At 45.4% G+C, this 72089-nt stretch overlaps 2 protein-coding genes across 2 annotated transcripts; both read right to left on the bottom strand.

The window, feature by feature from the left end:
• Nucleotides 1-602: 602 nt before the first annotated feature.
• Nucleotides 603-2654, bottom strand: cd40lg (CD40 ligand). Its single transcript, XM_056294078.1, has 4 exons — nucleotides 2364-2654; nucleotides 1583-1610; nucleotides 1362-1451; nucleotides 603-1210 (listed from the first exon to the last, which is right to left on the bottom strand). The coding sequence occupies exons 1-4, from the start codon at nucleotides 2559-2561 to the stop codon at nucleotides 849-851; spliced, it is 678 nt and encodes a 225-aa protein (XP_056150053.1). The 5' UTR covers nucleotides 2562-2654; the 3' UTR covers nucleotides 603-848.
• A 24036-nt stretch (nucleotides 2655-26690) lies between these two features.
• Nucleotides 26691-57734, bottom strand: tmtops3a (teleost multiple tissue opsin 3a). The gene is made up of 4 exons (XM_056277335.1): nucleotides 57356-57734; nucleotides 43947-44275; nucleotides 28543-28776; nucleotides 26691-26924 (listed from the first exon to the last, which is right to left on the bottom strand). The coding sequence occupies exons 1-4, from the start codon at nucleotides 57732-57734 to the stop codon at nucleotides 26691-26693; spliced, it is 1176 nt and encodes a 391-aa protein (XP_056133310.1).
• Nucleotides 57735-72089: the final 14355 nt, after the last annotated feature.

Genomic DNA, 72089 nt, shown 5'->3' on the forward strand with positions numbered 1-72089 from the left:
AACTATGAGATATATATATATATATATATATATATTTAAAAAAAACAACATGATGGCACCAAATCCTATCTCAAAATATTAAAAGTGGATGCACAATTCAAAATGAGTTAACGAATTGTATCGCATACACGCAAAGTAGCCCTCTAGTTACTGAAACGTAATGTCGAAATAGGAGAAATACTATTTGACCACTCCCAGGCTCTGTATATTTTTATAGCACAATTCATCTGAAAGGCTGTAGGACACAGCAGTATTAACTAAAGGAGTTGTTGTTGCTGCAATTTCAGAGAGAAGTCTCACAACCATTTGCCTGGGAAGTCATTCGGCTTGCAAAAAGCAGTTTCATAATTTAGCTTTCACAGGAATAAAACGTGACTCCCACCTTCACAGTTAGCACAGTACTGACTTGTGTACCTGAAGCTTATAAAAGCTTCATGATATGCCTAGTGCTTTTATCTGGCTGATGCGGTGTGATTGTTGTCTATATTTAAGTCTAACCTCAAGTATGGACCAGTGACAAAACAAAGGAGAAGGAAAGAGACAAGTTTTTGGATTAAACAGGCCTAAAAGGTCCTTTTTTTAACTTCTCATAGAACCCATTTTATATGTCAATAAATACAATCCATCAAAGTCCAGAGAGATGACAGCAGAGAGAAATTATGCTTAAGAAATAAATTACTGTTCAACAATGCAGTCTTCTCTCTGAGAGATCCAAAACCATTCAACCGATAATTTGACCCGATTCCATTTCACCCACGTCCTTTGTCCCTTCATCAAAATTTCCTCCGTGGCGTCAAGTCCCATCATGTAGAGTTATGTCCATCCATGAGATATCTTTAAAATTGTCCCTACAGCTTGTACATTCCGAAAGTCGTGGCCCCTTCCTCATAGTCCACCAATGACAGGTCTTGTACCCAGACGCTGAGCTGGTTTCCTGCCTTGAGCGTCATCACCTCTCCCTGGGTGGCTGTGCACAGGCCGATGCTGTGGCTGCCCAGGTCACAGTAAGCCTTCATCACATTCTTCTCCTCCCCTGTCTCACTTTGCCTCAACTTGACCCAGCTGGCCAGTGGCCCCTTGTTTTGTTTGGAGAAGGTGACCCTTGCGTAGACATAGTAGTTGCCTGGCTCTAGCACCGTCAACCAGCTGCCACGGTAGTAGTTGATGTTGCTTCTAACGGAGTGGTCAATGTTCCATTGCAGATAGCCCACTGAAAATGAGAGGGAAGGATAATTTTAATTAAAAAAAAACAAACAAAAAAAAACAACAACTTTTACCCAGGTCAACTATTGCACCCAGATATAGAATTTTGGCAAGTTAATTGGGATGTCTCATGCTGAATTTGGTTCTTGGCTTCTTACATGCTAGCTTTTCTGAGGTGTGTGACAACGGCTTGACTACCATGCGTGCCATGGCGATGTGCGAAGTTTCTTTTGATAAGAGAAGTTCAGCTGAAGGAGAGAATACAGTTTAAGTAGGGGACATTTTTGATGTTGACTTAGTTTGGAGAAAAGAGGTATGCAACATAAACAGAAAAATACTGTCAGAGAACTAAGCAGATCAATCAATGTATTATATATACCTTGTGCTTCAGCTGGGGCAATTTTGCCCTGGAAAGAGACACAGACAGGACAGCAACGGTTAGCACAACAGAATTCATGCTACAAAATTAAATTTAACGTGTCTGTGCAGAGCAAAATATGTCTGGGTATAGTTAACCTTCAATAAACAGGAAAAAAAAGTTTGCTATCTAATTAAGGCCCCTTTTTGCTAACCTTATACTGTGTATAAGTGTACTGTGTTTAACTTATTTTTGGCTTTTGGTCTTCATGTGTGTATATCTTATATTGTGTTTGCTGTGTTTGTCTGTGTCTGTCTTGCACTGTTTGGTGAAGCCACAGCCCTCATTTCATTTTTAACATGTGCCTGCACATTGTTTTTAATGACAATAAATTGAATTGTATGTCAGTTATTTGCAGACAATTGATATATTATATTTGAATCAGGTAGAATTTGGAAACCACAACAAAATGTGAGGATACTGCACTAATGATATCAGTTTCATATATAATAGACATTATATGACCCCTGGGAAACAGGGAACAAGCCGAAAGAACAAGAAGAAGATGACAATGACCAGACTTAGATTCAGAGATAGGTTTTGAAATAAAAATATCTTCAGATTAACCGTCTCTAAAAAAAAAATTTCTAGCTTGTGAGTTTTTACAATCTCACATTAAAATGCATGAAATTGTACCAACTGCTGCAATGTTATTTGTACTTGGATGTAAAATAAATTGTTCTCACGTCATTGCCAGATTCCGTTCACAAAATGTTAACCAGTGAAATTGATTATTAATTACCCTTTTGTCACTGTGGTACAGATAGACGAATCCTCCGAGTGACAGCAGCATATGGACTGTCACAACCACTACCAGAAACCTGAGGAGAGGCATGCCGTTGCCATTTGAAGGGCCCGGAGCAGGTAGGAGCACTGGGTCTGACCTATGGCGCGGAGGGACCGGTGGTGGAGGCAGGCTGGTCTGGTATGTGTTGATCATGGTGGCGAGAAATGGTGATACCCAGAGAGGCTTGACAGCCGTAACATCCCATGCACTTTTGAACAACTGTTCTCCACCTGCAAGAGGCTTGTTCTCTTGCTACTTCCTGAATGTTGTTATATACTACTTCGGTGAGAGACGTGTGGCTACTTTTGTTTCTGTGTGTGTGTGTGTGTGTGTGTGTGTGTGTGTGTGTGTGTGCGTGCGTGCGTGCGTGCGTGCGTGCGTGCGTGCGTGTGTGTGTGTGTGTGTGTGTAATACACTTTTCAGTACTTCTTCCTTCTTCCCCCGCAGACCCCAGATAAAGAGCATCACTTTGTCCACTTGTCATTTGCAAAGTTTAGCCCTTTGATGAATGAAAGACTGCTGAATAATTTAGGCTGCAAAGAGCTGATTTTTACATTGTTTTTCAATAGGCACGGCAATCTCGAGTTTGTTTAATTTAGAAGCATTTTAAAATGAACATAACCAAGAGAAACCGTATTTGTGGAAATTTCACAACATTCCCTTTAAAGTCATATGAGTGATGTTGACTAAGATGTGTGACTAATTTTTTTTTTTGTACATGATGATGCTGATCGTGTGTCTTTAATTTGTAATATTTGGCTATAAAAATAAAACTGACTTGACTGTTTTGTGGACAAAGGTTACCAATGACAACAGAAAATAAATGTGAACCAACTGTTGCCATATAAACTGTGTCTACTTTAGAACACAACAAGACTTACTGATTTAAATAACTTGAATTAGGTGTATTAATCTAGAGAAGGCACAAATGAAATGACCATGGTCAAAATAAATGCTGCTAAAATAATAAGCTAGTACAGCATAGAATAAGGGCTTATACTCCTGCATGACTACAATATAAGTGCAAAAACATTTTATTGTACAGAGGCATATGTCAAACTTGTCGGGTCAGTGGCAGCTACAGACAGGTGGCAAATTAAAGGAAAAGCCAACATAAAGTGTCTTAGTAAGGTGTTGGTCCACCGTCAGGAGCCTCCAAAACAGCTTCAGTGCTCCTTGTCATAGATCCCCCCCACTTTTTCTCCCCAATTGTACTTGGACAATTACCCCACTCTTCTGAGCCGTCTCGGTCGCTGCTCCACCCCCTCTGCTGATCCGGGGAGGGCTGCAGACTACCACATGCCTCCTCTGATACATGTGGAGTCGCCAGCTGCTTCTTTTCACCTGACAGTGAGGAGTTTCGCCAGGGGGACGTAGCACGTGGGCGGATCACGCTATTCCCCCCAGTTCTCCCTCCCCCCTGAACAGGCGCTCTGACCGACCAGAGGAGGCACTAGTGCAGCGACCAGGACACATACCCACATCCGGCTTCCCACCCAGAGACAGGGTTAATTGTCTTTGTAGGAACGCCTGACCAAGCCGGTGGTAACACGGGGATTCGAACCACTTTCCCCGTGTTGGTAGGCAACGGAATAGACCATTACACTACCCGGACGCCCCTCATCATAGATTCTACAAGTCTCTGAACCCTACTGGAGGGATGAACACCATTCTTCCAAAAAATATTCCCTCATTTCGTGTTTTGATGATGGTGGCGGAGAGCACTGTCTAACACGTTGGTCCAAAATCTCCCATAGGTGTTCAAATGGGTTGAGATCTGGTGGCAGTGAAGGCCGTAGCATATGATTTACATCATTTTCATCCTCATCAAACCATTCAGTGACCCATGTCCTATGGATGAGGGCATTGTTATCCTGCAAGAGACCACTCCCATCAGGATAGAAATGTTCTCATTTCTCTCATGACCATGACACCCATGGTGGATACTGTTATTGTTTTTTGGAAATCATCGTTTGGTTTTGTTTTTAATTGCTTTTGTTTTTTATTGAGTCATTCTGAAATATATATTGAGAATGTCACTCTGATGTGTTAAAAACTAAGTTTATTATTTAGGTTTATTAATTAAGCATTAGAGAGGGGGCAGGAAATTAGAAGTAGTAACCCCCCCCGCCCCTTTTCGAACATATATTTGATGGATTCTCTATTGAGAATTCTTTTGTTGAGTTCTTCTGGTTTTATTTTTATCATTTGTTTTCTTTTTTGTTTTATTTATGCTTGGCCATTTTTTCTTTTATTTTTGCATGTTCAAAATAAAGAAATTTGATTTGAATATTTTATCATAGGATAAAGGTGATCACTCAGAATAGCTTTGTATTAACCATGCTAGGAAAATGCTCCCCACAGCATAAAAGAGCCCCCGGACCCCCTAACTCTAGGGGTCAATTATTCGGGTTTTCCCTTTCATTTGTAGCCTGTATTTCAGTTCAACGTAGCAAAGATCAACTCAACTTTTAACTTAAAACTTTTTTCTTTTTTTGCTTTGTCTTATGCATTTGTGTATTCCATACGTGCTTGCTGGTTTTAAACCAGAATTTACTGGTAATTACTCATAAACAAGGTAAAACAAGGCCATTAGTGGCATCAAACTTACACCAAACTTCTGGTTGGTTGTGGTCTGAAATTCTTTAGAATTAGACCCTTTGAAAATTAGTCATATGGCCTGTCTACATATTGACCACAACAGTTTATGTGAACACATTTGTCACGTTCACCAGACAGTTGTGTTTTGTCATGGCAGTAATAATGACACCGCTATTGGATGAATCACTGTTATTGAATAAGACTCCAACTGGCTGACAAAGAACAGGATAAGGAAGGTTTCACTAAAAGGTGTTACACATTTTTCTGTCAATGTTGTCAGCTCTCTCTCTCTCTCATTAATTCGAGGTTTTCTGTGAAACCATGTCGAGGGTATGACAGTACACTCACTGGCATTTCCTTCTTAATGAATAATCATCTCAGATTTTTTGTTTTTGTCACTAAAGTAATTTAGTCATGATGGAGTGTGTGTGTGTGTGTGTGTGTGTGTGTGTGTGTGTGTGTGTGTGTGTGTATATATATATATATATATATATATCAATACAGATGCAGGGAAAGAAGTTTTAATACATACAAGCCTGTTTCATGCCTCGCGCACTCATCCGCTGCTAATGAGTGCGCGACGCATGAAACAGGCTTGTACTGCATTAAAACTGTTTTCCCCTGCATCTGTATTGATATTCCGCTCCTCATTAATTGAGCACTTCTATCAACACCATTGACGGTTTCGGGGGGTGGGGGCGCTATATATTATATACATATATATATATATAGCTTTTTTTTTCTTTACTGAAAAAAAACAAAACTTAATTCTCTGTTTGCCTTTGAATGGGAAAAAAGTCAGGCATATTTTCAGCAAAAAGGTTTAATGGACAATTTAAAATTCAAAAACGAATCCCAAAAGAATGGCTGTGGAGCTAATTATTGTTTTAGGTTATTGCGTGCAATATTTTCAGTGCTTACAAAACAGCAACTACTAACATTGAGATAAAAAAAAAATCATAGAAAAAACTGAATTTCAATACAACATCTCAACAGCGGTACTACTTGAAATACTATGAATAAATTGTAACTCATACACATACACATAACCATGCATGCAGGCTGTCGAATAGCCAAAGACAAACAGATAAACATCTAAACAGCGGTTAAAAGCAACGTCTACTGGCAGCATGTGGATGTCGTCATGTTTTCATCCGGACATCATTATATAACGGATCATATATCGCCCCCTAGTGGCTCAAACGCGGTAAAAACACTGACCCAACTAGACCCCGTTCAGGGCAGCCGACCTTACTAGCTCAATGCAAAATTCACTATAATGGAAAAACGTATTGGGACACACCTCTTCATCATTGAATTCAGGTGTTTCATTCAGACCCGTTGCCACAGGTGTATGAAATCAAGCAGCTAGCCATGCAGTCTGCATTTACACACATTTGTGAAAGAATGGGTCGTTCTGAAGAGCTCAGTGAATTCAAGCGTGGGACTGTCGTAGAACGCCACCTTTGCAATAAGTCAAGTCAACAATATAACAAATTACAAATTTACATCAGTAGGCTTAGCAGCAACACAACATCCTGTCCTTAGACCCTCTCATCGGATAAGGAACACCTCCCTAAAAAAAAAAAAACCTATAACAGGGAGGAAAAAATAGGAAGAAACCTCAGGGAGAGCAACAGAGGAGGGATCTCTCTCCCAAGACGGACAACGTGCTATGGATGTTGTGTGTACACAATTTACACAAAACAACATTGAAAGAGGATACACAGAATTATAATGGACTTATAAAATCTATGAAGAATATGATGCGCAGGATGCCAAGCAGTGTCCAGACGCCATCGGAACAGTCCAGGACCCGAGCCACGCGACCAGCATCATCATGTTTAAAAAAGAAAAGAAAAGTGGATTTATAAAAAGAACATGTGATGAGGGGTATGGCGGGCAGCGTCCAAGTGGCGACCACCATCACCACGGTGACTTGGGAGGAGAACCGATAAGTTCGTGAAATTTCTTCCCTGCTAGATATTTCACGGTCAACTGTATGTCGTATTGTAGCAAATTCGGGGGGCAACCACAGGAGACCTCGCTGACTGCTCGACTAAAGGGTCAGACCCGTCAGCCAGCGGCCAACGTGTCTACTTATCCATGCACGTTACACTACCCCCCTCCTTCGGGAAGCGCGTCCCGGGGCTTGAGCATATCAGCTCCTCCACGCCTCTGGGCGCATACGCTTCTGATGGCCTTACGGTCTCACCATCCCACTTCTGACACCAATGTAGCGAATTCGGGGGGCAACCGCAGGAACTGCTGCAGCCGGGACGCGAACCCATATCGCCTGCACCGCGGGAGACTTCGACGTCGCTCGACTAAAGGGTTATTGAAAAGTGGAAGAGTTTAGGAACAACAGCAACTCAGCCACGAAGTGGCAGACCACGTAAAGTCGCACAGCGGGGTCAACGAGTGCTGAGGCGCATAGTGCGTAAAAGTCGCCAACGCTCTGTTAACTCAATAACTGCAGAGTTCCAAACTTCCTCTGGCATTAACATCAGCACAAAAACTGTGCGCCGGGAGCTTCATAGAATAAGTTTCCATGGCCGAGCAGTCAGTCAGTCAGTCAAGTTGCATTAGCAGCTGCATGCAAGCTTTACATCACCAAGCACAAGGCCAAGCGTTGGATGGAGTGGTGAAAAGCACGCTGCCACTGGACTCTGCAGTGGAAATGTTCTGTGGAGTGACGAATCACGCTTCTCTGTCTGGAAGTCTGATTGACGTTTGGCGGATGCCAGGAGAACGTTACTTGCCTGACTGCATTGTGTCAACTGTAAAGTTTGTTGGAGGAGGGATAATGGTATGGGGTTGTTTTTCAGGGGTTGGGCTAGGCACCTTAGTTCCAGTGAGGGAAAATCTTAATGCTTGAGCATACCAAGACATTTTGGACAATTCTATGCTTCCAACTTTGTGGGAACAGTTTGGGGAGGGCCCTTTTCTGTACCAGCGTGACTGTGCCCCACTGCACAAAGCAAGGTCTGTTAAGACATGGTTGGGTGAGTTTGGTGTGGAGGAACTTGACTGGCCCGCACAGAGCCCTGACCTCAACCCCATTGAACACCTTTGGGATGAACTAGAACGGATATTGCGAGCCAGGTCTTCTTGTCCAACATCAGTGCCTGACCTCACAAATGCTCTTTGGGTGAATGGGCAAAAATTCCCACAGACACACTCCAAAATCTAGTGGAAAGCCTTCCCAGAAGAGTGGAAGCTGTTATAGCTGTAAAGGGGGGGGGGGACTCCATATTAATGCCTATGGATTTAAAATGGGATGCCATAAAAGCTCATGTAGGTGTAATGACCAGTTGTCCCAATACTTGTGTCCTTAAAGTGTAGTTATCGTAGGTGTTGAAAAAGATAGAGATTTACACTGGAAAATAAACAAGGATCTGAGCCGGAAGAACGTTAATTTACCACACCCCAGGTTAAGTGTGTTACAAAAATAAATGTATGACTAATTCGACCATTTGCAACAGGGATTAAAAAGACCAAGGCTGTCATTGTTGACCGTTTTGGATTGTCAAAGTTTAATAACTGTGGGGGAAAAAAGGGGGTACAGACCTGCCGCTCCATGAGTTCTCCTAGAGTTGTATATATTTGCATTAAAATGAGTTTTAGATCAATTGCACAAAAAGTCATAAGATATACCTAAAACGACCATGAGCGGTCAAAATGACTGTGCGTAATTTACATACGTCGTGTTCGGTTGGCCACTATTTATGACGTAATGTGGTCGCGTCATTTCCTTCGCGACTTTAATTGCTCTGTCGTAGAAACACACTAGCGTTCTCCAGTGCACAATAACACCTGAAAAAGTATTTTTTTTCCAATTATTTCCTACATGTCTGGGTACAGCCGCCGTTTTAGACGCACCATGACTGCCGCCGAGGCGTTGCAGTATCTACAGTCAATAAACAGCGGCGATTCCCAATGCAGGCGAGCTGTGGAGGTTGAGAGTGACAGCGACCATTCCTGGGTGGATGAAAACAGGTCGTCCTCATCCTCATCCGAGGGCGAGTGTGAGTCTCCACCGAGTTAAAGGAGGTCTGTGCTTCCACTGGAGACTATGGACACAGATGTATTGCCCACGGCTGACGGAGCTGGTCTTCCCGATCTGGGTGTGGAAAAGGGGAAAGACGGGACGGTGTGGAAGGTCTTCTTGCCAACTGATCATCATGGGAAAATGAAGATCCACAATGTGTTCACCGAAGTTGCTGGTACCAGGGCACATGCTAGGCGCAACGTTGATGGTGCGCTTGCGCCCTTCGTGTGTCTAGTTAGCAGTGACATGCTGGCTCACATCGTGGCATGCACTGTAGCTGAGGCACGTCGGCAGCTTGGTGATGGCTCATGGGACCTGACAGTGGCTGAACTAAACGCTTTTCTGGCCATGCTATTTATCCGGGGCGCACTGTCAAAAGGCGTGGAATTGGCCAACCTGTAGTCTGAAAAATGGGGCGAACTGTTTTTCAGAGCAACCATGTCCAGGAACCGCTTCAAGGAGATCGTGCGGTTCTTGCGATCTGACAAAAAGACCTGGCGTGTACGTCTGCAGGACAACAAGTTTGCCCTGATGTCGGCCACCTGGAAAAGTTTGTAGAGAACTGCATAGCCTGCTACAAGCCTGGTGCCGAAATCACAGTAGATGAGCAGCTGTTGTCCACCAAGGCCCGGTGTAAATTCCAGCAGTACATGGGCAATAAGCCAGACAAATTTGGCATCAAATTCTGGCCAGCTGCACATGTACACACCAAGTACATGCTAAATGGGGCTCCTTATCTGGGTAGAGCTGAGACACGGAGAACAGGTCTGCTCTTAAGAGAGAATGTGGTGATGTCTCTGGCTGCTCCATACCTGGAGAAGGGGGGAAACATCACACCTGACAATTTTTTCCACGTCTCTGAGGCTGGCAAACATGTTACGAAAAAGAAGAATAGCCTCGTAGGCACCCTGGGGAAAAGGAAGCGTGAGATGCCCCCCTCCGCAAAAGAGAAGGCAGAGCCGTTCAGCACCAAGGTGCTGAAATGTGGCGACGTCACGCTCACCATCTACCAGGGGAGGCCAAAAAAGGAATGTGTACATCAATGAGCTCCGTGCACACAACCGTGGGCATCATGGATGGGCCGAAGTCAACGCCGTAGTCTGTCACGTACTATAATTACACCAAGTACGGCGTAGACATCTTGGATGGTACGCGCAGATGGCCGGTAGCGGTTACAACATTTTGGACCTGGCTGGGATCAAAGCCCACATCCTCTACAATGAGTGCATCGATGCCAACATAACCTGGAGGAACTTTCTCCTTCTACTGGCGGAGCAATTGAGAGCAGAGTTAATGAAGGGGAAGTTGGCACAAGGTCCCAGTCAGCAGCTGATGATCACAACACCACAGCGGACACCGAGGCAGTGCCAGGTTCGGGGAGGCTGCAAACAGAACAAAACTTGAAATCTGTTCCAAATGCCACAAACTCGAGTGTGGCAAATGTGAGCACAAGAGGCGTGGTTTGCATTGACTGTTACTCTTAGTTGTGGTCGTAGTAGTGGAGCTTTCCCAATTCGTGTTGGAGTGCATGCATGTGCTGGGATTGGCATTGTTTGGGACCGTTTCAAGCCCCCCCCCCAGTTCTTTTTATCTCCATTTAACTTTTTATAGGCCTTGTCATTTTTCGTAGATTAGCAATATGGGTTTTCCGTTTTGTTTTTCCGGGTTTTTTCTCCAGGTTTTATTGTTACTTTTTCACTTTAAATATTCATGTTCAAATACCATTTGTGTTTTAAATTGCTTGGAATTTACTATTAAAGTTAAAATGTTAATTTTGGTGTCAGTCATTTCTTAACAGACATACTAACATATGCAATGCATTAATATATCAACTGGGTATTTATCTTGACAGAATATAGAGTTTAAAAACAGGCAGTCATTTTGACCGCCCATGGTCGTTTTACGTAAGAGTGAAATCCCGGTCGTTCTAGTCTAGCCTCTCCTTCTAGAGCAGGGGTGGGTAATCTTATCCAGAAAGGGCCGGTGTGGGTGCAGATCTTTGTTCCAACCAAGTAGCTATATACCTGCGTCTCCTAATCAAGTTCCTCAGCAAAGACTACTGGTTGATTACTGGGATCAGGTGTGTAACTGCTTGGTTGGAACAAAACCTGCACCCACAGCGGCCCTTTCTGGGTAAGATTTCCCACCTGTTCTAGAGAGACATGGGTTTTCTATAGGTCACACATCACATCTTTTGTCCCTCACTAAATTAACCCTGTGGTCTCGCCATGTGGTGTAAAAGGCCAAATTGGTACAGGAACATATTTGATCCATTCATGCCCTATTCTACAAGGAACTACAGACAGAGACAGGACTGTTCCTGTTAACTATAGCTTGCCCACGGTCGCTTTATCTTTGACCACAGGTCAACACTGGGTACCTTTATTGCCACGTTAAAGTGCAGGTGAGCTTCATCTCAGTGGATCAAGGACTTCACTCCCTAGTTATGCATTGCTACAGAAAACATTTAAGGTGTCGTAAAGGGAAATTACCTTTTCGGTAAGGCTGTCCCTTCCTTAACCAACTTGCTGCTTAAACAGGCCGTCCCTTTCCTCATATCAAAAGTCTAGTATCACCTGTTGAAAATGCACTTAAATTCAAAATGTTTTTTTTAACAATCTTAAATTCTGGATGTTTTGGTGATTAACAATTTGCACAAAAAGCGTATTCCAGGAAGATTGCTCCGTTTACAGTGTAGCTACCCCCCCCCATCTTTTCCAGCATCATTGCGGAACACATACATCAGTATTATCTCAAGTTTTAGGGGCCGTTTATTCTCTCTGAAGATTCTCCTCCAATCTGTGGGAGACGCTACGGTTTGTTGACTAAAATTGAATTGTCCAGACGTTGACAAAGCGGTGGAAATCAGTGAAAGGCTCCTCCAGTTCAGAGATCAACCGAGTGTGTTACGGGTTGTGCAGGAGGACCCACACGACCACTCCGAAGGCGGATGACTCTTAGTAACGTTTAATGAAAAGTAACAAAGGGGAAAAAATAATAAGGGAGAGAGAAATGCGGGATGTGTATGGTGCTCAGGTAGTTTTGTTAGTGGGGTGTGTGAATATGCTGTGTAGTGACAGGCGGCAATGTGTCAAGCTATGTGTTAGTGTAAATTATCATAAGTGTGTGTAATATGTGAATGGGGCGTTGGGTGTCGTGAAAGTGTGCGTGTACCAGCAAAAATACCAGTCCGAAGGCAAAGGGGAATCGAGTAGTCCGAGTTCAAAGCCAGAATAGTAGTCCGAGTTCAAAGCCTAAGTGGCGGTCCGAGGAGGCTGGTTGATATGTGAGCCGGCTCTGTGCAACAGGTCAGAAGTATGCTATGAGAAGATCTGGCAATGAGTAGAGAGAAGACCTGGTTCTTGTAGGGGTTGAAGGGATTGCAGATGGGGAAGAGCTGAGATGATTGTAGCTGGGGTACAACTGAGGGAATGAGTGACCAGGGAAGTGCAGAGCCGTGCTGCCGGTAGATGACATCAGAGGCGCCGTAGGGCGCACTGTGCCCGTTGGGAGGTGCTGGGGACCTCAGGGTCTGAGTGCGGTGAAGGCGAACGTGAACGCGCCCCAGCTCTGGTGGTCCGGAGTGGATACTAAGGCAAAGCCGAGCGCCGTGGAGGCCCAGAGGGAACGGAAGAGGTAGGTAGCGGGGGTTGTGAAGGTGAAACCGTAACAGAGTGCTCTGGGAAAAAAAACAAAAAAACTCTGCAGTGGGTTTGGAGACATTTGTCATGGTGGCTGTGATGTTTTGTGCTTCTCATAACATCAGTAAATGGACAGACAGCGACTGGAGTGAACGATGATTTTCGTGAAGTCTCAGAGGATATATTTACACGTGGCAGCTGACTTCCTGACTGAATATAAGTGCCTGACTACCTAGCTGGCTACCATACCCTCCTATCAGCAGGGGGCATACTTAGACTAGAGCCCAGTCAGCTTGTGGACATTACATCATTCCTTTCTTTTCTTTTTTTCCTTTTTTTCCCTTTTTTTGTGAACAATAACTCCGTTTCAATTCCCGAAGTGCTACTGAAACACTTTCCTTGTAAGCATTCTCAAATATCCATAATAAAAAATAAAAACCCACAATGGTCTTGACTTTGACTGTTATTCCTTACTTGCAATAAATGCATTTGCTGTAGCTGTCCCTGAAACAACTGAAGTCAATTTCTATAATGCAACCAAAACAGTCCTTTACTTTGTGCTTTAAGCTTGCTCATATAGAAGAGTCCATGGAACAATACTCTGTTTGTAAACAGTCTCAATAACAACAACATTGTCAATCCATGAGATAGAGTAATTTCTCAGCCCATAACAGTCCATATTGGTTCGTGAGACTACTCATACTCACGGAGATAGGGAGGAGGAGGTCTGTTGCGCCGTACAGGATATCTTGGCGGTGGTGTGTTGACAACAGTCTCGTCGCTATCGTCATCTGGCTCTGGTGGAATGCTCTGGAGCTCAGTAGGGATTTTCTTGAAAAAGGAGTTCCTCGTGATGGAGTGTCCATCCTTTGGTGCTGTGACCATGGAGCCTTTGATCTTTGACACAATGTATGGTTCACTGTTGTAGGGTGTGGTGAGCTTGTTATGCTTAGGCTGGCGGTGGAGCACGCTGTCTCCCGGGGTTAGAGTACTTGGTGTTGTGTGACGACGTGTGTCGGCATAAGCTTTCATCTTTAGCTTCTCGATCTTTTGCTCGGATTCCATGATCTGAGCTGTTGGAAGTGGCATGGTTGACTGTGGGAATCTTTGTGTAGATCTTCCATCGATCATCCCATAAAACAACCCAGGTGGCAGAGAGCGCGGCTACAGTTGGGGGTGAAAGCCTAGTCAAGGAAGGTGTGCATCCTGAGGTACAGCGTGTTCACTAGGGGGCAGCAAAGTCCACGGTGACAGGCAAAACATACTCCCACACAGGTTGTCACTCACCTGCCAAGATGGATTCAGAGGTGGAGGATTTGCAGTTTGAGATTAAAGCAGCTCTTTTTCAATTTACTATAGACCAGTTAATGCAAATATGTGAGTTTCTTGACATCTCAGGAACAAACCAAAAAAACATTGTTAGCAAAATTTGTAAGGCGCTTGTTTTGTATATCATCCAACATGTTGAATGTGATGAACTAACTGAGCTTGAAGATTGCGGTCTGTCCGAACTGTTAAGCCTAATGGACATGATACAGACCCTTCAGAAGGCTAGCAAAAATAAAACGCTCGAAGATGAAAATGAGGAACAGGATAAATTAAAGAGAGAATTAGAACAGCTAAAACTAATGGTGCAACAGAAGGAAACTGAAATGCAGGAACGAGCCAACAGAGACACAAAGAGTATATACGTAGTGACCAATAAAACTCTACCAGTTCACACAGCCCCTGCCCATGTAAATAGCCCGCCATGGCGTAAAGGCTATAAAATTGCAGGTCAGATTGGCGAACCTGGACAAAGAGACCGACTTACCTTCTCCAGCTTGGCCCGCTAAATAGAGAATGGTCTCAGCAAAGGCTACCCTGAGTCTGAAATTGTGGATGCTGTTATTAGAGCCATTGTACCCGGCCTACAGCTGCGGAGTTATCTTGAGGGTAAAAGCGATCTGTCTCTGCCGATTTTAGGGAGGGTCCTCCGCGCACATTACCAAGAGAGAGTGCAACTGAGATACAAACAGCTTACCACAGAGGTTCAGAGCAGTAAAGAGGCTCCGCAGAACTTTTTAATTAAAGCAATGGATTTAAGACAGAAAATATTGTTTGCATCACAGGAAGCTGAGTCTAGTCTCAAGTATGACCCCGCACTAGTGCAGAGCATGTTCATGCATATAGTACTCACAGGCTTACAGAATGACAGCATAAAACCGATCTCCAACCTTACCTGCTACAACCAACTACTTCAGATGAGTTGCTCTTGGAAAGGCTCAATATGGCATGTGCTAATGAGAAAGAGAGACAAGATAAAAAGATGCAGATCACACCACAGCGACACACCAGTGCATAACAACAGCGACACACCAAGCATAACAAGCTCACCAGTCCACGGTGAGCTTGTTATGCTTAAACTGGCGGTGGAGCACGGTGTCTCCTGGGGTTAGAGTACTTGGTGTTGTGTGACGACGTGTGTCGGCATAAACTTTCATCTTAACTTTAGCTTCTCGATCTTTTGCTCGGATTCCATGATCTGAGCTGTTGGAAGTGGCATGGTTGACTGTGGGAATCTTTGTGTAGATCTTCCATTGGAACAAAAGCTCCGCCGGTGAAGCATCTGTGGTGCTGTGTGGTGTGGAACGATACTCTCGAAGGATGTTGAGATGCTGCTTCCATGGTATGCCTTGTGTTCCTGCAACACGGATGGTCTTGCTTAGTGTGCGCATAAAACGTTCTGCAGTGGCGTTAGCCTGGGGCCACTTGGGTGTGATTTTGTGGTGGTGAAACCCAAGGTAGGTTGCGAACTAGGCAAACTGGTCACCGTTAAACGGAGAGCCATTATCTGTTTTGAGCACTCTGGCGATTCCAAACATGGATAATACTTTGTCTATAACTGGAATGACTGTTAGCTGAAGCTGACTTAACAGCCTCAACTACTGGGTACCGTGTGTATTCATCCACAATGACAAGTAGATACTCTCCAGTGGGGTGAGGTCCATAGAAGCCTGCACCTGTGCTATGCCAGGGGGCTTCGGGTAACTCAGACATCTGCAGTGGCTCTGAGTATGTGACTGGTGTGTTCGCCTGGCATGCTATACAGTTTTTGACTGTAGCTTCTGCTTGCTGGTCCATGTTAGGAAACCAAGCTTTTGTCCTGAGTAGTGTTTTTGTCTGAACAATGCCGTGGTGTCCCTTGTGATCGAGCTGTAGGACTCTGTTCTGTAGGGCTGTGGGTATGACGATTCTCGTGTTTCTTAATATGATATCGTCAGTGGGTGACACTGTTAGTTCACTGCTAATTTGTTTGAACTGCTTCAGAATGGCAGTGTGTTGTGTGTTATGTGTGACCTTGTACCACGTATTGTTTTTGATATGTGCACTGACCTTTTGTTGGATCGGGTCTTTCAGACACTCCTCTTTAATCTCTGTGAGAGTCATTGCTTTGGGTGTAGTGTGATGTGTCATGAAGACATATTCCTCTGCTACTTTTGCTGCCCGTGTGGTGTCACCTGTCAGTGTGAGTATGAGATGACGGGACATGCAGTCGGCTGGGGTTGTCAGCTCCTTTTCTATACTCCTCTTTGTAGTTGTGTGGCTGAAGCCTCAGTCCCCATCTCTCGATTCTAGCAGGTGGTTTTTATCTGGGATTGTTCCAGATAATCTCAAGGGCCTTGTGACCAGTCACTAGTGTGAATGGATGTCCATAGCTGTATAAGTGGAAGTGCTCACAGCTTCCAGACAACAGCCAGTGCTTCTCGCTCTGTCTATGAGTAGCGTTTTTCCACATCACTGAGAGCCCGGCTTGCATATGCTATGGTGCGTCTTTCACCTTTCTCCTTTTGATAAAGGATGGTGCCGAGCCCTACAGGGCTGGTGTTGATGATCAGCTCCGTTTCTTTATTTGGATCAAAGTATGACATGGTGGTATCACTGGTCAGAATCAGAATCAGAATACTTTATTTATCCCCGAGGGGAAATTGAGTTCTATTACAGACAGTCACACTCTAATTACTAAAAACTAACAAGATACAGGATAAGAAAATAGAAACAGAAACAAATAGAAATAAATGATAAATAAGACACAGAAAGTGAAATAGAAACTAAAGACTGAAAATAAGAAATAGAAACTTAATGCCATTAAAGACGGTGAGACTGTCTTTGATGGCATTTGGTGCTACTTCTTGTTCTGGACCCCACTCCCATGGCGAATCTTTCCTTGTGAGCAGTGGGGCAGAGGGGGGAATAGGGTGATCCTTCCACGCGTTACGCCCCCTGGTGAAACTCCTCACTGTCAGGTGAAAAGAAGTGGCTGGCGACTCCACATGTGTTGGAGGAGGCATGTGGTAGTCTGCAGCCCTCCCTGGATCGGCAGAGAGGGTGCAGCAGCGACCGGGACGTCTCGGAAGAGTGGGGCAATTGGCCGGATACAACTGAGTAGAAAAACGGGAAAAAGTAAAAAATAAACAAGGTTGTTTATTGTCGCTCGTGTGGCATCATTATTACAACTCCGCCATTGTAAGAATGGCGTCCTCGAACCAACGCTAACATTGGAAAGCGAATACATAAGAAACGACATCAAACTATATGGGAACACTGTTGTACTGTGAAATTGATTGTGGAATTGGTAGATTAGCTGTTCAATAGAAGCATCCTCACATCATCATGTTTCAATCCTTTTTCCAGCTTGAGTACAAACGGTGTTTCCCTCTGAACCAGTGTTCGTCCTACCCAGTCAAACATTGTGTCCGGGATGCCAATGCGTCCGGGTGACGTCATCGCAATGCAATTGCGACAGCTCGCATTCCTGACATTCCTCTCGCTGTAGTTCATAGAGTCGTATTATTGCAGGCAAAAGCAGGTTTAATAGTGTATTCTTTTTAGCTGCATCGTATAATATATGCGCAGGGCCACCTTTTATATTCGACTTGCAGTTGTTTATATCAGGATATGTCTTTCGAAAAGCACAAAAAAGCATACTTTTAGGCGAAAGTTCATCCACCGGTCGATCACGTTATGTAGCGTGGACGAGATTTTCAATAAAGATGTTCTATAAACATATTTTCCATTAAAATGAACCGTCCAATATTTGCTATTATATGTTTTTTGACATCAATGACAAGTTAGCTAGGTAGCGAGCAACCCAAAAAAAGGGTCACGAAATATTATTTCAAACAACTGGACTTTGCGATGACGTCACCCGGACACATTTTGGCAGCCCGGACACAATTTGGATGGTGTAAATTCAATTAGCCAGGAGGATACCTTAATTTGTGATTCTCCAATTACTACTGAAGAAGTTATAGATGCCATAAATCATCTAAAAACTAATAAGGCACCAGGGAATGATGGAATCAGTTTTGAATTTTACAAGCTTTTTTTCTGAGTTGCTAGCACCATTCCTTTTGAATGTGTTTTTAGAGCGCATTGCAAAATCTACACTTCCTACCAGCACGACACAGGGTGTAATTCGTCTAATACCTAAAATAAATAAATAAATAAAAATTGACAACTGAAGGCCCATTAGTTTACTCAATAATGATTATAAACTGTTTGCTATTGTGTTTGCCACGAGATTTAAAAGTGTTCTGGGCTCAATTATAGATGAAAATCAATCTGGATTTATGAGTAACAGACATATTTCCAATAAGATAAGACTGGTTTTTGATCTTATTGATTATTCTGAACTGATTACTGATGACAGTTTTTTACTTTTTCTTGACTTTTACAAAGTCTTTGACACAATTGAGCACCCCTTCATTTTTTATTGTCTTGAAACATTTGGATTTGGAACATACTTTTGCAATGCAATGAAAACCCTCTATGCAAATTGCAACAGCTCTGTGAAATTCAGTGATGGTACTGCTCAAAGATTCTGTCTAGAAAGAGGCATACGCCAAGGCTGTCCGGTCTCTGTTTACCTCTTCTTTATTGTTGCGCATGCCTTTTGTCACTATATAAAATCAAGTAACTTAGAAGGTGTCTCTATTGCCGGTAGAAATATTTTATTAAGCCAACTGGCAGATGATACGGCTTTGTTCTTGAAACAATGCTCTGCAGGTAAAGCCTGCAATTAAAATTATTGATGTATTTTCAAAAGCTTCAGGTCTCTGTCTGAATTTAAACAAATGTGAGTTATTTGCTTTAAAAAGCTGTGACGTAACCTCTATTGATGATTTACCTGTCAAGGAAAGGGTTAATCATTTAGGCATTCTTGTAACCAAGGATCAACAAGACAGATGCACTCTTAATTTTAGTCCAATCATTAAAAAAGCGGAAAATAAATTTAATTGCTGTTTACAAAGGGATCTGTCCTTGAAGGGACATGTCCTCCTATCAAAAGCTGAAGGTTTGTTTAGGCTTGTTTATGTTGCATCCTCTTTTTCTTGCTAACAAAACTGCCAAAAAAATGAACCAGTTGTTATTTAATTTTTTTGTGGAAAAAATCTTATACATTACATCAGAAAATCTGTAGGTATCAATTCTTGCAAAAAATGGTGGTCATAACTTTTTGGACTTCTCTACCTTGAACAACGACTTTAAAATTAACTGGTTAAAGTTTTTTTTTTGAAAAAGTACTCCTCCATGTGGAACTTCATTCCTAAATTTGTTTTTAACCAAATTGGAGGGCTCCCCTTCCTATTGGTATGCAATTATAAAAATACCAGTTAAACTGTCAAATTTTCACAAACAGGCTTTATTGGCATGGAAATGAATTTACAAGCACAATTTCTCACCACAACATTATTATATCTGGAATAACGAGGATATCTTATATAAAGATAGGAGTATATTTTTGAAGAATTGGTTTGACAGAAACGTCTTTTGGTGAGTCAACTGATTACCCCGGAAGGCCATCTTCTGAACTACAATGAATTCTTCTCTCATTTCAATTATCTTGTCACAATTAAGGAATTTGCTCCGATAATGGGGGCTATTCCTAATGGTTCTGTAATTTTGTGCAAGGGTTTAGATCAAGAAGATGTTTCTTTGGTTAATCCAGCTGATTCTCCTTGTGGGAAAATATGTTTCTCACCATCCTGCAAGAATCAATCAATCAATCAATCAATCAAGTTGCATTTTATATAGTGCTTTTCTAGCTGCAACAGCCCCTCAAAGTGCTTTACATTTCTGGTCAAATCTGAATTTCAGACATCTGTTACAATAGAACACAAGCCGTTTTCTGTACAAAGAATAATAACAAAGCTATTCGCTCTTTGTTTCAGAATGAGGTCGTCACGAAGCCTTATGTCGTGTATGAAACACTAATATTGTTCTAAACTGTTTAAGTAGATAACTGGAAAGTGCACACGGCAGACTTATGACAGTAACGTAGTATATTTATTATTACGCTGTAACAACCTAGCTATCCCGAGTAGAGCGGAGTACCAAGCGAACACCCTGGTGGCGATTCTGCCTTATGTACTCTTCAGGAACAACCAATAGCTGACCTCCACCTCATTCAGCACCAATCACATTTGAATGTGCACATTCAAAACCAACCAACCCACACTGGTTAATATTCTGTGTTGGGAACACCACGGCTCCTCCCCTGTAAATTCAAACTTCTTTTTTTTCTAGGATTCTAACATATCCTTTTTGCTCTTAAGCTCATAACCATGTACAGTATTTCTTCAACAGTAACCATACATTACAGATTTCTTTTCTTTTTTTCAATAACCAATCTGTATGTCAGTCACAAGTTCAGTCTATCAGGAGGATGTCTGTCTCTCACAGGACGAGTGTTCCTTTCCACAACTGGCAGTGGTGGTTCTACAGGTCGTTCTTCCACAACCTGTGGTTCAGGATGTTCTGACACATCAGTGTCTGCATTGAAATCATCAATCTCCCAAGAAGCTCTATCACAAGAGTCCATTTGAGTCTGATTTGGATTTCCCTTGACACCCAACATCTAGTTCACATGTCTTTTCACACAATTTCCATGTACTTCAACACTGTATGTTACAGGACCCAACACTTCGCTTATAACTCCATTCAACCATTTCTCCCCTCCCCTGTAATTTTTTACCAATACGTGTTGACCAACCTTAAAAGACCTAACACGGGGAAGATTTGGTTCAGACTCGGTCTGCATTCTCTGAGAGAACGTTGGTTTGATAAGACACAACCTGGTTCACACCTGTCTTCTCAGAAATAGCTCAGCTGGGGTCTTTCCTGTCTTAGTATGGGGTGTGTTTCTGTACCCAATCAGAAAATTTGCTACGCAGTGCTCAAGCGTCATACCACCAATGGCTCTATTCTTTGCAAGGGATTTCTTAAGATTTTGGACCAATCTTTCAGCTAAACCATTACTTGCAGGATGGTATGCAGGTGACTTGATGTGTTTCACTCCATTTTTAGTCAAAAATGACTCAAACTCTTGCGCTACGAACTGAGGTCCGTTATCAGTTACAACCTCTTTAGGCAACCCATAAGCTGCAAATAAATTTCTCATTGCTTCAATTGTCTTAGATGAAGTAGTAGTGGTCATGGGAACTATCTCTGGCCATCTAGCATAGGCATCCATCACTACTAAAAACATCTGCTTGTGGTCCTCAGCAAAATCAAGATGTACTCTTTCCCATGGACTCGAAGACCATTTCCATGTATGTATCGGTGCGGTAGCAGGCATACTACGCTGCTGCTTACAAATAGTACACTGATTCACTTCACGTTCAATACTGTCATCTAATGTAGGCCACCAGAATAAACTTCTGGCGAGGGACTTCATTTTAACTATTCCCCAGTGGTGCTCATGTAATTCCGACAATAGCCTGTCTCTTTGTTTATCAGGCACTACCACACGGTAACCCCATAATAAAAAATCATCCTCAATGCTAAGCTCTAATTTTCTCTGAAAATAAGGCTTCGGTGACTCATCCTGTACATGTTTAGGCCATCCACTTAACACCAACTGTTTAACCACTCTTAACACAGGATCTCTGTCTGTTTCTTCGGCTATTTCTCTAGCAGTAAGAGGTACTAAGTCTTCCAGGTAAGACACTCTGTAAATTGGGTTTGACACCACATCTACATCAGGCTTCACAGGTAATCTTGACAAAGCATCAGCATTGCTATGCTGCTCTGACTTCTTGTACTGGATTTCGTATGTATACGCTGCCAAAATTAGAGCCCACCTTTGTAATCTAGCGGCGGCCAGTGTTGGCACACCTGTTTTAGGCCCCAGAATTTTCAACAGTGGCTTGTGGTCTGTCAATAACAAGAATTTCCTTCCATAAAGATACTCATGGAATTTCATAACCCCAAAAAACAAGACCCAGTGCCTCTTTTTCCAGTTGAGAGTAATTCTGTTCTGTTTTAGTTAACATTCTGGATGCAAATGCAATAGGTCTCTCACTTCCATCTTTCATTTTGTGGCTGATTACAGCACCAACTCCATAAGGAGAAGCATCACATGCTAGTATATGTAACTCTGCATCAAAATGTACTAACAATTTATCTGACTGAAGAGACTTCTTTGCACTATCAAATGCACTTTGACATTTCTCTGACCATTCCCAGGTTGCATCTTTATGCAGCAATGCTGTCATTGGATGAATCAGAGTAGATAGATTAGGGACAAACTTCCCATAGTAGTTTAATAGAGCTAAGAATGACCTGAGTTCAGTTACATTTTTCGGAACTGGAGCCCTCTGAATAGCATCTGTCTTTTCATTCATTGGATGTATGCCCCTGGCATCAATGACATGCACTAAGTATGAAACGCTGTTCTGCATGAATGCACACTTCTCTCTTTTAACCCTGAGATTATAAGTTTCAAGTCTACTAAGCACCTCTTCCAAGTTAGTCAGGTGCCTTTCTGTATCTTTTCCAGTAATTAAGATGTCATCTAAATAACAGATGACCCCTTCCATGCCCTGAAGAACCTGATCCATAATCTTTTGAAAAATAGCAGGGGCGCTAGCAACACCGTAGGGTAACCTATTGTAGTGATACAGCCCTCTGTGTGTGTTGATAGTTAGGTAATGTCTTGAATTGTCCTCTAACAGAACTTGCTGATAAGCCTGCGACAAGTCTAATTCGGTAAACTGCTGACCTCCTGGTAGTTTAGCAAATAAATCTTGGGTTTTGGGTAGTGGATACTGTTCCACATTCAACTATGGATTGATGGTGACCTTGTAGTCTCCACATATTCTCACACTATCATCCTTTTTAGGCACACAAACTATTGGAGCTGCCCACTCACTGTAATTAACGGGTGAGATGACACCTTCAGCTTCCAATTTGCCAGTTCTCTCTCTACGGCTTCATTTAATGCATAAGGCACGTTTCTAGGCTTACAGAACTTGGGCACTGCATCTGGAACTACATGTAGTCTGGCTTCAATACCTTTTAACTTGCCTAGCTCAGGTTTGAACACTGATGCATGTCTGGCACACACATCATCCACGGTATCAGGAGCCACTCTGTTGGCTCTTGACCAGTCTAGCTTTAATTGACTCATCCAGTCTCTGCCCATTGATGCAGGACCTCTTCCTTTCACGACTAGTAGTTCTAGCTTTTCTGAGCGTTCCTTGCATTTCACCTTTGCTGTGAATTTTCCTATCAACGGCAATGATTCCTCACTGTAGGTTTTCAGCACACAATTTTCAGGACTAAGTTTCACATCTTTAAACCTGCGTTTAAGTAGAGTTTCAGATATCACTGACACGGCTGCGCCAGTGTCTACCTCCATTTTCCCCCTTGTACCATTTACACTGACATACACATAATAGGGTTTCACAATGTCACCTTTACCCGTGTCCATTGCAAAAAGTTCGGCCCCTCCACTGTCCAATGTCTGACCAGTGTCAATGTTCTGTACAGCATCCACCATGCACCTTGTCGGCACACAGCAGTCGTCTCTGGCACTGCAGAGCTGAGGCTGGATAGGATCTCCATCTGCCCGAAGACTGTGAGCGTTGCTCTGATCCACGTGCTGGGGAGCGTTGCAACCAAGTCTTCCCTGCTGCTTGATAGCGCTGGAATTTGTACATGTCCCGTGCTTGAGAGCGTGGCAAAATTCCAAATGCCTAGTTCCTTTCGAAGCCTTGCCATAGCTTCCTTCTTTAGGTGAACGGCATGCTTTTGCGATGTGTCCCTTTTTCTTGCACTGGTGACACTCTGCGTCCTTGAACATGCATTCATCCGGTCTGTGGCCTTTTCCATTGCAGCGATAGCAGGGCTTTCCATTAGCTGTAGACTTTACCGTAGCCTCTCTATGCTTTAGGTTAGCCTTCTTTTCTACCACATTAGCTTTATAGCCTTTCTGTGCAAACTGTTGCGCACTGTTGCCTTTTGTTACCTCAAAAGAAAACGCCATTTCAACTGCGAGCTGTAATGTTAAGTCTTTTGTGTGAGCCGCACTGAGTAACCAATCTCTTAGCTCACTGCTCTTAACTCCACAGACAAACCTATCACGCAGTGCTTCATCTAAAAATGTTCCAAATTTGCATGTGGCTGCTAACTTTCTCAAACTTGCAATGTACTCACTTATTGTTTCGTTTTCCTTTTGGTTTCTTCCGTGAAACTTGTATCTCTCGGCAATAAAGTTGGTTTTCGGGATGTAGTGCTTTTCTAGCATTCCCACCAGTACTTCATATGTTTTACCCGATGGCTTATCTGGTGCACACAAATTCATCAGCAAGCTATGTGCCCTTTTTCCTACTACCGTAAGAAATACGCGCTTTGGTTTTCTCATCTCGAGTGTCCAATCCATTTGCTGCGAAGTACTGCTCTAACCGCTGGCGATAACTATCAAAACTTTCCTCACTTTCCTCGAAGTGGAAATCTTCTGGCTTACCGAATGCCATTTTCTGTTCGATGGTCCTTTCACTCACCCAACGTCTCCCTGGTTGTTCATCGTTTACTTCTGCCTCGCTGGAGCTGCTTGACATGCTAACTCTGCGACTTCCAACTTAAACATCCCATCCTCGTCGCCAAACTGTCGTGTATGAAACACTAATATTGTTCTAAACTGTTTAAGTAGATAACTGGAAAGTGCACACGGCAGACTTATGACAGTAACGTAGTATATTTATTATTACGCTGTAACAACCTAGCTATACCGAGTAGAGCGGAGTACCAAGAGAACGCCCTGGTGGCGATTCTGCCTTATATACTCTTCAGGAACAACCAATAGCTGACCTCCACCTCATTCAGCACCAATCACATTTGAATGTGCACATTCAAAACCAACCAACCCACACTGGTTAATATTCTGCGTTGGGAACGCCACACCTTATGTCACTACTTATTGGAGCAACTTTGCTAAGAATATTCCTTGGTCAAAAGTATGTACATTGACTCACAAATGCTGTATTGCTAATAAGATAAGAGAGGTTTCCTTTAAAACTTTACATAAATTTTACCCTGCAAAGCATTTACGCATGAAATTTAAGGCCGATATAAATATAAATTGTTTTTTTTTTGCTCAGCTCATCCAGAAACTGTGCCCCATCTTTTTTTGGCATTGGCAATATTCTAGGACTCTGGAAAGATGTTTAAAAATCTATTAGTGACTCCTTATACATGGATTTCGCATTGTTTTATGAGTATATGATTTTCGGATTCTTTGCCTATGACAATAAATTTGAGGAAAGAACATATATCATAAATCTATTGATTATGCTTGCTAAATTCTATATACATAAGTCCAACTTTACAAACCAAAGACCGCTTTTTATTGATGAGAAAAAGAGAACAAATCTCTCTGACCAAGGCACTCTGTGTAATTAAAATGTCTTTATTGGAACTTGGACATATCCAAAACATTTTAATTACACGGAGTGCCTTGGTCAGAGAAATTTGTTCTCTTTTTCTCATCTGAAACTACTAACCTTGGACCAAAGAGCACCCAACAAAAAAAAAATTACTCAACTACAGAGAGGACTGAGCACGCCACTGACTCCAAACACCACTTTTTATTGTTTTTTATAAAGGTTTCGAACAGTACTTAAAAAGTATTACTTCTAGTGCCAATAAAAAGGCCCAAAAAAACTGCAATGGCATGTGTTCGCTGTAAAATATGTATGTAAATGAATTGTGATCTTAGCTGTTGTGTCTTAAATGTTTTTCTTTTCTTTTCCTCTTTACTATTTTTATTTTCTTATATGGCCTACCCCCCTAGCATGTTTGTTTGTACTGTAGTCATTCATGTTATAAAAATGTGACATGTATACACTTGTTGTTAAAGTCAATAAAGGGAAGAAAAAAAAATCTCCAACCACGGCAAAGGTGCCAGGTAGTATCACATAAAACCCTTCTCCATGGTGAAACTAACTCCTGTTTAATCAGATAAATGAGAACTATGGGATCCCTTTTCCCCTGAAGTCTGGTATTATGGAAGTTTTTGATAATCTAAATGACTACAATTATTGGGTCTGATTTATTAAGCAGGTTTTTCACTCCCCATTCGCACTGAAGTTTACACAAGTTTGGTGTTTTTGAAAAGTCAGATTAGTTCAGGAAAACGTTTGTATTTTATAAAAGTTTATGAGCACATGTAAAGAATATATCTGGAAGGATCTGTTTTGTGTTACCTGGCTGCTCTTTTGGGCATAAACATTTGATCAATGGCTGCTCATCAGTCAGGCTAATTTAGGCCTACAGGTGAAGTGAAATATTTAGGCAAGTTGCGGTGGGTTGCTTTAAAAAGTGTCAGTGAATAATTTAGTAGTGTACGTGAATTAGTAAAAGAGATATGCACAGCCCAGTAATTTGATAAAGGTTGGGCATTTGCCTCTAAACTAAAAGTGCACCATAGAATTCAAGAAAGAGGCCGAGCATTAACAACTCTAGACAGTAAAGGATTAATCCTGACATTTATTTTTATGGCTGAAATTAGTGTCAGTCATCTTGATGGACAGAGAAAGCAAGCTTGGATGCCTATGATGTTTTTGCTTTTTTAATGCATTTTGGATGATAATGCAGACAACTGTCCTGTTTCCATCTTCGCAGTCTTTCAGCAGTTAATCAAAAGGCAGTCTGATCTGAATGCCCTTACGGGGTGTAGTGGACAACAAGGGACAGGGCCTGGCAGTCCTTCTGCGGGCCACACTGAAGAGCATTCCCGGGGGTCCTGAGGCTGTAAGAGTGTGGGGAGCTGAGGGAGGTGCGTTTATAGGCGGGGAAGAGGCGAGACAACGGTGTCCCTGGGGTCTGGTTCTCCTCTCTGCTGTTCATAGATGGGGACTCGCCACTGCACTTCACAAAGGCCACGAAGCATCTATAAAACTGCAAAAGTAGATTTAAAAAACAAGAAAACATGAGAATCCACCAGATGTGTAACACAGATTCAAAAAATTGACAATTTTAACTCGTGTGGCATTGTCTCATTTAGTCTCATTTGTCGCATGCAATGAAAGACTCCTCAGTGGATTCGGATATTGATTAGTTCTGTATAAGCACAGATGTAGCTTGAGAGGGAAGAACATTGGGGTGCGGGTGCTATAAATCTTGCTCAGCTGAGCTCCTTTCATTGCTACGAAAGAATGCCAGCTAGTCATTTTGCATGAAGTGTTATAATATGTGGCTTCTAGGAAGCAATGTCAAAAGGCTCACTGAGAAGGTCTGGGCACTGTCCTTCATCTCACAGACATCAGGGTGCTGATGTGTTTTTTGCCCTGGGAATGTTAACTTTGTCTCTCTGTGCCATGTCTCTCTACTTCATAGATAGGAACAGATGGGCACTACAGCCAATGGTTTGTGTGCTCATGCAATGCAGTCTACCTCATTTACAGCATATCTCAACAATTAAAGCCCAGGTCTTGCAACAGGATGATTACAAGCAATCAGGTTAATGTGAAAGCTAAGCCTGATCTGAAATCCTCTACGCTGATACACACTCAAATAAATGCACTCTCATAAAAGCAGTGCTTGAAGTGGGTCGGTACTCACTGGTACCCAGTCGGCATGTCTACATTTTACTCTTTGGTATACCGTGACTTTTTCTTGCACATTGGTACTTCTCACAAGTTGCCGGTACCCTTTTCTGCCCTCTCCATATCAGGTTCTCTCGGTGATTCATAATGGCCCTTAATAAACTGCATTACCCAGGGGGAACTACATACCAAGGGATGTGACACTCACCTGTCCCCATTCTCGCCTGCCTGCTTTTCTGTCGGTGGCTAGTCTAAGTAACATTACATTAACCTTACAATAATGTTGGCCTGGCTCCAAAAGGGCAACACAAAGACAACACAAACACTGTCAGAAGATAACGCAACAGAGCTTCAGAAATCAAATCCTGTGTTACTAAATACAGGCTGGGAGCAGCAAGCTAACGTTAGCGCCACTCCCTTGAGTAAATACATTTACGTTGTGAATATCAGCAGTATCTCCTAGCATCTTTTAATTACTGTATGAATTAAGAATGTAATAATGATTTGCTGATACACATGCAAACATGTGAATAAGAGAAGTACTGGCACTTATTTTTTTCACTTTAAGTACTGCATGCAACCATACACACACACACACACACATACACACATGCACACACGTTTTTCTCTATATCCTCATGGGGACAAAGAAATGAGTTAAATTAGATTCAAAGTCCTATTTCCCTAACATTAACCCTTTCCCAAACTTTGACCCCTAACCTTAATACTGAGCATAATTCTAATGCCTAACTTCGACACTAGAGCCAAGTCTAACCATAATCTCAATTCTAACCCTAACCCTAAATCTAACCCCAAACCCAGGAATAACCCCTTTCCTTGTGGTAACAAACAAAAAACCCCCTAGATAGGTGTTTTGTACTTTTTCTATCTTTATGAGATCATCTAGTCCACACAAGTGTAGATAAACAAACACACACAATCAGCCCCATCCCCATACCCTGAACCATCACCTGGTTATTGAAGAACACATAGATGATGGGGTTGACAACAGTGCTGAATTTGGCCAGGACAGACGGCACCATGCTGGCCATAGGGGTGACTAGTCCTGACCTTCCAAAAGTGGCCAGCAGCGCCATGACCCCATAAGGCATCCAACACAGCAGGTAGCAGGTCACCATAGACAGCACCATCAGCAAAATATGCTGCTCTCGCCTCTGAGCTGACAGCAGGTTGATCTTACCTACCTGGATTGAGGATTGAGGGGTCGAAGGAAATGAGTGCAGTTATATACTTGATTCACCAATATACAATTAAGTAATATTACAAGACATCAATGCTGTTGTTTTCATTTTGTGCCACTAATTTACTCTTGCATTATATGCCTGAGACACAGCCCTTTAAGATCTTCTCTAACTGCAGAGGGATTCCAAGTAATGATCAGCCACCACTTAAGCTCATTCAACTCACATAATAACATTCATCACATTTGTGTAACACATTTTAATTAAAATTACAGTGGAGGTAAATTCAAAGTAAAAACAACAAATATTAACAACTGATTTCATGTAAGAATGGAAGGGCTTGCACTAAGGAATAAGAATAAAGACTGCCGGCTCCATTAAAGAGATATTCTGGTTTTATTGACAATTAGGTGGTTTATGAGTTACCATGAGATTGTGTTATCAATGCACAGACATTATGTTGGCTGACCTCATTTGCTGCGGAAAATTTTTTGGTCCGCTCACTGGAACTAGCTGCCAGATCTCTGAACGCAAGAGTCATCGGCAAGGCGATGTCCGTGCATCAATAACACTACCTTATGGTAACTCATACCACCTAATCTCAATACATCCAAACTATTCCTGTAAAGGCTTGCACAGCAGAGCACAAGTCTTATTCATATTATTATTATTACAATTACCAATTCAGAGTAATTCACAAGAAAACAACACTATTGACTATTACTGTATGTCCAACAGTTCCCATCTACATGCCACTCACTCTTTTCTTGTCCATCTCCATTTTTGAAATAGAGCAGCAGGATACTTGACTGGGTGTTGTATGTTTGAGTTGAAATTTGCTCAGACACATCACAATGCAATGCCAGTCTGTGATGATTACCACCATGCAGGGCCATGCAGGACATAAACCATTTTTATACCCTCTGTGAGATCAATCCTCATGTGTTGGCTCTTCTCCTGGATCCTTGCCGTGGTGGAGAAGCTTACATGTACTAATGATCCCAAGAGTTATACCGTCCGGAACTTGGCTCCTGGTAGGGTCACCCAAGGCGGATAGGTCAAGGGGGAGGTTCCAGACAAAGCGTGATCCACAAAGACCTCAACGGCGGAACTGGCAGAAGATGTCTCCAGTTCACAATGGTAGTGAAGGTGGATGAAGGCTGCAACAGAGGGTGGTCTCCAATCGTTCTGGTTCTCCATGCCATTGGACTCTGGCCACACCTTGCCAAGGACTGTGTGGTGGCTGCAAGTGTATCAACCACTCCATGTAAAAATCTGTCACGTGCAGGCGTCCTCCCATTTTGTGGCTCCAGGATCAACCTCTACACTTCCTGAGGACTCAGAAGGACCCAGAGGGAAGACGGTCATATTCAACCCCAAGTGACCTCCGATGATGATGTGTTGGCTGATCTAGTAATGCAACAATCAGCAAATACCACATGGCTTGATGGAGCTTGTGTTGTATTTTTGGTCATAACCTGTGCAAAAGTTCATAAATGATCTCAACTAGATAATGGTTCATAAATTAAATATTTGATTTTATCATCGCTAACAAGCACAGATACAAGTAATCTCTATCCCATGTCCAGATTCATGACTGAAAACATGATGCATGATGCGGTACGTTCGATGAGTGCTGCAGGGTTGTCTGTGTACCCATCAATATTTTTGGGAAATGGAAACCAGTTTGCGCCTGAGAATTTGTTATGCATTGAAAAAGGACAATTTGCTTTGAGGTGTGTGATGTAAACACCAACACCCTCATGAAGGCATAGGTCTCACGAAAAAGAACAGACAGCACTGTGTCCGGAGTTTCAATGTGCTGTTGTCAGACAGACATTAATAGATATTCAAGTTTATAGACCTAAGCTTGATCCATGCTGATACTCCATACGAACATCATCTCTCCCTCTAGCACGTCACTTTTCAGATGCCAGCAGCAGGCTCCATTAGCCGATGGCTGAATTTCTAAGAAAAACCTTAGGCAGGGTTATTGGTTGGTGGTGGATGGCTAAGACCCCTTTTCACCAATACAGCAATCAAGTCTGTAGAGCCACTGCCACTGGCTTATATAATAGCAGGTATCCAATAGTAACAGGCTGCTTTCATTGTCTAAAAATACCTTCCAGGGGATTCATTAATAGAGATATCACAGCAAGGTGCATGGAGTGATCCAGCCACCAACCCGATGCCCTTAATTACTTATTTATTTTATTATATAGTCACAATATTTCTTATGAATGCCAGGTTTATGTAAGTCTGAGGTGGGAATGAGTCACTCAGATCTGTAAGGAGTCATTGCCCTCCTGAATGCAGCATGGCTCTGAGCCCCCCCAAGGAGCTACCCCCATTCCATGTTCATTCTGGATAAATTAATAGTAGCAGGGTAAAAATGTTGTTCTGGCCCCTGCAATTGGTTGGTCTGGCGCTCCTAAAAATAGCCGGGCAAACACATGGTCAAATGTTAATCTGAACCTGATGGCCATCTCTAACCCCAGGCCAAAGCTGTCAGCTCCAAGTACACACATCTGTCATCTTAAGAGCCACAGCCTGCTTGGCCAGCACTATTAAGGCATAGCTGATGGAGATTGTAAAACACGGTGCCACGAGCAAATGTAACTGGGGAAAATTATGTCTCTATCCTTGTGTGTCTGTTTCCTTTTTATTTTTCATTTGAGCATTTTCCATCTTCATAGTGTATCAGGGAATTGTTATCGAGCTGTTACCCATTATTTAACAATACACTGCTGACCTCACCTGCGGTTTACTCTTGATCGTATTTCATGGGATAATTGAACTCTAGGCACAAAGAGAACACTGGACCATTACTGACTGAAATGGTGAATGATGTCATGGATTAGAATTGCATAACACTACTGCCTCAAATCAGTGCATTAAGAAAACGTTTTGTAAACCACCAAGAAATGTAATATTTATTGATTTTACCTCAATGTAGTCTCATGTAGCCAGCGTCCACAGTATGCATTTACAAAACAAAGTTTTGACTAAGTTGTCTGCATGTGAATTGAAATACCAGTCAAGTACTCCCCAGACCGTTTCATGCACTAAAGCAAGAACAGAGGTGATCCTTCAGCGTATGCACTATGACAGGACTATCACCTCATTAGCATACAAGTGACTGATCAGATCATGATCAGAGTACACACTTGTATTCCTGTACTTCACTGTTTCATTCTTTTTCATCCCAGCTTGTATCTTTCTGCATGTGGCATCTTTTAAGGTGAAGAGGACATTGAGCTCCATGTTGGGGTACATGGTACAATACTGCCACAAGCTCGGTCTGAACTTTCAAGTTCTCTAAAACCTGTTTGTGTGTGTGTGTGTGTGTGTGTGTGTGTGTGTGTGTGTGTGTGTGTGTGTGTGTGTGTGTGTGTGTGTGTGTGTGTGTGTGTGTGTGTGTGTGTTATGTAACGATGCTACTAAAAAATATGTTTTTTTTTTGTTCCAAAACACTGGTCAGTCTACTTTGGGACAAGACACTTGCATTAGTTTTAATTTACCAGATATCTTAATAACAGTACTTGATGTAGTAGTATTGTTAACATACAATGTGTAATGTTATAAGATAATGTTACTCTTTTCCAAAATGCTACAGATGTAAGTGTTGAAAATAACACCTTGTTTTAAAAGGAGTGTTAATTTTTTTGCACCTATTTAAAATGTCCATTGCGCTCATATGCTCTTTTCCTTTTTTTTCTTTCATTTTCTTTATTGGGTTTTCAACATCATCAGTATTTACAAAATAATCGAACTGGAAATGTATGTGTTAGAAATACAAAACAACATATCCAAACAACAAAAAACGAAAACAGAACAAGGGACAAGATTATAACAATGAAAAAAAACAAAAAAACAAAATACCATTGTCATTGTCACAGTTCAATAAATTCAGACAATATATTTCACCTTGGGTGTCCTATACACATATACCAGGCCCTTTGCATCACCAGAATGTGTCATGTCCTCAACCTCATCCAACGAGGATAAGAATACAGGCTACATATAAAAATGGTTATACATCACTCTGGAACTGCTGGGAGGTGTAATCGCTTAACATGAGAAAAGAAGGTAGTCCACATTACACAAATTGTGTTTGTGGATCCTTTAAGTGTATGCCTAATTTTTTCCATCTTTATGCAATTTAAAACAGCTTTAATCCAGACAGCATGGGAAGGGGGTGCCGGAGATTTCCATCTAAGCAAGATACATCACCTTGCCAACAGGGTGACAAAGGCAATTACGTCCTTATTAATTTTGGTCAGTTGTAATGTGAGCGAGGCCACCTGGTTCAACCTATGTGCCTCTTATTTCAGAGAGTGTGTTAAATACATCTTCCCAAAAACCAACAAGAGATGTGCAACCCCAAAACATATGAACATGATTTGCAGGAGATTGATTACACCTTACACGGTTAGGGCTAACATCTTTGTAAATTTTGGATAATCTGGCTTTGGTCCAGTGAGCCCTGTGAATGAGTTTGCATTGGATGAGGCCGTGTCGGGCACATATAGAGGAGGTGTGTACCCTTTTGAGTGCCCCTACCCATAATTCATCAGATATTTCCTCACCCAGTTCCACCTCCCATGAAGATTTAATATTGTTTAATGAGGTGGCCTGTAGAGAACAAATTGTCTTTAGACTATTGTCAGGGTACTTCTCAGAATAGGTAGGGGGATAAGAAAAGTGTCAAACTGTGTGTCACCAGGAAGAGCGGGGAATTAAGGATCTATACTGCGGATATAACTCCGGATCTGTAAGTACCTAAAAAAATGATGTCTGGGAAGCCCGAATTTGGCTGAGAGTTGCTCAAATGTAGGAAGTGTATTATTAATATAGAGATCTCTGAACCTTTTAATACCAAAACTAGACCACATTGAGAAGGCGCTGTCCACCATAGATGGGAGAAAAGCTGGATTTGAGGCCACCAGGGGATAAAAAGAAGGTGTCTGAAACCCAAAATGGTGTCTAAATTGGTTCCAGACCTTCAATGTTGGTTTGACACATATTTTTAGTGAAGAAGAGATAAGGGCCTGTAATGGAAGAGTGAGCGAGGGAAGACAATGATGCTGGTGCATATGAGGTGGCCTCCATCTCTAGCCAAATCGGGGGTGAGGATATTTCTTTGCTCTGCAACCAGTACTGATTGATCCTGAGATTAGCAGCCAAGTAGTAGGACCTGGAATCTGGGGCCTTCAAGAGCTGTTTTCACATCCTAGGAGACTTTCCATCCCATATAAAAGGTAAAATTAGCCCATCAATCTTTAAAAAAAAAAACTTATTGGGAAGATAGATTGGTAGGCATTGAAAGAGATATAGGAATTTATGGAGAGTTTTCATTTTAATAGAATTAATTTTGTGACTAAAGAGAGGTGCAGCAATGACCAGCGTTCCAAATCGTTCTTAGTACAGGTTAAAAGGGGGGCAAAGTTGGCCTGAAAGAGGTTTTCAAATCTGTTCATGACATGCACACCGAGACAGGTAAAAGTATTATGAACAGTTTTAAATGGAAAGTTATGTAGAGAGAAACTTTTTGCAGCCACATTAAGCGGCATCAATTCACTTTTACTAAAATTCAGTTTATACCCTGATAAGTGACTGAAGGATGTGAAGGTAGCAAGGGCTGCAGGGACAGAAACTAAAAGGTCGGATGTGTACAACAATAAATCATCTGCAAGTAGAGACAGTTTGTGTTCATGTCAGTGTCTAACTATACCTTTAATGAGTGGATTGGAATGAAGTTTTATTGCCGGGAGTTCTATGGCGAGGGCAAATAGCAAGGGACCTGAAAGGCAACCCTGGCATGTCGACCATTGCAGGAGAATATACCCTCATTGAGTGTTATTGGTCCTGACAGAGGCTTGGGGGGCGGGGGGGGGGTGAGTACAAAAGTCCTATCCAAGTCATGAATTTGGAGCCAAAGCTGAATTTGTTTAGGGTGTAAAAAAGGTATTTCCACTCCATCCGGTTGAACGCTTTCTCTGCGTCTAGGGATATGATGGCCTCAGAAGTGGTTGTGATAGAGGGATTATATATAATATTAAACAACCTTCGTAGATTAAAGAATGAGTGTCTGTTCGTAATAAATCCTGTTTGATCAGGGAAGCTAATTGATGGGAGAACTGTTTCGAGACGTGCTGCCTGAAGTTTGGCTCGAATTTCATAGTCGACATTTAACAAACCAATTGAACGATATGATGCGCAGTCAAGAGGGTCTTTGTTTTTTTAAGGATAAGACAGATAATTGCCTGGGTGAGAGTCTGTGGGAGAGTGCCATTTACAAATGCTTCATTGTACATTTCAATTAGAATAGGGGCTATTTTGGAAACATTTTTTTGTAAAACTCTGCCGAGTAGCCGTCAGGTCCAGGACTTCTCCCAGATTGAAGGGAACTGACAGCATTAGACAATTCTTTGACAGTGATCGGTTGTTCTAATTTTCTTTTTACCATATTCTGGCTGACCAAGGGCACATTAAGTGAGTGGGGGAAAAAAATAATTCAATTCTGATACATCTGCCTCATGTTCAGAAGTGTATAAAGACTGGTAGAATGTCTTGAATTCATCACTGATTCCCCTAGGGTCTAATGATATCCCAGATGATGAGCAAATTTTAGGAATCTGATGTGATGATGTTACTTGGCATAATTTCTGGGCTAATACTTTACCAGCTTTATCCCCTTGTACATAATAAGTGCTCCTAGACTTTGCAAACTGTTTGGTGACCTCATCTGTTAATAATGTATCAAGCTCTGCTTGCAAAGTCAAACGCTCCTTATAGATATCTGGAGTTGGTGAGATGGCATAAATGTCATCCAATTGGGCAATACAGCATATCAGCACAGATTGCCTATCCTTTTTAAGTTTATTCACATTTGCGGTGTAGGAGATAATTTTGCCTTTGACCTAGGCTTTCAAAGTTTCCCCAGAGAGTAGATGCAGATATATCTGGGGTTCTATTTGTAGCAGTAAAAAAGTCAATTTGGTGCGAAGCAAATTTGATAAAGTTCTCATCGCTAAGCAATTGAATGTTTAATCGCCAAGGTGGTCGCATGTTAACAGTTTGAAAGACTACTTCCATAATAACAGGGGTATGGTCAGATACAACAACTGGGTTATATAAACATGAGAATATGGAGTGGAGAAGTCCATCATCTACAAGGAAATAGTCTATTCGCGTAAAAGTGTGGTGAATCAGTGCGAAAAAAGAATATGTTTTTTTCCACATGGGTTAAAAATTCTCCAAGGATCTGAGACTGCAAATTCAGACATAAAGGATCGAACAACCCTAGCTAAGGTTGACAATGTGGTAGGCTTAGTGGAGGATTGGTCTAACTGGGTCTAGCCAACAATTAAAGTCACTGCCTAAAATCAGCATATGGGAGGACATATCGGGGAGTGTAGAGAAAACAGATTAAAAAAAAAAAATCTCACCATTGTCCAAGTTGGGAGCATAAATGTTGACGAAAAATACATTTGTATTGAACAGCTTACTGGTGACAATTACCTACCTACCACTGGAATTGGCAGTCACATTAGAATTGGTAAAAGGTACTGACAGCCACCCCTTTTGCCCTACTCTGAAGTGAGGAATGAAACACCTGGCCCACCCATCTACACCGAAGACTTGAGTGTTGTGATAACTTGAGGTGAGGTTCTTGGGAGAAAAATTATGTGAGCTCTCAATTGGTGAAGATGGTGGAGTACCTTACTGCATTTAACTGGGTTGTTGATGCCTCTGCAGTTCCAGGTAATGGAATTAAAGCCATTTCCTCTAGTTGGATGAGCTACACCAGGCTGAACCATGTCTTAAAAAAGAGAGGACGTGTAAAGAACAAGGCGCAATATCAACTAAAGAACTTTATTGACCATGGTAGTACAAACTTAAGGTACAAAAACAAGCACCAAAACACGAGACATATAAAAAGCTACATACAAACAAAGAGGAAATTGCCCCTTCCCCCCAAACCTCCCTTGCCGAAGCATCTCCCCAACTTAGATACAAGCAAAACCCCAAATACAAAAAAGTGTAGAGTAAAACATACCGCTTACTCTTTGCTACCTGAGACTTGTGACCACTGTAACAACAGGATTGTTATTCCTAGTTTGTGGTTCCGGAGACCAATTAAAGTGTGACAGAGACCCCGAGTGATGCTGGCTAGAGATGAAGGTAACTGAACTGTCGGACTGAAGTCGATTGGTTAACATTTTCGCCCGTGGTGCGGGAGACCTAGGTTCACGTCCTTGCTGTGGCGGTTTGTGGCTGCCCCCCAAATTCGCTAAATTGGTGTCAGAATTGAGATGGTGAGGCCATCGGGAGTGCATGCGCCCAGAGGTGTGAGGGAACTGATATGCTGAAGCACCGGGATGTGCTTCCTGAAGGAGGGGGGTAGTGTAACAGTCATGGAAAAGTAGACTCGCTAGCCCTTGTGTGTTATCCATTATCACTGGCTCCAACAGAGTGTCTGTGGTAGGAAGAAGGTCCTTGTCCTCCTATTCAGTAGTCTCTATGCCGGACTCGTGTTAAGACCTTGGCTCGGTCTATTGCGATGGTCCAGTATAGCCAAGTATGGATCGTGTCTCGCAGCCACAGCTTTCAGCATGAGACGTTTGGCTGTCTTTACTGCTGACTCTGTTTTCCCATTACTCTGGACGTATCCAGGCGAAGATGTGCTGTGTTTAAACTCCCACATTTGACTGAATTGCTGAAACTCCCGAGACACATATTGTGGTCCATTGTCCGAAATGACAACGTCCGGTATCCCCTGTCGTGCAAAGTGGGCCTTTAGCTTTCTGATCACTGTGCTACTCTTAGTGTCTGGTAGATGATCTATCTCCCAAAAGTTGGAGTAGTAGTCTACAGTTATCAAGTAGTCTTGATTATAAAAGGAAAACAGGTCTGTCCCTACCTTGGCCCAAGGTCTGTATGCCATATCATGAGGGTGTAATGTCTCTCTTTGTTGCTTAGGGTCTACTGACCTGCATACATCACATTTGGAGATGAAAGTCTTTATGTGCTCATTCATCCCTTGCCCGTATACACTTTCCCTCGCTCTCCTGAGACTTCCTTCTACTCCAAGATGGAAGGTGTGGATACGATGAGTGATATCAGCCCTGAGTGCATCAGGTATCAGTGCTCTCTCTCCCCTGAACACTATGCCACCCTGAAAACTCAGTTCATCCTGGAATGAATGAGCAGATCTAATTGAAGTCAGTCTCTCTGTAGAGATGGGAAGGTAGTTAACCATGTTCACAGTCTCTAACTCTGTTTCAATTTCCCCTTAGTGCTCTCTGGTAAGTATGCCCTACTCAGCGTATCTGCCAGCCACATATCTCAGCCTGGTACGTAGATCACTCTGATGTCATACTTTTGCAGCCTCAGTAGCATCCGCTGCAGTCTCTTTGTTGCACTGAGAAGTCCTGCCCTGAAACAGACAGTCATGAAAAGCAAAGAAAACGAGATCTGCTGTAAGTTTTGTGGTAAAATTCATGAGAGAATCAAAAACAAATGCCCAGCTTTTGGAAAAAAAACTGTAATAAGTGTGGGAAAGAAAATCAGTTTGCTTTACAATGCAAATCAAGAGCAGAGAACAGCAGGAAATATAAGCCAGTGCATGTTGTCTCAGAGCAGGACTGTGGCACATATGAGGATATTATGACCATAACAGAGGAGACTTTAGACCAAGTAGAACAGAGTCACAGCAAAGGCCAACAACTCTATGCAGGAATGATGATAGGCAAGAAACTAGTTAACTTCCAGATAGACTGGAGCTACCTGCATTGTGATTCCAGTACATCTCCTAAACCCAGACACACAGCTGGAACACACACAGAAAGTGCTTGTGATGTATAATGTAAATGTAAGATCAAGGTCAGAAACCCCAGAAACAATAAATTGTACAGACTGGAGTTTCAAGTGGTGGACCAGAAAGGCAGAATTCCTTTATTGGGCAGGAAGGCCAGCAAAGCCATGAAGTTAATAAAGGCACAGTACGAAAATATCCTGGCCATTGACAGCATAGTGGAAAAAAAGAACTGAGTCATGTAACAAGTGAGGAGAGATGTGGCGGACACATGACGAAGGAGAAAATCAAAACAGAGTTCGAAGATGTGTTCACTGGGGATGGCTGTTTGGAGGGGGACTATCGCATTTAAATTGACAACAGTGTACTACCAGTGAAACTGCCAAAACGCAGAGTGCCAGTTGCTATGATGGCACCTCTTAAAGAGGAACTCAAGGATCTGGAGAAAAAAGGGATCATCACACCAGTAGAGCGGACCACAGACTGGATAAGTAGTATGGTCTCAGTGACAAAACCGAATGGGAAGCCAAGAATCTGTATAGATCCAAAACTACTGAATAGAGCACTTAAAAGGAGCCATTTCCCCCTACCTACGATAGAAGACATCCTCCCAGAGATGTCAAAGGCAAAAGTATTCACATTTTGTGATGTAAAGAACAGCTTCTGGCACGTCAATTAGAGGAAGAGTCAAGCTACCTCACCACATTCTCCACCCCATTTGGCCGGTACTGTTGGCTGAGAAGGCCAATGGGTATAAGTCCAGCACCAGAAGTCTTTCAAAGGAAGCTCATGCAGGCGCTTGAGGGCTTACCTGGAGTATACATCATAGCGGATGTTGTGGAGGAGGCAAACCAAGACCACAACAAGAAACTCAGACGCTTCCTGACCAGGTGCAGAGAGTGAAACATCAACTGAACATAGACAAATTCAAGCTACGATGACTGGAAATACCCTACATTGGACACCTGCTGATGACTGAGGGACTGCGGATTGACCTAGGAAAAGTACATGCAGTCAGGGAGATGCCGAGGCCAACATATGTAAAGGGGGTAGAGACTGGTGGGTATGGTAAACTACCTATCAAAATTCTATGATCACCTGTCAGATGATTGTCAGATTTTAAGACAACTCACACACAAAGAGAACATGTGGGAATGTTTATACACAGTTTGTTTCTTAAAATGTTTGGTTATGGATATTTGAATTGATACTGTTGTTAATAATTATAAGAATACAGAGTATGATGTTAAAGAGTATAAATTTAGTTATTTGCGATTGATATGTTGATTGATTTATTGACTGATGTGTTGATAACATAATTCTTTTGTTTATTGATAATGTAATGGTTAAATCTGGGGGCATCCAATACAGACCGGACACGGAGTTTAGTTAAGTTCATAAGCTTGGAAGTTTATTTAATACTTCAGCTACTTACAAGGCACTACTCTTATGGGCTGCTCACCACTAACGTTAGGAACTGACCGCTCAAGAGGCTTGCTTGCTCCAGTCTAACCCCCTCCAGAGATCATTTTTCTTCTTCCGTGTTTCTCGTCCTAATCAGCTGTTTCAAAATAAAAGCCACTGCACATTTTTAGTGCAACAAAATACTCCCATGCCCCAAAAGAAATGTCCTCATTACAAAAAGAGAAGGGGGAAAAAATCAAACAGGGAGCACTGGTTTTGAAGTAAATATAACAGATCATAACATGAGCCGATTAGAAATGCATTAACTAACCCACAGAATAACATTCATGAAAGTGACCAGCCAAAAAAAAAACAGAAACCAATACACTGCATGGGAAAACAACATGAAGAACTGGCTTGAGTACATGTCCTTTATGATAACTCAAAGTCCTGAAGGTGAGCAGGCAAATGCCATGCCCACCTGGGGAGTGAACGTGTGGCCACCTGTGTGTCCAATGACGAGGGGGGATCCGATGGCCCAAGGGGGGGCAGGCATGGATGGGGGCCCAGCAGCAGGGGCTGAATCGGCAGTGGGTGCATGTAAGGGGGGAAGTGGTGTGGATGGATGTACTGGGGGTTGTTGGGGAACTATTGGTGTGGCTGGCAACCTAGGATATGGTAGAAGCCCTGATAGAGTGGTCAGAGGTGGTGGGAGGGTGTGCGAGAGTGTAATGCATTGTAGGGGCTGAGAAGGATCACTGATGAATGGTTTGGTGCGGTTTTAATGAATGACTTTGTGTTTGGCATTAGGGCACGAGAGATCACGCACCAAAAAGGTGACAGGGAGTGACTTATCAGAGGGTGCCAAGGGCTGAATAACTTGGTATGGGCCAATCCAGCGTGGGACCAATTTGTTGCGTTGGTGGGCTGGATCATCCAGTAAAATCAGGTCTCCTGTTTTGTATGGAATGAATTTCAGGTGACGATCATAGTAATGACATTGTCGCTCCTGAGTTTTGTCCTTAAATGCAGAGGCTGACTTATAAGCACTGGCAAGGTGCTGACGTAGATGGTTAGCGTATGCAGCTGGAGTTCCTCCAGTGGCTGAAGTGTGAGAGACTTCCAGTGTAAGCAAACTATCCACAGGTATACGAGCTTCACGTCCATGAGCTAAAAAGAAAGGTGTGAACCCTGTGCTTTTATGTTTGGTTGCGTTATAAGCCAGTGCAATCTGGGGAAGATTTTCGTCCCATTATTGCCCAACTTCCAGCAAGTATTTGGAGAGCTCTTATTTCAGTGTGCAACTGTAACGCTCCACTGCTCCGTCACACTGTGCATGATAGGGCGAAGTGCGATTGCGAAGCTGTTTCACAAGATCTGATTTGAACTGTTGGCCTTGATCAGAATGCAATGTGTCTGGAACGCCATGCTGTGGTATGTACTTTTCAAGGATGTAGTATGCGACCGAAACAGCTGTTTGGTCTTTTAAGGGATAGAGGTTGACAAACTTCATGTATAAATCCACCATGACTAGAAAATAACGGTGTGGACCACTTAATGTAAATGATATATTGACTAAGGGACTTTACTTCGAAGAAAAAAAGAAAAGATGTAACAATAGGATTGTTATTCCTAGTTTGTGGTAACGGGGAGCAATTAGAGTGTGACACAGACCCTAAGTGATGCTGGCTAGAGAAGAAAGTAACTGAACTGTATGACTGATAGATTTATGTTAATAAAGTAATAATTAAGCAAGTAAAGCTTTAACCGTCCATTTTGTAGGGTTAAGTAAAGAATGGAACAGAATGAAACATCCACTTACCCAAAATAAACCAAACATGCATAAATTGATTACCAATAGAGTACATGGAGAACCAACATTAGTAAAAAAAAAAAACGAGTTAAAGTCAATAGAATGGCTTACGTGGCAAAACTGCAAGTGAACTATATGAGCAGCCAAATATTGACATTCAAGACAGCTTATACAAGTAGAAAGCAATAATGTGAGTGAAGTACGTGCGTTTCTGCATTCTATCACATTATAGTAGAAAGTCAGCTATAAACTCACCAACATGGATTGGAAATGTACAGAAAGGAAAAAGAGAGAGAAAGAGAGAAAAAAGATAACCTTCAAGTATCAATGAAAAAATGGAAAAAACATCTTTCAGATATCAACCAACCCAGCAATGCTAGCTTCACGAGCCAATTGCCCTGCTAACTAGCCCGCTAGTTCAGCAAACCAACCATTTGCTCGACGCCATGCTATGCAACAGTCGTTTTCAGGTTCTTTTTTAATTTTTTTTTTTTTTTTTTTTTTTTTAACGGAGTTGGCCGCAAGAGCTGGGTCCTCAAATCTGTGTGTGGAGCTGTCCGAAAGATACAATCTCAGAACCGCATGGTAAATAAGCCAGCCCGCCTCTTAGCCACAGCGGCCGTGGTGTAGTCCACCGATATTGAAACTCTGTTACCCTTGTAAGGAAGAGGGGACGCTTCTCCAGATCTCTTCAGTATGTCATTGCGAACATGAAAAAAATGCACCCCGATGACAAATGGCCGCGGAGGTTCTCCATCCCGGGGTCAGCTACAGAGTGCAGTGGGCCCGGTCAAGTAGCGGCCTCTCATCCAGGCCGAGCAGCTCCTGAAGCAGCTGGGCTACAAACTCCGTCGGTCGTGGGCCCTCTGCTCCCTCCGGTACTCTCAGAAGACGAATGTAGTTCCTCCGCATTCTGCTTTCCAGGTCCTCGCATCTGTTGTCCAGGTATGCCACCCTGGTCGTTAATGAACCAACATTAGCCTCTAGCTCGCTAATACGTGTGCTGTGATCTGTAGCTCCGCGCCCCAGCGCCGATATGGCTACTCCGTGAGCGTCGAGCTTATTCTGCAAGTTCTCAATAGATTTTTTTGAGCTCGTCTTTAATCAATGACATTTCTGATCTAATGTTAGTGGAGAGAGAGCCTATTTTACTGAAAATGTCGGATTTGAGAGAGCCCATCATGGACTGTAACAGGCAGCTCCACAGTCACTGTTCCCGTGGGGTCCACATTAGCTGCAGCATCCGGTGACGAGCATGGGTCAGGAGAGGGCACAGGCTTATTGCGGCCTACTCTTGTAGACTCAGTTTTTGGCCAAGTAGATGTCATCGTAAAATTAAAGTGCTCAAATTTGACAGGAATTGCAAAGAGGTCTCGCCAGACGTCCACCCAAAAAGAAAATATGTAAAATATTGCAAGGTTCGATGTATAAATTCAGTCACTGACTCAGGAGCGGTCAGGAGAAGCGTCTTACATCCTTGGCAGGGGTGTATGCAGGTTTTCATTCCAGCCGGACTCAACACCAGGTGATTTCACTGATATGTGGAGTCGGGTTGGAATGAAAACCTGCATACACACGGCTCTCTGTGGCACATGATTAGCCACCGCTGATCCTTGGCTTCCACTGGTGACCCATATGCTCTTTTCCAGCAGGGCCCTACTCCTCATTCACACAGTTGCACACGTTAACACTGTTGTAAGGCTGAGCACTGAGCAGCCTCACTGGAGCAGTTAAATGCCAAGGGTTTAACGTCAAGCTGCAATCGAAGGCTGGGAGAGCACTACTTCTTCACTTTGTTATGTTGTGTCTGATACTGGAGCGTCGAGGCTTCTGTCAAAGTTATGAGGAAGTGATGTCTAAACCGTGACTGATGACGTCTCCGGACACACATGATGAGGTATCAAGTGGATTGGGTATCTCCGCTTGGTAGCATTACATTTATTATACCAGCAGATATCAATGTGCATTGTGTTGTATGACGCTCCGAGTATTGAACCTGTAACTGACATAGCGGGCAGGAAACCCTCAGTGCTTCAGACATTTTCATTTCACCATCTCTACCCTCACATTTCCTACCTAGTCTGTGTTAACGGTGTAGTGAGTAACGATCAGTTTGATGATTAAGTGTGAACTCACCCCCCTGATGGCCACCAGGATTCGGGTGTAACAGTAAACCATGAGCACGAGGGGCAGCAGCAAGCAGAAGATGAAGAGACACAGCACATATGAGACGCTGGTGGCTGAGCGCTGGTGCCACTGGACAGAGCACGAGGTACCTGCACCCTCGGGCCCGTAGCTGCTCCAGCCCAGGAAGGGAGGGAGAGTCCAGAAGAGGGAGTAAAACCAGGAGCCGGCCACACACAGCCAGGACTTTCTGAAGTTGGAAACATCAGCCTGGGTGGAGCACAGCACAGCGGTGTAGCGCTCATAGGACAGAATGGACAGGGACACCAGTGACACAATCCCTTTGAACAGATGAGGGGCGAGAGCATTAGACAACCACATAACAATAAAGGATAAATCCATCTAATTTTTGTAGTTTTTGTCCCAGAATAACAGTGATGATATCGTTTTACTCACGAGCGTCACTTTGGAGATTTAAGATACAGCTGCTCTGCTAAACAGCTTTACAATGGTGTCTTACAGGGCAGCTCAGCCAGTGGCGGCTGGCCAGTACAGGGCGCTAGGGTGCCGCCCCCTTCAAATATGAAGAGATGAAAATCTGCTTAAACATGTTAAATATATTTAGTTGTATAATGCAAATAATTATGAAATAAAAGTGTTTTTCAGCCTGTGAGCGCCTGTCAGCAGCCATAAAATATTGTTTCCAGATGGTATTTGGTTCATTTCTGTCTGAATACATACACTTCCTGGGTGAGGGGCACCGGCCAACCGATACCTTATGTCAAACTTTTGACGAGCACTTGACCTGATGCTGCCGTCTAATTGGTTTCTTCAGATGACACGCCCACTTTTGGCAGCGAATTGGTATGGTTTTAATGTTTATAGATCTAATGTGATTGGACTATTCTCGTGGCTGTCAATCATTTTCACACCCACCACGACGCCTCGACTGTCAATCATCCACCGTCTACGAACCCTGATAAACTCTATAGGCTACATTGTCCTTAATAACTCTGTGACTTTGTGGACATTAAAGCAGCTGTTAGGTGTGCTGCGCCATGATAAATTACGCCCCCCCCCAAAAAAAAATATTTAGCACCAGCCGCCACTGAACACAACTCTTAAACCTGTCCTTTCGACAACAGCAAACCGTAATGCCTCGGTTATACCGTGTACATGAGTTCTCATTATCACTTTTCAGTTGTACTGGCTAGGTATTGTATCAATGGTTGCTACTACCTATAGTAAATAGCATGGTCATCTCTACAAGTTGAACCAGGAAGTAGCTCAGCAATGCGATTGACTGTTGATAATTTTGGATAATAAGTTTTCACATGTACTTTTGTTTTCACTTCTGAATATATGTTTTAGATAATTGGGTTAAACTGGACTTGATGAATCGTGTCTGGTGCACATGTTCACTTGCCTCCCGAGACGCTGTTGAAAAGCTTTGTTCAGCGGTGTTCCCACATCTAAAATCTTAACAATGAAGCTGACGAGTAAAATGATATAGTAACCAATATGCATGATGGCAAAAACTACAAAAATAAGACCTAGGTTGTTAGAAAAATTACAATTATTCTTCAAAACATTTAATATTAAAGCGGTTGTCTATAGTTTTTTCACATAAAAATTACGTCATTTATATTTTCCCCCCGCTAACATTTTTGGAGCACCAGCCATTCAATTGGCGTTCTGGGATGGCTTCTCAATATGCTATTTTTCATTGGTGGAGGCGTCGGCACCATGGATGTATTATGGTCGGCACTCACCACGTATTCAAATGTAATTGCACCCGCACAGAATACGTCGAAAAGGAAGAGAAGAAGTTAAAGAAGAACTTGTACCGGGGGCGTCCGTAGTGTAGCGGTCTATTCCGTTGCCTACCAACACGGGGATTGCCAGTTCAGTATCCCGTGTTACCTCCGGCTTGGTCGGGCGTCGCTACAGACACAACTGGCCGTGTCTGCGGGTGGGGGGCCGGATGTGGGTATGTGTCCTGGTCGCTGCACTAGCGCGTCCTCTGGTCGGTCGGAGCGCCTGTTTGGGGGCGGGGGCGGGGGCGGGGGGGAGAACTGTGGGAATAACGTGATCCTCCCACGCCCTACATCCCCCTGGCGAAACGACTCATTGTCAGGTGAAAAGTCGCTGGCGACTCCACATGTAACGGAGAAGGCATGTGGTAGTCTACAGCCCTCTCCGGATTGGCTGAGGGGGTGGAGCATCGACGGGGACGACTCGAAAGAGTGGGGTAATTGGTCAGGGAAAAGCAACAAAAAAAAGAAACTTGTCTCGAAGGCGAAAGAGAACGCGATAGAAATTTAAAGCTAAAGATAGCTATTGTTCGATGAGGTTTAATTAAATGTTTTCTATGCATTGATATGTATTGATATGACGTCATCCCACATTACCGTGTTGGATGACGTCGTTGATCGGTGCCCCCCCCCCCAATATGCGGACGTATCGCTGGATTAGCTTGGTGGTGTTAGTAAAAAATCTGTACCCTTCGGAAATCTGACCCAAACGCGTCCTCTGCATTCAGGATCACGTCAGTTTTGAATGAAACTCTCATGCTAAACCCACCAAAACTGAATAAAATAAGGATAATCTCTTTAATGATTTGACTGATTTGACTGACATCTGAAAGTTAATTTCCCTTAAAAAAAAGAATCACAGTCATGCTTATTGGCCATGTAGGTTTTGCACATACATGGAATTTGACTCTGGTTTCGTGGCTCTCTCAGTGTACATATCCTAGAATAACAACACTACAACACAACAATCTTCAGATATATACACAAGATTGACTTATACAGGCAAAATAAGAGGCGATAAAGTGCAATGGTGCAGAGAATATAATATAAAAAAGGACACAGGGCTGATTCAGAAGCTTGATTTCATATTTTTATCCACAGGGGCTTGAACCTGGTCTTGGATCCTCCAATTAAAGCGAGACATGATTTGCAAAATATAGTTATTTGTCGCCATCAATTTCTTACAATAGCCGGACCAAGGACACTTCAGCTGAGATGTCTGGTGAACCATAACCTTGGCCAGCCCATAAATCACAGTACAATTTTAATAAATGTTAAAGTCATATTTTTGAGGAATCCCAGTCTCTCCTCATGGTCATGGGGCATTGTGATGAGGGATATCTCTTATGATATATATATTGACGTTAACTTCACGTGCTGTTTCCCCAGGATGCTGTCACATCTCATGGCAGTGGAGTATGATTGGCAGGCAAGGCCCAGATGAGCCAGAAAGGTGAGGTTAGAATGTACGTAAAATGGGATTTATTTGAATTGCCATGTGTTTGAGAAATCTGATACTAGTGCTCTCAAAACGTGAGACAGAATAGACTGTAGAGTATTAAACTTTTCTTTTGAGTTTGAGTCTTAAGAGCTTCGCTCCAAAACAAGATACCACCATTTGCAAAGAGTTACATAACAATGCCAAAATCAAGTTAAAATAAAACCACCACCAGTACACATTTTTTGAAGAAGTTATATACTATCTTGAGCTCCAATGCACAAAATAAAATGAAAACAAGCTACAAACCCCAATTCCAATCAAGTTGGGATGTTGTGTAAAACGTAAATAAAAACAAAATACAATGATTTGAAAATCCTTTTCGACCTATATTCAATTGAATACACTACAAAGACAAGATATTTAATGTTCAAACTGATAAACTTTATTGTTTTTTTTGCAAATATTCACTCATTTTGAATTTGATGCCTGCACCACGTTCCAAAAAAGCTGGGACAGCGGCATGTTTACCACTGTGTTACATCACCTTTCCTTTTAACAACACTCAATAAGCGTTTGGGAACTGAGGACACTAATTGTTGAAGCTTTGTAGGTGGAATTCTTTCCCATTCTTGCTTGATGTACGACTTCAGTTGCTCAACAGTCCGGGGTCTCCGTTGTCATATTTTACGCTTCATAATGCGCCACACATTTTCAATGGGAGACAGGTCTGGACTGCAGGCAGGCCAGTCTAGTACCCGCACTCTTTTACTACGAAGCCCCGCTGTTGTAACACGTGCAGAATGTGACTCGGCATTGTCTTGCTGAAATAAGCAGGGACGTCCCTGAAAAAGATGTCGCTTGGATGCAGCATATGTCGCTCCAAAACCTGTATGTACCTTTCAGCATTAATGGTGTCTTCACAGATGTGCAAGCTACCCATGCCATGGGCACTAACACACCCCCGTACCATCACAGATGCTGGCTTTTGAACTTTGTGCTGATAAAAATCTAGATGGTCCTTTTCCTCTTTAGCCCGGAGGACACGACGTCCATGATTTCCAAAAGCAATTTGAAATGGGGACTCATCAGACCACAGCACACTTTTCCACTTTGCGTCAGTCCATCTCAGATGAGCTCGGGGCCCAGAGAAGCCGGCGGCGTTTCTGGGTGTTGTTGATATATATGGCTTTCGCTTTGCATGGTAGAGTTTTAACTTGCACTTGTAGATGTAGCGACAAACTGTGTTAACTGATGATGGATTTCCCAAGTGTTCCTGAGCCCAAGTGGTAATATCCTTTACAGAATGATGTCGGTTTTTAATGCAGGGATTGAAGGTCACAGGCATTCAATGTTGGTTTTCGGCCTTGCCGCTTGCATGCAGAGATTTCTCCGGATTCTCTGAATCTTTTGATGATATTATGGACTGTAGATGATGAAATCCCTAAATTCCTTGCAATTGTACGTTGAAAAACGTTGTTCTTAAACTGTTGGACTATTTGTTCACGCAGTTGTTCACAAAGTGGTGAGCGACTGAGCCTTTCGGGATGCTCCTTTTATACCCAATCATGACACTCCCGTTTCCAGTTAACCTGTTCACCTGTGGAATGTTCCAAACAGGTGTTTTTTGAGCGTTTCTCAACTTTCCTAGTCTTTTGTTGCCCCTGTCCCAGCTTCTTTGGAATGTGTTGTAGGCATCAAATTCAAAATGAGTGAATATTTGCAAAAAAAACAATACAGTTTATCAGTTTGAACATTAAATATCTTGTCTTTGTAGTGTATTCAATTGAATATAGGTCGAAAAGGATTTGCAAATCATTGTATTCTGTTTTTATTCACGTTTTACACAACATCTCAACTTCATTGGAATTGCTTTGTATGTATGCTGCTCAATCGTCAGGGCGGTAAATCAGTGATCACCAAGCTTACAGATATTGGACTTTTCTTTATTCATACCAAGCCTTTTTTTTTCATACCAAGCCTTTTTTTATTCATACCAAGCCTTTTTTTATTCATGCCAAGCCTTTTTTTATTCATACCAAGCCTTTTTTTAATTAAATGTTGAACCTGCAATTGATACATACAGCAGCTGTCACTTCTGCGTTTGTTTTGGTCAGACATGATAAACATCGTGTTGTGGTTACACCGCCCCGAGCTGCCTCCCCGGCACGTTCAAGCCACTCCCCCAGCTCGGACGTGCCGGAAACATCCGAGCGCTCGGCTCGCGCTCTGAGACGATCGCTGCACCGCACCAGGTGTTTGCCTTCATCCATCAGGCACACCTGTGGCAATCAGGCAGCCTTCTACAAGAAGCCTCCCAGAACGTCTCTCAGTGCTTCGACGTACTGAACCCTGCGGTAAAGTTCTGACAAGCCCTCCAGCGTTCCTTGTATTCTGTTTATTCCCCAGTGTCTTATCTTCGTGTCTCTGTTTCCTCCCAAGACTCTCCCTCCGCGATTTCCACGGCTCCCCGCGTCTCCCTCGTCCCCAGCGACCTTCACGTTTCTCCCCGGACCTCTCCCGCGACCCCCCCCCCTTGTCCCTCCATCTGGACCCCTCCTTTCGGACTCGACTTCCCGGATCTCGGACCTGGACTTTCTCGGACAACCCCTCTTGGATCACGGACTGGACTTTCTCGCCAGGTGCACGCACATTTTTTCAACACCTCCTGGTCATTTACATACCGCACCACACATTGGCTAAAAACACTCACACATAGTTATTCACGCAAACCACGGGACACCACACATAGTTTATTCACACATCCCACTAACAGAACGCCTTTTTTCACCATACATTTCCCTCCCACAATAAAACCTCCTATTGTAGCTTTTGAAGTCATCTCGTGTCTGTCTGTCTTGGGTTTCGCCACACGGGTCAGGTTCTGGTGCGCGAGCTTAACAGAATGTCGAAGCCATTATGGACCCAGGCAAACCCAAGGAGCGGACGGTCCCTGTGACGCCCCAGAGCTCCGTCCCCCTAGAGGCAGTAGTAAGAGGTCACAGTTGCCAACTTGCCTCTCTCTGCTCAGAGCTTACTACTGCCTTCACCCGTGTCACCGGAGAGATCAGCGATCTTCAGTCCGGCTCCCAGGCCGCGACGAGCACGTTAGATGCCCTCACCGCGCAGATCGCTGCACTCTCCACAGCGGTCTCCAGGATGAGCGACCACCCTGCCCTGGCCTCGGTCTCTGCCCCCAGCTCGGCCTCCGGTTTCCCCGTTCCTGGTCCCGACGTTCCCCCTCCGAGTCAACCCCCGGTGCGAGCCTAACCTCCCCTGCCCCAAGGCCTTCGGTGGGGAGTTCGAGCTGTGCAGGGGTTTCCTTGGTCAGTGTGAGCTCCTGTTCAAACGCCAGCCAGCTAGGTATAGGACAGGAGAGACCAAGGTAGCCCTTGTCATGTCCCTCCTCACCGGCAAAGCCCTCAGCTGGGCCATAGCGGCGGTAGGCCATACCGAGCAGCTCGCCTCGGACTATGGTGCCTTCCGCCGCGAGTTCAATCTGGTGTTCGACCACCCAGCTGACGGGCAGGACGCTGCCGGCCGCCTCCATTCCATCCAACAGGGAGCCAGGTCGGTGGCAGATTATTCCCTGGAGGTAAGGATACTCGCGGCAGACAGTGGGTGGGATGACACTGCGCTCAAGAGCGCGTACAGGAGGGGGCTGAGCGAGCCCATCAAAGATCTTATCGTTCGGGACCGCCCTGCCTCCTTCAACGAGCTCGTCACCCTCGCCCTCCAGATGGACGAACGGCTGCGGGAGCGGCGCCAGGAACGCGCCCCGCGCGCTGGCCCCTCCCATAGACCAACCCCCGTCCGTCCTACCGGTGCCTTCCCTGGGTCAGCGTCCCGTGGGCTCTCTCCACCCTCACACTCCCCCTCGCAACCCTGGGTGGCTTCTGGATCCAGGCCGGAGGAGGAGCCCATGCAGTTGGGTCGGTCACGGCTCCCGCTGGAAGTTAGGGAGCAGAGGATGCATGGCCACCTCTGCCTCTACTGCGGGAGGTCGGGCCACTATATCAAGGCCTGCCCGACTCGCCCAAGAAGACCCGGCTCACTAGTGAGGGGTGTCCTAGTGAGCCTGACGACCCTTCCTCAGCCCCAGCCCAAGAAGGAGCACAACCACCTTTTTCCGGTCACTCTCACCTGGGGTAACCGCTCACTGTCTGTTGGTGCACTCCTGGATTCGGGGGCGGACGAGTGTTTGATGGACACCTCGCTGGCCCGGCAGGCCGGCATTCCACTCGTCCCCCTAGACACACCCCTCACAGCCCAAGCCCTAGATGGACGTTCACTTGGTAAAATCACACACAGCACTGCTTCCCTCACCCTCACTCTTTCGGGTAATCACGTGGAAGCTATCCGTTTCTTGGTTTTGCACGCCCCCACAGCGCCCCTGGTGTTAGGAAGACCGTGGTTGGAACGGCACGATCCCTACATCTCTTGGTCTACTGGGCGGATTTTGGGTTGGAGCGTTGCGTGTCATGCCAACTGCCTTCGCTCCGCCCACTCCCCGTCCAGCGGCCTCAGACCCGTGCCTCCTCCCACGGATCTCACTGGTGTTCCGTCCATTTATCACGATTTAGCCCCTGTATTTAGTAAAGAGAGTGCACTTTCCCTCCCCCTCACCGTCCCTATGATTGTGCCATAGATCTCTTTCCCGGGGCCGCCTTCCCACCGGTCGGTTGTATAACCTCTCCGTCCCACAGAAGGAGGCTATGCGCAATTATATCAGAGTCCCTGGCCTCAGGAATCATAAGGCCCTCGTCTTCCCCGGTGGCGGCGGGCTTCTTTTTTGTGGCAAAGAAGGAGGGCAGCCTGAGGCCTTGCATAGATTATCGAATGTTAAATAATATCACGGTGAAAAATAAATACCCACTCCCCCTTATGAGTTCCACGTTCGAGCCACTCACTCACGCCACGGTGTTCACGAAGCTGGACCTGCGCAGCGCGTACCACCTGGTGCGCATCCGGGAAGGGGATGAATGGAAGACGGCCTTCAACACCCACCTAGGGCATTTCGAGTACCTCGTTATGCCCTTCGGCCTCACCAACGCCCCGGCCGTCTTCCAGGCATTGGTCAACGACGTGCTCCGGGACATGCTGAACACGTTCGCGGTGGTGTACCTGGATGACTTACTCGTGTTCTCCAGGACTGAGGAGGAACACCACCAGCATGTCCTCCAACGGCTGCTGGAGAACAGGCTCTTCGTGAAAGCCGAGAAGTGCGTGTTCCACTCCGCCTCCTTGGAGTTCCTTGGCCACATCGTGGAGAAGGGGCTCGTCCGCACTGACCCCAGGAAGACCCGAGCGGTGGAGGAGTGGGCACGGCCCACCAACAGGACGCAACTCCAGCGCTTCCTGGGGTTTGCAAACTTCTACCGGCGCTTCATCAGGGGGTTCAGCCGTGTGGCCGCCCCCCTCACTGCACTCACCTCCAACCTCCGCCCCTTCTCCTGGACCTCGGAGGCGGAAGCCGCCTTCTTGGCCCTGAAGAGGCTGTTCACAACGGCTCCGGTGCTCGCCCACCCGGACCCGTGCAGACAGTTCATCGTGGAGGTGGACGCATCGGACACGGGCATCGGAGCCGTCCTCTCCCAGCGGTCGGAGGAGGACCAGAAGATCCACCCGTGCGCCTTCTTCTCCCGGCGTTTCAGTCCTGCGGAGAAGAATTATGACATCGGCAACAGGGAGTTGCTGGCCGTCCACGCCGCCCTAGAGGAGTGGAGACACTGGCTGGAGGGAGCAGGGCAGCCGTTCATCGTATGGTCCGATCACAAAAACCTGACCTACGTACGGACGGCTAAGAGGCTCAACCCCAGGCAGGCGCGCTGGGCTCTTCTTCAGCCGGTTCGACTTCACCCTCACCTACCGCCCGGGCACCAAGAACGTCAGGGCAGACGCCCTGTCCCGTCTGTTTCCCGAGGGGTCCCCTGACGCCCCAGACACCATCCTTTCCCCCAGCCCGGGTGGTTGGTGCCGTCACCTGGGCCATCGAATCAGTGGTGAGAAGGGCCACGCGCCCATCCCGACCCAGGCAATGCACCCCGGAACCGGCTATTTGTGCCTCCCTCTGTCCGGCCCCAGGTACTGGAGTGGGGCCACTCCAGCCATCTTGCCTGCCACCCCGGTGTCTACCGAACGGCGGCCTTCATCCGCAGGGGTTTCTGGTGGCCCACCATGGAGGCAGACACCAGAGAGTTCGTGGCAGCCTGCACCACCTGCGCCCGCAGCAAGGCTCTCCATCGCCCTCCAGCAGGTCTCCTGCGCCCCCTTCCTGTCCCCGGCCAACCTTGGTCCCACATTGCCTTGGACTTCGTAACTGGCCTCCCCGTGTCCCAAGGCAATGACACCATTCTGACCATTGTCGACCGGTTTTCCAAGGCCGTCCATTTTGTTGCCCTCACCAAACTCCCCTCTGCAGCCGAGACGGCGGACCTTCTCGTCTCCCACGTCGTCCGACCTCATGGGATTCCCCTGGACATTGTCTCTGACCGTGGTCCCCAGTTCACTTCGAAGGTATGGCAGGCCTTCTGTAAGGGGATTGGGGCCACGGTCAGCCTCTCCTCCGGGTATCACCCCCAGACCAATGGGCAGGCAGAGCGGGCCAATCAAGCCCTGGAGGCGGCTTTGCGTTGCGTTACCACCAGCAACCCCGCCTCCTGGAGCAAGTACCTGCCCTGGGTGGAGTACTCGCTCAACTCCATGGAGAGTTCGGCTACCGGTTTGTCCCCCTTCGAGTGTTCCCTGGGCTATCAACCCCCTCTGTTCCCCCATCAGGAGTTGGAGGTGGCGGTCCCGTCCACGAGGGCCCATCTCCGCCGATGTCGGCGCGTTTGGAAGACCGCCCGGGCCGCTATGTTGCGAGCTACAGAGCGGGCCCGGCGCAGCGCCAACCGGCGGAGAGTGCCGGCCCCAGCTTATCGACCTGGCCAGAGGGTATGGCTCCTGGCCCGGGACCTGCCCCTCCCTACCCTCAACCGGAAGCTGGCTCCCCGCTACGTCGGTCCCTACACCATCGACCGCATCGTCAACCCTTCGGCGGTGCGTCTCCATCTCCCTACCTCACTCAAGATCCATCCCGTCTTCCATGTCTCGCGCCTCAAACCGGTAGCCACCAGCCCCCTGTCTCCCCCTGTCCAAGCTCCTCCACCCCCCAGGGTCCTCGACGGTGGTGACATGGTCTGGGATGTCGACCAGCTGCTCGCCGTACGCCGCCGGGGGCGTGGGTACCAATACCTGGTGGACTGGGTTGGCTATGGGCCCGAGGACCGCAGCTGGGTTCCCCGGTCCTACCTGGCCGACCCCGCACTCCTGGAGGAGTTCTATCGGGCCCACCCCAACGCCATCGGACGGTCGCCCGGTGTCTCCCGTAGGAGGGGGGGGGGTCCTGTTGTGGTTACACCGCCCCGAGCTGCCTCCCCGGCACGTTCAAGCCACTCCCCCAGCTCGGACGTGCCGGAAACATCCGAGCGCTCGGCTCGCGCTCTGAGACGAGCGCTGCACTGCACCAGGTGTTTGCCTTCATCCATCAGGCACACCTGTGGCAATCAGGCAGCCTTCTACAAGAAGCCTCCCAGAACGTCTCTCAGTGCTTCGACGTACTGAACCCTGCGGTAAAGTTCTGACAAGCCCTCCAGCGTTCCTTGCATTCTGTTTATTCCCCAGTGTCTTATCTTCGTGTCTCTGTTTCCTCCCAAGACTCTCCCTCCGCGATTTCCACGGCTCCCCGCGTCTCCCTCGTCCCCAGCGACCTTCACTTTTCTCCCCGGACTTCTCCTGCGATCTCCCCCCCTTGTCCCTCCATCTGGACCCCTCCTTTCGGACTCGACTTCCCGGATCTCGGACCTGGACTTTCTCGGACAACCCCTCTTGGATCACGGACTGGACTTTTCTCGCCAGGTGCACGCACATTTTTTCAACACCTCCTGGTCATTTACATACCGCACCACACATTGGCTAAAAACACTCACACATAGTTATACACGCAAACCACGGGACACCACACATAGTTTATTCACACATCCCACTAACAGAACGCCTTTTTTCACCATACATTTCCCTCCCACAATAAAACCTCCCTTTGTAGCTTTTGAAGTCATCTCGTGTCTGTCTGTCTTGGGTTTCGCCACACGGGTCAGGTTCTGGTGCGCGAGCTTAACACATCGTTTGTTTTGTTACTTACAAATGAGAAAATCAGCCGATGCCGCATCGCTTTCAATTCCGTTTGAAGCTTTCTGTTGACTTAATTTTTCAAACAAATTCACAATATTGACTAATGGCAAGATATGTTTGCTGTTGTCGCAGTACTCCACATAGCCATGGCGGCACGTGCCAGTACAGATTGCAACTTTAAGCCATTTAATAAACTTTTTTCTTTTAAACATTTATATCACTTTTTTAAAAATTGAAACCTTTCGTTTTGTGTTACTCTGCACAAATGTCATATAGCTGAATGTATTATTTCGATGTGAGAATCATGATTATGTATGCTGATTTCCTATGTGTACAGCCGAACCTACCGAGGCTGGCTGGCTCTCTCTGTGTGTGTGTGTGTGTGTGTGTGTGTGTCCAGCATAAAATATGAGTGTGTGTGCATCCCTCCTTAAGCCATTGTTGAAGTATTCCAGAGGAGAGGTGTGTTGCAACCCCTCGCCCCGGTGGATAATTAAAAGGTGAAGAGAGAGAGCTCTTCCTCAGAGAGAGCAGGTCATCACTGACAGACAGGGTCTCCCTGAGAACCAGGCATTCCACTTCCTTGGCTGCCTTGGGCTCATCTGAATAAAATAGCATTCATTTCGATTTCATTTTGAGTCAGCCTGCTGTCTTGTTTCTCTTACTAAGGCAGTGTGAGTTTTTTTAGAGACAGTTTACGGGGGTAGATATGGGAGAGTGGAGGGTAGATTGTAGTAGGGGCACATGTGGGCTTCAGAAGGTGGGGGGGCGGGGTTCATAACAATACGGTCAGTATGCACATACCAAAGTTCTGCAGCTTGTTAACCACAGGTCCTAGGTCACTCGCTACATGTGATTGAATGGGCTCAAAGAAATGGTCACCTGTTGTGTTTGTGAATGTCCATGCACAAATGGTGTAACGTTTACATGTCTATGTTTGTTTCAGGGAGAGGGACGTATGAATGTACATATTATGCTAGCCTTGGCATGTTTGGCTCATCAGTGGATGAGATTACACAAGTTTTATCAAGTGCTTGCAAATGGCAAACCACCCCACTTGTTTGAAACAAGGAAAGGAGCTATGAAAAGCATTTTGAACCCTCCACTTGAGATACCATAAGGACATATAGTGGCATTGAGCTGGTCTTCATTTAGTTTGAGGCTCTCATGGGCCTCTGGAGGCGTATTACCAAATAACAAAAGACAGAGAGAGAGAGAGAGTGTGTGTGTGTGTGTGTGGGGGGGGGGGTCAATGATCTAGGGGATGATATATATCCCATAAAGTACCAAGAAAATACTGGGATTAAAGGTTAATTTTTTTTTTACATTTGAGTTCTTGAATGAAGCAACGCTGTAGTTTGTAGTTTTGCCCATTGATCCGTTAGTGAGGTGACTGCCAGCCTTTGTGGCCAAAAGACTTCCAGTGTGTACTGTACATTTGTCATCATAGCGGATTACAATGATGCAGCTCGTCTAATTGCCTATTTATTTATTTATTAGTTCTCATTTACTCAAATCTAATTTACTCTTAAAACGTGCGCAAATAGTTTTACCATTTGTAGTCCTATAGTTACAGAGTTGGTTTATTTTTCTCAAAATTTGAAACAAGCTCAATAAAAGGTGTCTTGGTTCACTATAGAACGTTCTTGAACAATTTAAATGGAGGCGATTGTATGTTGTTAAACGATGTTTGATGACTGTGTAAAGGTAGGGTACTTTTTCTTTTTCTGTTTTGGAAAGTGAAAAGATAAGTACGGTATATGTGACAGATTGGAGAGAGAGAGAAAGATGTGCGGAGCCACACGATTCCCGAGTACAAGATTTGGATCCTTAATTGAGTTTCAACCAATTTAGCGAACGGAAACCACTATCACCCTGACGCGTCAAGCGTTTGGCTAGAACGTCGACATAATTGGGATGAAACTCGCTTAAACAGAAATACAAGTTATTCAGTCCTGTAGACGTGTCCCGTCGAACCATATACGGGTTTCACTTACCAAAGAGGGAATTGGCGAAACCGTACAACTTGCAGCCGGTATCGCCTATGAGCCATCTGCCGCGCAGGCTCGCCGCGAAACTGAAGGGCGTCCCGAAGATGCAGACGAGGATGTCGCTCCCGCTGATGTTCAGCAGAATGAGATTGATGGGCGTCCAGAGGCAGCGAAACTTGGCGAAGACGAGCAGAACAAGCAAATTGCTAACGATACCCAACACCAAGATGAACCCGAGGCAAACTGCCACCACCGTGTGGCCAGTCCGACTCAGTCCGGAGGGATCTTGGGCCACCAGGCTGTCTCGGCCGCTGGCATTGAGGCTGAGGTTGGAGACGGCGCTGTCTGTGGTGCTCAGATTGCCTCCCCGCATGTGACCGACCATGGCAGCCCGAGAGCGCGCGGGAGGAAGAGCGCTCCCCCCTTTAAACTCTTGCTCAGCCTCTTTTTCTTTTAAACAATGAGGGATCTCTCTCTCTCTCTCTCTCTCTCTCTCTCTCTCTCTCTCTCTCTCTCTCTCTCTCTCTCTCTCTCTCTCTCTCTCTCTCTCCTTCCCTCTCCCCGTCTGTCTCTCTGTCTCTGTCTTTTTCTCTCTCTGCCTGTCTCTCGTTCTCTCTCGCTCTCAAATTCAAATTCAAATGGCTTTATTGGCATGACGTAACAATGTACATATTGCCAAAGCAAGTGTCCAAACATTGAGGGAAAAAAAGCCAAAAATCAATTGGAAAACAACATTGAAAACAAACATGCTACAACAAAGAAACATAGTACTGCAAAGAACACAGTACTGCAAAGAACATAGTACTGCAAAGAAACGTAGTACAGCAAATAAACAGTACAAAACAAAAGAACGTACTGTCATTGAATATGGCAGCAACAATGTATGTCAGGTGATTGTCATTCACTGTCCCTCACTTTATGGCAGGCAGCAACATAGACTGCTGCTAACTTACAGCTCTTTGGGTCTTCCCCGAGTAGGACTGGCAGTTTTTCTTCGTAGGTTAAGAAAACCTTTTGTTATTAGTTCAAATTGTTTGAATCGCTCTCTGTCTCTCTCTCTCTGTCTCTCTATGTCTCTCCGTCTCTCTCGCTCTCTCTCGCTTTCTCTCTGTCTCTCTCTGTCTGTCTGTCTCTCTGTCTCTCTGTGTCCATCTCTCGCTCACTCCCTCTGTGTGTGTGTCTGTATGTTTGTCTGTCTGTCTGTCTGTCTCTGGGAGGCAAACCTATCTGTACTAATCTGCTCTTCCTTCCACCAATATCCATACACACAGAGGAACAGAATCCCCGTGTCGTCTGTCTGTCTGTCTCCTGTCTGAGTCTGTCGGTCTGTCTTCTCCTGGATCGCCATCTTGCCGTGGTGGAGAAGTTTGCATGTACCAATGATCCCAAGAGCTATGCCGTCCTGAGCTTGGCTCCTGGTAGGGTAACCCAAAGCGGATAGGTCAAGGGGGAGGTTCCAGACGAAGCGCGACCTAACAAAGACTTCAACGACGCAATGGGCGGAAGATGTCTCCAGGTCACAATGGCAGTGAAGGCTGCAACAGAGGGTGGTCCTCAATCGTCTTGGTTCTCCATGCCATTGGACTCTGGCCACCCCCTGCTAAGGACCATATGGTTGCTGCAGGTGCATCAGCCACTTCACGTAAAATTAGCTGTCACGCACAGGCATCCTCCCATTATGTGGCTCCAGGATCGGCCTCTACGCCTACCTGAGGACTCAGTGGGACCCAGAAAGAGGATGGTCGACCCTGAGTGACCGTGGATGATGATGCTGTCTGTCTCCTGTCTGTCTGTCTCCGGTCCCACTGTCTGTCTGTCCTCTGTCTGTTTGTGTCTGTCTGTCTGCCTCTCTCTTTCTCCATCTCCCTCTCTTAAAACACCAAAGTGAGTGTTTGAGTGTTCTTAGTCAAAATTAGCTGTTTAAAAAGGATCACTCTTCATTAATATAGTAACACTCATCTTAACATGGCTACAAAGGGCTTCACAGGACAAAACGGAGTAGAAAGGTATAATACCTGAAAGTTGAAAGCATTGAGATATTACAATGAAAAAAAAGAAGTTAGTATGCATAATAAACAGCAGTAGAAACATATAGAAGAAAAAGAGATAAAAGCATTTAGAAGATGAAAAAAGTCACCCCATAAAATCAGTGAAAAAAGCCCAATAAAATGCATTCTTAGATAGTGATGATGAGCTGGCCAAAAAGCTGTCACCCTTGGTCTTCAGTCAAATTTGAGCCGAAGCTCCTCCCAATTTTTTTTTTTGAGAGATTGAAATTGTTTTTCTTACTTTTTTCCCAGGGAAGAAATAGGTTAAAGACCAAATTTAAGTTTTGTCCCTCTGACTTGCCAGTCACAGTAAAGAACATTTTAGAAGACGTCCTGGTCTGTGAACATGAGCTGTGGTTGCATGTGACTTCGCTGAGCAGTGCCATTACGTATTGTCGCGGTTTTTCTATAGCCCGGATAACTATGGATGGAGGCGGGGACTTTTAGGTGCGACAAACCGGGCTTCACCACCGTTAGCTAGATAGCTGCGCCAATGCTAGGGCTAGCCTGCTAGTTAGCTAGTTAGCCGTGTGCTAATGGGTTAGCAAGCTCACCTCGGGACCAGGGCTGGTGATGGAACAGGGCGGCTGAGCTCTAGGCGGGGCGGGAGATGGATGGCTGCTCTCCGGGGTGCGTGTCTCTCTCTCTCTCCGTACTCTGGCTCCGGTGTGACCGGGTGAATGTCTCTCTCAGTCTCTCTGGGGAAGCTCTCGGGGGTAGTCAGCTAGCTACAGGTACCGAGGCAGTCTGCTGCTAACACTACCACTGCTAGCCACCGTATCTACTGTCCAGCGCAGGATACGCTAGGTTTCCCTGCTCTATCCCACGCTAAGGTGACAGTCTACGATATGGTTACTAAACAGTTCTGGCGCTTTGTCTCTCCCGCGGTGTCTAATATAGTTGCGTCTGTGACAGCGCGAGCTAACCTGTGATTGGTCCTCTAGCTGCACGAGCCCAGTGCAACATTCCAAGTACATCCCCAGGCATTTCCCACTACACTGCCCCCCTCCAGCACTGTTGAGTCCCTTCAACATAAATGAACAACAGACTACAAAGATCAGTCTGATTAATCTAACACGATAAACGGGACAGAACACCCGCGAAATGAACTAGGCCCGGAACAAAGGGCGTCAAACAAATGTGGGTGGTCGCTATCCATACTGGACTCTTGTGACTAGCCTAGTAACCCCCAAGTCAACTAGTCACGTCCGTCAAAGTTAGTCTAGGAGCCAGGCGGGCCTCCGGACTGGCCGGCCCCGTCTGGTGGTGTACGGGAGATGGGACTCAGCGGCGTCGGCTTCGTCTCCTTCTGGGTCAGGGGCGTTGGACTGCCCGCCCGGAGCACAGGCTGCTGTCCCACGACGTTGGGTGATTGTCGACTCGCCTGAAGAGTAGCTGGCAGCAGTGTGTTGGAGCGGCTGGAACCGAGCCGGGGAGCCTGGTGTGCTGGGTCCTCCATCGTCGTTTGCGTGGAACAGGTCCTCCAGCCGGAGATCAAGGTCTTCATCGATCTCCTCCTGCTCTGTCACTCCTTCGTACTCCTCTGTTCTCTGCGCCCCCGGCTCCTCCATGTCAGCAGCGGGAGGACCTCCTTCAGGTGTTTCCTGCGGCCCTATGGCTGGTGCTGGAGCAGACAACAGAGCATGGCGCCTGTCATCTGTGCCCCAGATCTTCACCAGGCAGTCATCTGAGCCCGTGAAAATGCGTCGCCCGGTGCGGTCGAAGGTGACACAGTAGACAGAGGAGATATGTCCCAGAATCCTCTTGTGCATCTTCATGTGCTGGTAGACAGCTGTAGGCAGTAGCTGGCGTAGACGGTAGGAGCCATTGAGCCGACGCCCATTGCTCGTCTCCACGATATTGGGTGGACTCCCATAGATAATAGGAGGCTCTGGGGGTCGTCCACAGTGCAGAGCAGCCAGCGCTGAGCCCTTCCACACAACATGCTTGCAGCTCTTGTTGGTACGCAGGAGGTTCTGCCTGCCGGCTCCCAGGATGCTGTGGAGACCAGGCACGCTGGCAGGAACCTCTTTCTCCAGCAGTGGACATACTCTAGAACACACTTGGAGTAGGTGGTCTGGGCTGATGTGCCTGTGCAACTTCACCTTGTTAATGTTGTCGATGCCACTGGCCAGGGTCTTGAGCTCGGGGGTGCTCATGCTGTCTCCTACCGGCGGAGGACTTGGAGAGCTATCGCGACGCCGCTCGTCTTCCCATGTTACTCGCCGGATTCTCCCTTTTCCTTCAACCTCTCGCCCCAGCGTCGCTTTAAAGTCATACTCGCGTGCCTCAACCTTCCTGATTGCTCCAGCTAGTGTTTTGGGTTCTGCCCCCAGGACTTCATACGCGATGTTTTGGTTCTTCAGCCCGCGCAGAAAGGCTTCTGCAGCGTAGGCCTCCTGCAGTGTAACACCAACCTGCGGGTATGCCAGTGTGACAAGTCTCCTCACTTCCTCGCCAAACTCATAGAGGGTCATCTCTCTGGCCTGCTTAACCTCGCTGAGTTTACGGCGCGCAGTTCCCTCAGGCAGCTCTTTACCGTAGCGGCGGCGTAACTGGGTGATGAGCGCGTGGTAGTCATCTTTTATCGGAGCCGGCTGCGCGATGACAAAAGACATGGCGTTGTCCCTCAGTCGGAGATACAAGGCGTCCAAACAGGTCTCGTCGGTCCAGCCCCTCTTTCTCGCCATCCGTTCGAATGGTCCAACGAAACTATCCCAGTCGCCCTTACCATCAAAAGTGGCGAGGAGCTTGATGTCATTTTCGTGTCCTCGGTCGGGACCTTGTGAGCTTCGGTTGCCGCTCCGACTTTGAAGGTCTCCTGTCTGGCTCTGTTGACCTCTAGAGGAACCTGCCTGCCCTCCAACGCTGTCATCCAGCAGGTTTCGGCCGCCGTTGCTGTCCAGGGACATTTGGCCACCCTGCATCCCGTCGGGGGGTGGTACTGCAGTCGCTCCATTTTTTCCACCATGACCGATCGGAGTGCTGGTAAGTGGTGCGGGCTCACTGGGTCCATTTCCTGTATAGCGCAGGGCTGCTGGGGCCGCTTTGCTGCTCGACCTGGCTGGCGTCTCCTCGTTGCGCCGGTCGCTCAAGTTAGCCACTGCGGCCATAGCTGCTGGCAACAGGTGATCAGCGCCGTCTCGCTGTCTGGCCCCTGGGTTCTCCCGGGCCGGGGTGAACTGCGAGAGTAGGCTCATGTCTTGCACCGTTCTGCTAGTTCGTTCTCCGAGCACAGCCCCTGCCGACCCTACACCACTATCGCTTTGAGGGCTACTAGGAGAAACCCCTTGCTTCACTACTTGAGCGATGGGCGACAAACCGGGAGGCTCACCTTGGATATCTGAACGATGACGGGCCCAATCGGTGCGCTGAATGGGAGGTGTGGGGGGACGAGATCGCTTAGCCACCGCTTCCGCTAGTCCATCGATACGCGCTGTGAGGGCCTCCATCTGCATCTCTATCTGGCGTTGCATCTTAACCTGGGTCTGGCGTTCCATGTTTTCCATCTGGCGTTGCATCTGAACCTGGGTCTGGTTCATGGTTTCCATCTGCGCCAGGAGGAGCTTCATCCAGGCGTGCTCTCCGGGGTCTTCTGTCCCCACACCAGCACCATCCAGACTCAACTCAGACTGTTCTTTTACATTTTCTTTGTCCTGTGACATTTTTATTTTTCCACTGATTTACGTGACTACTGAAGAAATTACAGTGCTTCACAAAATGGCTTCTTGCTAGCTGGGTTAGCTCACAGTGTGCAGGCTGAATTATGCCGCCATGTGACCGGGGCAGGATCCTCCGGTGTTGAGATTATGGCGAATCCCAACCTTTTATCCCACTTCTGACACCACTTGTCGCGGTTTTTCTATAGCCCGGATAACTATGGATGGAGGCGGGGACTTTTAGGTGCGACAAACCGGGCTTCACCACCGTTAGCTAGATAGCTGCGCCAATGCTAGGGCTAGCCTGCTAGTTAGCTAGTTAGCCGTGTGCTAATGGGTTAGCAAGCTCACCTCGGGACCAGGGCTGGTGATGGAACAGGGCGGCTGAGCTCTAGGCGGGGCGGGAGATGGATGGCTGCTCTCCGGGGTGCGTGTCTCTCTCTCTCTCTGTACTCTGGCTCCGGTGTGACCGGGTGAATGTCTCTCTCAGTCTCTCTGGGGAAGCTCTCGGGGGTAGTCAGCTAGCTACAGGTACCGAGGCAGTCTGCTGCTAACACTACCACTGCTAGCCACCGTATCTACTGTCCAGCCCAGGATACGCTAGGTTTCCCTGCTCTATCCCACGCTAAGGTGACAGTCTACGATATGGTTACTAAACAGTTCTGGCGCTTTGTCTCTCCCGCGGTGTCTAATATAGTTGCGTCTGTGACAGCGCGAGCTAACCTGTGATTGGTCCTCTAGCTGCACGAGCCCAGTGCAACATTCCAAGTACATCCCCAGGCATTTCCCACTACAGTATTATCTCTCTGTTGTTCTGCTTCCATTTCCCTTACATAGCTATAGTGTACTCTTCGTAGTTCAATCGATCTTTCGGACTTGGGCCTTTTCCAAGGGAAACGCGACGCCGAACGCCATCTTCCAAGGATCAGCGGCATTGTTTACATTTGCATAAACGTTACCTGGCTAACGTTAACGCTATGGATCATTAATCGTTCGTATCATAGCGAGCTAAATCGATCATAGCTAACTCAAGTCGTATCCAAGTACAACGTTAGCCAACGTTGTCATCACCCATCTAACGCAGTTAAACAGTCAGTTTAACAGTTCTGTGCCTGTGAGACTGTACGGTAACGTTAGCTACGTAACGTTAGTGTAATATTTGCTAGTAACATTTGATTTGCTAATGTCCCTTACGGCTTTCCGTAGCGCCACAACAAAGTCACGTGATGTACGTAACAACGTCAGTCGGAATCCGGTCGGTGAATAAACACCCAGCACTAGAGAAGTCGTCCTTGCTTTATTAATGTTATAAGTTAACATAGCCAGAGGGCACAGATCATTACATGGTGTCAGAGTAGCGGAGTTTAAATACCCAATATGGATTCGTACGGCGTTCCAGCTCCACGGATGGACTGGGAATCGGCGAACTTACCTGAAGCATGGAGACGATTTCGACAAACAACGGAGCTAATGTTCAAGGGCCCCCTGCGCGGGAAGAACGAAGAGGAGAAATGCAGCTACCTCCTGCTCTGGATAGGGGAAAAAGGGCGCGATGTGCACAACACTTGGACACTCAGCGGAGAACAAGCCAAGAAGCTAGAAACGTACTACGATAAGTACACTGAGTACATCACCCCCAAAGCAAACCCGATTTATGCCAGATATAAATTTCATGAAAAGATGCAGGGAGAGAGTGAATCCTTCGAACGATTTGTAACTGAGCTAAAGCTCCTAGTCAAAGACTGTGGCTACCCAAATGCCGACGAGATGGTCAGGGACCGCATCGTGTTTGCCACCAACTCACCCAGAGTGAGAGAAAAGCTACTTAGCCAGGGAGCTGAGCTAACGCTAGAAAAAGCCATAGATGTAGCCCGCTCACACGGGCTAGCAAAGCAACAGCTAAAGTTTATGGGCCAGGGCAGCACACATGAAACGGTGCACGCAATAGGCAGAAAGACTTACAAACCGAACGCACCCAAAGCAGCTAACGCTAACTTCAGACAAAGGGAGGGTAACGTTAGCACCGCCGCCAGGGCGTGTAGCTATTGTGGAGGGCTACACGGCGCTAAAGCCACTTGCCCAGCTAAGGGTAAACAATGCATTAAATGCAAGAAGCTCAATCATTTTGCTAAAGTATGCAAGTCTAGCTCCCAGGGACAGACAAAGTACTACCGCGGCACAGTACATGCCGTCGGAGAGAACCCAGAAGAGTACACCACTGACAGAGAGCAGGAAGAACTGTACTTCGACAACATTACAGTGGAGAGCACCGCTGTGGGAGAACAGACAGAGCTGTACATAGACTGCATCTCAATAGAGAACAACGGAAAAAGCAACGAGCAGGCTTACGTAGAGGTTGGAATTGGCACACCTCCACAGAAGGTAAAGTTTAAACTAGACACTGGGGCACAGGCCAATACTACTCCCACCAACCTGTTCCAGGCGCTGTTCAAAAATGTGACACTGAAACCAGCAATACACAGACTCACTGAATATGGAGGAGGCGCGCTGAGCGTGAAAGGCACATGCAAACTCAAATGTAAGTACAGAGACAATGCAATGATGCCGGACTTTTACGTCATTGACACAAACGCCCCACCAGTCATGGCAATGAAAACATGCCGTGACCTAAACTTGGTAAAAATAGTGATGGCTGTGAGCGAGGAAAACAATGTCACATCACAGAGCATAATGGATGAGTATGCAGATGTTTTCCAGGGAATTGGAGAGTTCCCAGGCGAGTGCACCTTCCGCGTCACACCAGATGCAACGCCGGTCGTCTGCCCGCCACGCAGAATCCCCATCGCCCTACGCAGCAAACTGAGGGACGAGCTTGACAGCATGGAGAAAGGCGGCATAATCTGTAAGGTAACAGAACCCACAGAATGGGTGAACGCACTCGTCATTGTTGAGAAGCCAAAGACAGGCAAACTTAGAGTGTGTTTAGACCCCAGAGCTCTTAACAAAGTGATACAACGACCTCACTACCCCCTCCCCACGCTGGAGGACGCCACCACAAAGCTCGCTGGAGCTGAGTACTTTAGCGTGTTAGACGCGCGGTCAGGCTATTGGGCCATCAAACTGAGCACTGAATCCTCAATGTTGACGACATTTAACACAGTGTTTGGCAGGTATCGTTTCCTCAGACTGCCATTCGGAATCGTGTCCGCTCAAGACGAGTTCCAGAGACGCGTGGATGAAACATATGAAGGATTGGACGGTGTGACGGCCATAGTGGACGACATACTAGTGTTCGGCAAGACTAAAGAGGAACATGACCAGCGTCTCAGAGCGATGCTGAAGCGCACAAGGGAGCGAGGGGTGAAGCTCAACCCCGACAAGTGTCACATATGCGTGTCCGAGGTACGCTACTTCGGCCACACGCTCTCACACGAAGGCATCAAACCAGACCCACACAAGGTGAAGGCGGTCAAGGACATGCAACCCCCACAGAACAAAGCAGAGCTGGAGACAGTCCTCGGCATGATCAACTACCTCGCCAGATTCGCTCCACACCTCTCACAGATAAACTCACCCCTCAGACAGCTTCTGAAACAGGACAGTGAGTTTGTGTGGGATGCAGTCCACGACAAGGCGTTCCAAGAGATGAAGAATCTCATTACACAGCACCCAGGTCCAGTACTCTCATATTTCGACCCGCAGAAAGAGCTGCGACTCCAAGTGGATGCATCCAAAAGTGGCCTTGGGGCTGTCATGCTCCAAGATGGCAAACCAATTGCCTATGCGTCCAAGTCACTCAACAGCACTGAAGAAAACTACGCACAGATAGAAAAGGAGCTCTACGCTGTGGTCTTCGGCTGCAAGAGGTTCCACGAGTACATGTACGGACGAAAAGTGATTGTGGAGTCAGACCACAAGCCTCTGGAGGCAATACTAAAAAAGCCACTGGCAGCAGCACCACCCCGGCTGCAACAGATGATCCTGGCGCTCCAAAAATACGACATCCAAATCATCCACCGCCCCGGTAAGGACATACCGGTGGCCGACACACTGTCACGCAAGTCAATAGAACACCACGACAGTGACCTACAGGAAGGGATGGAGGCCCAAGTGCACACAGTCCTCAGCAACATCCCTGTGAGCGACACAAGACTCACAGAAATCAAGCAGGAAACAGCGCAAGATCCACAGCTCACCGCACTCAGACGAGCCACACTCACTGGCTGGCCAGACACAAAGAAAAAGTGCCCGCCCAGCATCCAGGAATACTGGAACCACAGAGCAGAAATCTCAGAAATGGACGGTATCCTGTTCAAAGGTGAGAGAATCATTGTCCCCCAAAAGCTTCGCAAGGACATGATACAGCGCATCCATGCCAGCCACCTTGGCGTGGAAAAAAGCAAATGCCGAGCAAGAGACTTACTGTTCTGGCCTGGCATGGGGAAACAGATCGAGGATGCGGTAGCAGACTGCAGCATATGCCAAGAACGGCGCAGCGCAAATGCAAAGGAACCAATGATGTCACACGCCATACCCGAGCGGCCGTGGCAAGTGATAGGCACAGACCTATTCACATGGAACTCACAGGACTTCATAGTCACTGTGGACTACTACTCCAGATTCTTCGAGCTAGAGAGACTTTACAGCTGCACCTCATCTGCCGTCATCATGAAGCTGAAAGCAGCAATGGCTCGACACGGAATCCCCGAGACTATCAACAGCGACAACGGTCCGTGCTACAGCTCTGGTGAGTTCCGTAACTTCTCACAGACATGGGGTTTCTCACACACCACCACAAGCCCCCACTACCCACAGAGCAACGGCCTCTCCGAGAAGACTGTCCAGACGGCCAAACGCATCCTGGACAAAGCCAAAGCTGAGAACAAAGACCCCTACATGAGCTTACTGGAGTATCGCAACACACCGGTGGACAACCTGAAATCACCGGCACAGCTACTGATGAGTCGGAGGCTGCGGTCCATTCTCCCATCAATAGCAAAACACCTGCAGCCACAGATCGCCAGTCAGGAGGATGTTCACAAAAGGAGAGAGGTATGTCAACAGCGCCAGCAGGCATACTACAACTGAACAGCCAAACCTCTGCCCCACCTGCCCGCAGGCACACCAATCCGCTTCCGGCAGGAGGATGGATCCTGGAGACCTGCAACTGTGGAAAGACCAGTGAACACAGACAGGAGCTACCACATCCAAACCAAAGAAGGTCAGATCTACCAACGCAACCGTCAACACCTGCGACAAAGCAGAGTGAACACTCACACTACACACACACACACACACTTCACAGCAGACTGTTACCAGCGCTAACAACAACACACAAGCCCATCAGCAAGAGCATGCTGAACCTCCAGACACGAACAATCAGCGACAACCAGACACACAGCCTGGTTACACCACGAGGTCAGGTCGCACGATCAAACCAAGACAAATCCTTGACTTATGAATGTTAAAAAAAAGAGAGAATTTTACACCAACCTGTACTACACCTGCTATGTTTTGAAAAGAAATATTTACAGCGTTCACTTACCTTGTGTACCTACCTGCTGTTTGCAGTTACCAGTAATGAAATGAAAAAAAAAAAAAGATGAAATGTTATTACGGTGTCACATTTAGACAGTGAAGGAAATGTTTTACATTACTTTGTTGCAGTCCAGTTATATAAGAGTTCCACCTTCATATTCTTTCTTATTAAGATTGTATTCGCTTATAAACGTGCTCAACGTGGTCTGTATCTCTGCAGAGAAAGCAGCACTTTTCAGAAAAAGGGAGATGTAATATTTGCTAGTAACAATTGATTTGCTAACGTCCCTTACGGCTTTCCGTAACGCCACAACAAAGTCACGTGATGTACGTAACAACGTCAGTCGGAATCCGGTCGGTGAATAAACACCCAGCACGAGAGAAGTCGTCCTTGCTTTATTAATGTTATAAGTTAACATAGCCAGAGGGCACAGATCATTACAGTTAGCTAACGTTATGTGTGTGTGAGAGAAAGGAAAGCTTACCTTTGCGAAAATGCAAAGAACATACTAACATTGCCGCCCAAATATATTTGAACGTGATCGATTTTGCGTCTCACTGCTGCAAGGCCATCCTGCGCATCTTGGTTAAGTCCTCTATGTTCTTTCCTTCGTTTCTCTTCCAAGAAGGGAAAGAAAAAAAGTGTAACCCATTCTCGAGTTTTTTTTTTCACTATATTTTATTTTCAGTTTTTCGGTTTTATATTCAAGAAATCACACAGGTATTACAAGAGTACAGATAAAAGGTAACGAGTACCGGGTTGCATCAGACTGTAATTAAAAAAGTATATTTCTTTTGGATAGTCAATGAATGGACCCCATATGTTCAGGAATCTACTGGGTGCTTTAGATTTATGGGAGCGTATTCTCTCCATCTGTATGATTATGATAATTTCATTGAGCCATTTCTGAAAGCAGGGGGGCGTAGGTGATTTCCAATCTGTTAGGATAATTTTCTTGGCAGCTACTATGCCAACCATCAATGCCGATTGTTCCTCAGGTGTATGGCTTAAAGTAGACTCTGAGCATCCAAAGAGTGCCAGTTCTGGATCAGGAGGAATGTCCGTTTCATAGACCCTGGAGAACCACTGGAATATTTCACGGCAAAATTTGTGTAAGTGAGGACAGAGCCAGAAAAGCAGCCAGAAAAGATACGTGAGAGAACCGTCTTCAACTATCACACAATGGAGAAACGGATGGGCAAATTTTGTGTAGTTTGGTCTTTAAATAGTGGAGTCCATGGATGACTTTTAATTGGAAAAAGCACAGGCGAGCCGTACAATTCACAAAATTAAATCCAAAACAGGTGATTTGTTAATTAACCACAGAGAAATAAACAACTGATTTAAAGAATTTTATTCAGAATTATACACTGCTAAGTCTCAGGCCACTAGTGCAGACTTTGCTGGCTTCTTCGACTCTCTTAATTTGCCAAAACAGAATGAGTCAGCTAGGTTAGAATTAGATTCGCATTTTTCAGAGAGCGAATTAATAGAGGCAATTAAAATGTTTCCCTCTAGTAAAGTGCCAGGCCCAGATGGGTTTGGTTGTGAATTTTACAAGGCATTTCATAAGACACTTGCCCCACTTTTACTCCAGATGATTAGCGACTCCATTAAAAATAACAGATTGCCTAAGTCCCTATACGAAGCAAATATATGTATTTTGTTAAGAAAAAGGCAATGAGGAAACAGAACCCGGAAGTTACAGACCCATCACTCTCCTCAACTTTGATCAGAAGTCGGTTACAAAAACACTAGCTAACAGATTGGGGAGGCATATTTCATCAGTTATACATCCTGACCAAACAGGGTTTATCCCAGGTAGTTTCTCATTTTGCAATGTACGCAGGCTTCTGAACAATTTATATACCAACCAGGTCGGGAACTGTAGAGCGGCCATCTTGTCCCTCGATGCCGAAAAGGCATTTGATCAAATAGAGTGGCATATATGTTTGAAACACTTCAAAGATTTGGGTTTGGAGATTCCTTTATCGTATGGGTCAAAATGCTGTATCTCTGCCTCACCAGTAGTGACAGATCTGGGCCTTTTGACTTACAATGTGGGGTCAGACAGGGGGATCCTCTATCTCCCTTATTTTTCGACATACCCCTTGAGCCCCTTGCAATAGGAATTAGGAATCATTCCTGTATCAGAGGTATTCAGATAGGAAACCTGAAAAGCTGTGTGAGCCTTTATGCTGATAATACATTGATATATCTCACCGACCCACAAGCCTCTGTTCCTCCCTTGTTAGATTTTGTTAAATCATTTGACAGACTCTCTGGTTACATAATTAATTGGGGTAAGAGTGAGTTCATGCCACCATCGGACAGTATACATTCAGATTTCCTGAATGCTCTACCATTTAAACTAAAATATGATCATTTGCAATATCTAGGGCTCATAATACCACGAAATCCCAAACTCTTATTTAAACTCAATTATGCCGATATGCTCACAAAGCTTAAATTGAACATAGTGAAGTGGAGGATTCGGCCATTGTCTATAGTGGGGCGTATCAACGCAATTAAGATGGTGTCTCTCTCCAGATTTTTGTACTTATTTCAGAATCTGCTAATCTTTTTGACGTCATAATTTTTTAAGAAACTGGACTCTATTATCTTTCCATTTGTTTGGGGATATAACGCTCATCGCATAGCTAAAGCACATCTGCAAAAGCCAATAAAGGAGGGAGGCTTAGGCCTTCCTGTATTTAGGAACTATTATTGGGCAGCCAATGCAAGGGCTTTGATTTACTGGCAATGGGGATTCCCAGATAAGACTACCCATTCTCGAGTTTAATCGGTCTTTCGGACTTGGGCCGTTTCCAAGGGCAACACGACACTGGGCGCCATCTTCCAAGGATCAGAGGTATTGTGACATCATGACCGAAAGACCGATAGCCGAGCCAAAAGTGTGTCAGAGAAAGATTCACACCTGTAGTTAACTCAGTTTGACATTCACACAGCCCTTGCACGGTAAGCCAGTCTCAGTCATGTACATTTATAGGACCATAGCCATGCAGCATAAGCTGTATCTGTTGAGGAAATTCTCTCCAAGCTTCTCCTGAGGTCAACTTTCTTGGTATTGCATCAAAACTGTTAACTAATTAAACACAGGATGCAAAGCAATGGTGATATACATGAAATTGAGTGACTCAAATCTAAAGGAACAAAGACAAACTGTAGTTGCTATGTCACTGTATTTGTGCACAGGAAACTCATTTGCTGCTTGATGCAAAAGGGTCAATGCACTCTTCATAGGTATAGGTTCCTGCAAATGTCCCCCCCCCTTTTTTTCCCTCCCCAATTGTATCTGGCCAGTTAACCCACTCTTGCTGCTCTACCCTCTCTGCTGGTCCGGGGAGGGCTGCAGACTACCAAATGCCTCCTCCTCTGAGTCGCCAGATGCTTCTTTTCACCTGAAAGTGAGGAGTTTCACCAGGGGTCATAGCACATGGGAGGATCACACTTATTCCCCCCAGTCCCCCCCCCCCCACAAACAGGCGCCCCGACCGACTAGAGGAGGCACT

Source organism: Lampris incognitus, chromosome 1 (genome assembly GCF_029633865.1).
Source record: "Lampris incognitus isolate fLamInc1 chromosome 1, fLamInc1.hap2, whole genome shotgun sequence".
Taxonomy (NCBI): Eukaryota; Metazoa; Chordata; class Actinopteri; order Lampriformes; family Lampridae; genus Lampris; species Lampris incognitus.

Coding starts and splice junctions, on each gene's coding strand:
- cd40lg (XM_056294078.1), bottom strand. CDS start 2,561: ATGATCAACACATACCAGACCAGCCTGCCTCCACCACCGGTCCCTCCG. Junction 1,611..2,363: donor TGTACCACAGTGACAAAAGG/GTAATTAATAAT, acceptor GTCTCTTTCCAG/GGCAAAATTGCCCCAGCTGA. Junction 1,211..1,361: donor CACCTCAGAAAAGCTAGCAT/GTAAGAAGCCAA, acceptor TCTCATTTTCAG/TGGGCTATCTGCAATGGAAC.
- tmtops3a (XM_056277335.1), bottom strand. CDS start 57,734: ATGGTCGGTCACATGCGGGGAGGCAATCTGAGCACCACAGACAGCGCC. Junction 44,276..57,355: donor TTTCGCCAATTCCCTCTTTG/GTAAGTGAAACC, acceptor ATCTGTTCAAAG/GGATTGTGTCACTGGTGTCC. Junction 26,925..28,542: donor ATGTGTTCTTCAATAACCAG/GTGATGGTTCAG, acceptor CTACTTTTGCAG/TTTTATAGATGCTTCGTGGC.